Here is a 58,021-nt window from a genome sequence, read left to right on the forward strand (position 1 = left end):
CAACCTGGTTGAGTCAGTGATTCAGGGCAGCTGACAGACACCATCTTGTATTGCTGTGCCCCCTCAGCCCAGGCTTGGCTTACCCCACCTTTCCTCCTCACCCCTACAACATGGAACTGGAAACCCAGCCCAAGATCAGCAACCAGCTGGTGCTTTGAGAGGTACCACAGAAGGGAGTGCCACAGTCAGATAGAAAGAGATCTTACTTAGTCCTTAAATATCTTATTTATCCATTGAAGAGCTTATTTACCCCTTCAAGATCTAATTTATTCCTTGACAATCTTATTTATCCGTTACTTATCACTTAAAGGATTTAAATTCCTCAAAGGGTTTCATTCCCTTTCCCCCTTTCTGCACCTTTTTTCTCCTTAGCAGCAAAAAGAAGACAGCAGAGCATCTGTACCACTGCAGGTTCAGAAGGAAAAACAGGCAGGAAAGTGAAGTAGTTGATGGTTTCCCTTCACAATTTAAGTCCTTTTATTGGCATGATTGTGATGTTGCCTTACCTTGTCTCAGCACAGGAAGGGAAAACAGGTGAAATAAAGCACAATTCCCACTCTTCCCCTCCCTTCCCAGCAGCAGATTTCAGCAGAAGCCAAAAACTGCTTTGTCACTAAAGCAGCAACAGGTTAAGTGACACTGCTTGAATAGCAGCATGACTTAAATGCATTAGTGTTAGGAAGGACCTTACAACTAGTTCTAGTAAACTCAGCAAATACGGTGCTGTTTAGTAGAAATAAATGGAACTTTTAAAGCCAGTATTGTGCTACCAATAGTGAAAATAATATATGCCTTTAAAGTCAGCCTCTAAAAACTGAGTATTGAGTTTGAGGTCAGCTCTCACTGACCAGAAAGCTTAGGTTGACTGAAGCCTCATAGGGGAAGGCGGTATTTAACCTTAAAAATACTGCAAACATAACATGGCTTTATAAAATTTGCTTAAGAATATAAGGCCCCTATAGCCTGCTGCTGAAGTGTCTCCCCCTCGGCCAGAAACAAGTACAACAGTTTTACCTTTTTTAATTTTATTAGCACAAAATCAGGTAGAGAGTGAAGACAAAGAAAGGAACATACACGTGTACTTCGAACATGGAAAACTCACTGCACAAATGGGAATGATTTCTTCCTTCCTGGGATCTTGCCAGTTACTTCCTCTCACCTTGAGTACCAGAACACTGGGATGGGGCTTGCAAGCCACAAAACCTGATCTTACAAGCCCACAACACTTCCTTAAAAAAAACCCTGCTGTTCCATTACCAAAAAGGGGCTCAGCCTCAGTTCAGAACCACAGCTGCTACTAAGAGACTTGAAGGAGAGCACTTGAATTCTCAAGTCTCCTAGTAACTCTGGGAGCAGATCCTTTATGTATTTAGTATCGTACAACATCTTTAAAACAAAGGAAAAACATTTACACAGCATGTGCATACAACCTAATGTTAATGCATGTACATTCTTTTTTACATATTTTGATGAAAATCCATTCTCTAAGCACAGAAGCAATCCCGTGGTTATTTGTGACCACATAAATACATCGGTTGCAGAGACTGCTTACAGGTACAGATCTTCTTGCAGAAACTTTTATAGTGGCACTTTATATAGTCAGTTGGTCCAGTGGCTTCGCAACACCGATACACACACAGGGACAGGTAAAAAGAGGCGAGATCTTTACGGGCCAGTAGCTGAGCTTACTGCATAGCAAGGCTCATGTACAGTATGACATCTGCAGTAATAATACCAATACCAATAAATTAGATTAAAAGAATTCAGATATACTTCCCATAGTATGAAAGCCAGCATTCACAAAATCAGGAAAAAAACAAACCACTATTCTATTTGGATTGCATGGCGACAAACAAGGTGTTTGCCACAGTATGGAATCAACACACTTTCAAGGTCCAGTATTATTAGTAGGTTGTGGCACACTGAAATTTAATTGCCATGCAAGGATAATGCCCTCAGACATTTTCCTAGGAATTGTCTTGGTTATCAGTGAGGGTAGAGAGATCCACCATCAGAAGCCATTAACTTTATAATCTTTCCACTTGGGAATAGCTGAAAGTGGCTGCTTTACTCCAACGGATGGCAGACATTCCAGTTTAGTTAGCCATGCAGTTGTTTTGTGAATAGGATTAATCACACAGATATATAACATCTATGTTTTTGCAGAAGAGAGCAGGTAGTTTATTTCTGCCTTTAATACTTCCCTTCCTTCAAAGGGGACATACCAAGAAGCGTGGTCTGAAAGCAAAGTATCACGATCTCTTAAAACGAAGCTCCAGGTCAGCTCTCCAAACCACCACAGAATCACTAGAACAGAGCTCTACCTTGCATCCACTGAACGAGTACAGAACCCATGAGGATACTCTGAGCACATCGGTATGACCAAGAATTATTTTATGGAATGATGTGTGAGACCAGCCCCACCAAACAAAAAGCTTGAGTTTCACAAGCCTAAATAATGCAACCACTTTTGTTGTTCATGACAAAAGGGTAAACTTAAGCAAAAGTGGATGTTTTATAGAATAATCTAAAAAAAGAAAAAAAACAAACACTTGAGCAAGTGACCATTCAGTGTTTCACCCAAAATTCATTCATTTGTAAGTTTTGACCTGGCAACCAGTCAGACTGTTACAAAACAGGACTCCAAACTGAAAACCCACTGCTCTTGCAATAAAGCTGGTTTCAAACCGGCATTTCTCACTCCACTGGCCTCAAAGTATTTTTACAGTAGTTGCAGTTGTCCAACATGAGTTACAAGCTGCTGCTCCACAGTTTGCACCACTCTTCTCCTGTGAAACGTTACTTCAGGCTTTCAGACTACTCTTCTCTTGTTCCACAAAAATTTGGAGTGAAGAGCTGACAAGTCTATCCAGGGCCTTTCGCTCTCCTCTAGACTGCGTTCCTGGGTGTGCCATTGTGAGTCACTGCTTTCATATTTGAGGCGCTTGACTGATGGTTGCAGATTCTGTGGGAGGCAACACCTACCTCAAAGACTTCATGAATGGCTTTGCGGAAGCAATGAAAATTGTAGTCTATCAGACCTGTCAAGGAGGAAAAGAGGGGAGAGGAAAAGCTGTGCTCAGCTTGGCACATTTACGTACTCAACAGAGCTTCAAAATGAGCATGTTTCATTTAACCACCAGCTATTTTGCTACTTATTTTAGTATGAACTTGGATTCAGCAGATTAACAAAGTCTGACTGATGCCAGTATTTATTTAGACTGTCCCAGTTTTATAAAATGGTGCTCATTTGGGATGCAGGCAGTATATTCATAATTAAACAGCAGGTGAGGGGACAACACAAGACTACCCCCTAAAAACAACTAGGACAGCACAACCACCACTTAAATGTTACCTTGCACTTTACGACATAGAAATACATCTTAACTGCAGCGAGGAAAACATTGAGATCAAATACAGTACAGTTATTAAAAGAACATATCCTCTTTTTCTCTTTTTAAAATACCAAGGGAAGGACTGGCATGATTCAAATCATACTTTGAAATCACACTGTCATTTCTACCCTGTAACATATGCAACACCACTTGTACCATCATCTCCTACAGATCCAACTAACTATATAGTTAGGTACCATAGCAGATGGTAGTGATATAGGCCACATTAGCTACACAAGTCAATTCAGCAGAAGGACAATGACTCATGCGAATAAACTCTCTGCCTATCTCTAGGAAAAGAGAAAATGCCTCCCAGAAGAAACTGAACATATTTAGTTACACAGAAATGAAGGTGACTTACAAAGTCATATTAATGTATTTTATAGTTGATAAAAAACATTAGATACAAGCCACAGAATGGAGGGAAGTCCTTACCTTTGCGCTCAAAACTCTCTTCTCTAAGAATGCAAACTAATGCCAAAAACTTTGTTACTTCCTTTAAGTACAGGACCGTTGTGTTATTGAGCTTGATAATTGCCATTGATTCTTTATCATAAGCACTTCCAGTGCCATCTTCCTTTAACCTAAGAAAGAATAAGTTAACACAATACATAACCTGGTATGTTAATATAATATCTAGTACGTTAGTACCTGTTAAATGCAGTTAAAAGAATATTGCTCATACTGAATGGTGAGCAAGTGAAGAACTTGCAGTGCAGGTCTTAAGTAAGACCATTATCACACCTTAAGTTTCTCTGGAAAGCTAGACCTAAACAGAGTAGAGGCCTTCAGCAGACACTGTACTAGCTGAGCAGTTAGGAGCAAGCTATCAGCATTTATTATTTTGTTATCAAACTAAGAGCTATGGAAGGTTAGGGGATACTGAGCTTACAGCTGAGCATTCCTAACAGAGGTAGTATATAGTACATTATATACAACAAAAACTATGGCATAGTTTACCTTCAAACCAGAGTCACTGCTACTCACTCACTATCTCACCAACTTTACAGTGCCACAGTAAAGGTATCAAGCAATTAGTCTGAAGATTCTAATGCAGGACTTCTATGTAGAAATGTCAATGGAGAGACATCTCAGCAAAATTACTTCTGGTAAATTACTACAAAGGTTTCCTTCGTGAGGCTGAGGCAGGAGTGTAACAAGGAGCAGGACATTGTTTGGTCTTAAGCTAAAGCAACCTGCATTTACAAGAAAAGATTAGGATGCTGCTTTCTATCTGCAAGTTACTAATTAAATACTGCAAAGCAAAACGATGTATGACAAGCTACTTCTAAGCACTCACTCCTGAAAAAAAGAAAAACAACCCAAACCAAACAGTTACACAACCCTGGGCTGACCATCAGCAGACAACCTATTAAGTGTTGTGGTATTTCCTGGCAGCATTGTATTTTCCAGGCTGCAACCACAGTCCTAAATTAAGCTACTGCTTCTCCAGAGCCACTTCAGAAATCCACTGTGAAGTAGAATTCAGGGGTAAATTGTGAGAAACAGGCACTATGCATCCCTCAGAGACAGGCAGCAAGAAATGAGTTGACCTCACAAAACAGCAGCACGTCTCAAAGCCACACTGAGTGTAAGTTACACTTCGGAGGTACAGCATGCTACTTGGCCCCAGTTACATGCAGGTATTAACAGCCTTACATCCACCATGCCAAATGAGACACAGCAGTATTCACATTTTACATTAAACACTTGACTTACAAGTGTCAGATGGCTGTCTAAAACCAGGAGTAGAGGGAAACAGAGTACAAATGTTGGATCCAGCTGCCAAATTATTTGGCTTTATTCTAGTTAGTTACAGAATGAGTATGCTGAACAGAACATTCAATAGCATCTTTCTGGAGGACAAAGCCAGCACCACTTGTGCAGTGTGCAGCCTATTCTACAACTTTTAAGGACTTTTTTTCCAAGGAGTGTTCATCACTTACCCATATATACAGGAAACATCTATCACTACATCAATCATGTCACAGCACAACTCATATGACTGCATGTCCACAGGGGAACTGTCTGTTGCGATGTAGATTTTGCTGACTACATCGAAGAGAAAAGCCTTTTCAATGCCTGAATTCTTCAGAAAGAGAAAGGATTCGAATTAATTTTTTAAAATAACTACATTATTAACATCTCAAGTAGAATTCAAACACTTTCACATTCTTAAGAGCAGGAAATGGTTTAAACATAACTGAGAGGCTTAAGACAGAATCAATAATTAGAGCATATAGTTAATAAATACAGTACCTTTGTTGCTATATCACATATCAACATCACCTTCTAGTTGACAAAAATAAAACTGAGGACTCTGATAGAATTCTTTTTAGTTTATTATTACAAGGTTATTACAGACAGTCCTTTACCAATACAGGAAAAAAAAAGTAGTAGTGTGGAGCAACACATCTGACCCGCACAGCTCCCCTTTATCACAACTGGGTTTTATCATGTTGTCCACATGCCTGCAACAGCCTCACAGACATAACTTAAATGAGACAGGCTACTGCAGCCTTGTCTCTAGGGTGATGTTTTATTTGATTTAAAGTATACAGCAGCAAGTTTCTATGTCACAAATTCTATATGAAACGCAAAGATTAACAGAAAAGGGGCAAAAGTCTCATAGGCCACATGAAATAAAAAGTCTCTTGTCAAGAACATCTGCATTAGACCACTAAGTACCTTAGCAGACTAATGAGTATACTGTGCTGGCAGAAAACTTCCAGACAACAGTTCTAAACAGCCAGACTGTTCTTTGGCAGTATTTAGAGAAACCCATGCAAAGCACAAACCAGTACAATTTAACTGCGGGAAGGAGCTTCTAATACAGGTAACTGGGATAACAGAGCACATAGGGGCTCACTTTACCATTCCCCATATTTCACTCCAAGTTCTGTTAGATTAACACTTACTGATATAAAGATATTTAGTAGATTTTCCAGTGTTGGCAGTTGTGGAATAAGCTTCTGTACCACTTTACTGAAGGCTTCAAATATTGAATGGTCATAGATACTGGTCAAATAAAAGCTGAGGGAGGGAAAAGGATTAAAAAAGAACAAAGATCCAAGAGTATTTCAGAACTGTAATAGAAATGTTAAAGCTATGTTTTCTAACATTCAGGCCTGATGATTTAGCTGGGATGCCTTTATCACAGATATAACTGGCCACTGCACCAAGAACCTCATTGCTGAGCAGCTACAGTAAACATCAGATTTCCCCTGTCCCTGGGAGAACGGAGTAGAGACAGAAAGATTTGAATCTGCTTCACAATAGGCTTAACCTACAGAATGCTTATCACAAGGCAAATGACTGACTAGATTTCTTCAAGTCCTGTTCTGGTCTTCCGCTTTGTTCACCAATAGGTACTGGCAGTTCTTAAAAGCCCCAAGAGAATCAAAATAGCAGTAAAACCAAAGAACAGATAGCTCCTTTTAAAAGGTGCTGGTAGAAGACACCTTAAAAGTGAGCCAAACATCAAGTAAGGGACTAAGCTTTTAAACCCAAACAAAAGTCAGTGCCAGCCAGGATCAGAGGACAGGCAGCTTCCCCTCTCCCTCCCCTGCCCCCTCCAGGCCACATGTACAAGTTCAGCCTGTTATGCTGAATTAAAAGTATGCAAAAGGCCCTTGAATTACTGTCGAGTTGATGAATAAATCCATTGATTGGAATGTGATCCAGTAGTCTGCATTATTTCGGTCAGCCCAACAGCTGAGGCTTGGCCAATAAGTTCAGCAGTGTATTTTATAACAAGAGTTTGTGCAATATTAAGAAACTAACAGGCCTTGCTCCAGCCTATCCAGCAGTACATCTAAAAGACCTTCATCTGTATGCACATCAGCAGCAGTAGAATCACACATGCCAGAACTTTTAACTCACCTAAGGTGAAGCTTTTCAAGCCCAGCATCCGTAAGGTCATCATTTGCCCTCTGATGAATATCCCTCTGAGTTTCTATTTTATGGTCATCCGATAAACCATCAACTTTATGAATAAAAACTTCAAAGTTCATTTCTGGGTTGACCTTGTAGGCTTTTGAAACTGTAATGTGGAGTCTTGTTAAAGCTTCCATGTAGTCATCCTGTAAATCAGTTTTGGCAGGAATGAATGACAAGGCTTATCTCCAATAACTATTCCATTCTGCACAAGGACAAAATATTTCAGTGCAAGAAGTTCCCTTCTGTAACTAACAGAAGTATGGGAGAGTAGAATATTTTGGAGTGTCAGAAATCCGAGTAGCTTAGGTTCTGTTATGTACATTAAGTGGCATTAGCTATACAAAGCTCAGCTACACAAACAGGCTTCAGAGCAGAAGGGCAGGTTACACTTCAACTCCAGCAAAAGGTGATCCCCAAGATGGTCCTACCAACCAGGTAATCTCCCATGGTACAATGACCTAAGTTCATTAGAAGCTACCAGATACCAAATAGTACCAGGACTTGAAATTGAGGCCAGAAGCATGCTGCTATTAAATGAACTCCACAGCAGTCAACAGCAGAGGGAAGGGCTAAGTCAGACCATCTAGCACAGCAGGTTCTCTTTATTACTGTAGAAGGGTAAGCTCAGAGCACTCGCCCCTTTCCACTCTCTCCACCAGCGTGTATGTTCCAGTCACTTCACAGAGATAAAACCACACACCCAAAGTCAGATTCCCAATGCATCCTTTCATACATAACAGATGTCTTAAACTTAGATAAAAATACAAATTACTGGCTTCTCCATTCCTCTCTCACACAAAGCAAAAAGGAAACTCCCTTGTGATTCTCAGTGATATGCATTTACCTGGGCATCAATAACATATATTAGAGCACCAGTTCCTCTGAAGATCATCTCATAATCAAATGTGGGATCAAAAAAGTCCATCTGTCCAGGAAAATCCCATATTTGGAAATTCACAAATGAACTGTTGGAAATATCATCTTTGTAGATCTTGTTGGTACTTTCCAAGAACAGAGTTTCATTTGGAGACATTTTGTGAAACACCACCTGGTAAAAGAACACAAATAATAGTCTTGACTTTAGAATGTTAGAAGAGACCCGTGAAAGTCCTGTGACTTGAATCTTACAAAGAGGTTTATTCATTCTAAAGCGTACATTTGTCTTTTGGTAAAGAACTTTCTGCATCAGCTGAGGCAATAACTTCCCCTGGACCAGAACCAAGCAACCGGAATTAAACCTTTTCACAAGTCTAAATAACACTGCCACTCAGACACACACATCCCAGTTACTGTTTCATCCTTGCAGGTCTAACACAGGACTTTCCAATTCATCTGTATCAACCAAATTCAGATCTAATGCAAAACCACCATGTTAATGCAGCAACTGTGAGCTTTAAGACTGGAGAGGAAAGGTAATTCCTAAAGGAACCTTCGCTTTTAGTCTGGTGTGAGGCGCTACAACACAGTATAATCAGCCTGATTCTAAACTACAATAGAAGTGTACAAAAATAACATCTCAGTTTTAGAGACCCAAATAGCTGGGTCTAGTAACAACTGAGTTGTGTTTGCTGACCCTCTCCTTTCAAGCACCCTAAAGAAAGGATGAAAGCTTGCACTCCAGTTGATGAACACTACAGCTACACTGGTGAAAAAACATACTCACTGCTACTACTCAAAAAGCCCTACTGTGATTTTAGCCCTTCCCTGAGCAAACACGACTAGTACGTATCCCCCCAGTCTGCTGCAGGGTCAACAGCAATCCTTGTGCTCAAGCAACTCAACTTTATAACAGTTACTACAAGTGTAAGGTGTTCAAATGCCAGGGCTGCAAAAAGAAAGATGTTTCCTACATAGTGCTTGGTAACTTACTTATTTTAATGTTTTCCACCGTTACAGAAGTCACCCGTTAAAGAGCTCTAGTGCGACAATTACTGTCAAAAAACTGCAAGACAAACCACTCCACCCCCAGCATAGCTAATGGATTGCTTGGTGAGATTCAAAGTAGGACGTCAGCCTACATTTTTAAGGTCAAGGGAAAAATATTCAGTTCCTCAAGGCTAATGTTTCATAGAATCCCAGACTGGTTTGGGTTAGAAAAGAGCGTAAAGTTCATCCAGCTCCCACCCCCTGCCTCGGGCAGGGACACCTTCCACTAGATCAGCTTGCTCCAAGCCCCTGTGTCCAACCTGGCCTTGAACACTGCCAGGGATGGGGCAGCCACAGCTTCTCTGGGCACCCTCACAGGGAAGAACTTGTGTCTAATGTCTTACCTCAATCTTCCCTCTCTCTCTCTCTCTATTTTAGGGTTCACTTTTTTCAACTGTGAATAATACAGGAAGATCTCTGCTTTTGCTGCTGGTCTACAATTGGTGCTGTTCACATAACTAAAGACTCAGAAAAATACTATCAGTGCAGCCACTGCATTTGCACATACAGTGCAGGCATTAGGCCTAAATTACAGGGAATAACTGGAAAGACTGAAGAGCAACAACAGCCCAGTCTGCTCCTGAGAAAAATACTCACAGATGCGGTACTTCTTGTAAACTTTGTCTGAAGACAGAAAAGCCCACAGCAGAAGATGCAGGTCTGCAGATCAGTTTAGAACCCATCAGTCTAGTACAGTCTATGGAGTGCCAAGTTGTCTGCATGAGACTGCTAAAAGCAGTAGTGTAGCAGACCCGCTACATTGCAACGTCCAAAACAGGCTCCTCTGCATAAAACATGCAGAAATCTGAAGGTTCCACACTTGCATTTGAAGAAAGCTTGAGGCCCCTAAGCCTGCAGCTTGAGAACTACCTCAATGCACTAGTAACCCCTTCCCTAAAAAACAGGTCACCTTAAACCTTCATAATAGGGACTGCAAATCCGAAGCACGCACTGAGGAGCAAGGATCATGCTCAGCACTACACCTGCCTTGCACTACATCACAAGTGAAAACAGTCAGTTTTGTTTTCTTTTTATTAAGAAACACAACTTCACACAGCTACCGACAAATCTGAGGCACTGAAACTGTTTTATTTCCTCCTCTCTCAGTGACTCTCTGCTCAGTCTACCGTACTGAAGGAAACCAGAAGCTGCCTCTGATGCGAAAGCAGAAGTCTCTTTCAAAGGACCAAAAGGCAGAACAACAGCTCAAGTCTCTTAGAGCGCTAAACGCACCTGAACCGCACACGGCGCTTTTATTTCTGAAGTGCTAAAAGTGAAGAACTACAAAGGCTACGACCTATGCTACATAACCCTTTTCTCTAGAGCTGCCGATCGGTGTCCGTCCTGGGAAACACGCGTCTTTAAGCCGGAGCCTCCCTGCGCTCCAACTTGGCCACATTCGCCCACGTTAAAAAGCAGAAATCGCCTCAACAGCAACGCAGAAAGGAGAAAGAGCTCGGCACCGGAGAGGCAGCGCGGCAGGCGGGGCGGGGAGCCGCCGGTGCCCCTCACCTTCTGGATGGAGGACTTCCCGCTGCGCCGCAGCCCCATCAGCAGGATCCGCGGCTTGGAGTCCGCCCCGCCCGCGCCGCCGCCGGGCCCTCCCGCGCCGCCACCGGGCCCGCCGGGCCCTGGGCCTCCCTCCAGCTCCGCCTCCTCCTCCTCCTCCCCGTAGCCGAAGTCCTTGGGGAAGGAGTCCGCGGCCCCGAAGCTCCCCCCCACCAACGGCGGCTCCTCCGCCGCGCCCGCCGCGCCCGCCCCGCCGAACTGCAGCGCCATGTCCGCCAGCGCCCGGCCCAGCGCCGCCTCTGCGCCGTCAACCCACCCCGACACCACACAGCTCACCGCGGATTGGCTGGCACCGAGCTCCGCGGCGCTGATTGGCTCAGCGAAGCAGCAAGGTAGGATGGCTCCGGTCAGACGACCCGAGTCACCTGACGGCGCGTCCGCACGTGAGCGGGCGAGGCGGGGCTCGGGAGGGGAAGGCGGGACGCACGCTTAGGGCGGGCAGGGAGGCGGCTGCAGGGACACCCCCCGCTGTGAAACAAGGGGCTTCATGCTCATTAAACACTCATTAGCTCTCTCCAGGCACCATCTGTACGAGCAGGCAGCTGGACTGAGGCTGCAACAAGTATTTGTTAAGTCATTCCCGTCATAAGCCAAGGTTCACACGACTCAGCCGCTTCCAGAGAGAAGGGAAGGCAGCTATGAGCAGTGTAAATGTGTACTACAGCCCTCAGAATAGTCTCTGTCACCCCATGACAGCCTCACCGCAACACCTTAGCTGCCTGCTGCTGCTTTGGCAGGACTTGCCCCATGCAGTGTTTGTTTTCCTCCAGTTGTGTTACTCACAGCACACATGCAGCTGCACAAAGCATTTGACAGCATCATCCTCTCCCTCTTTCCACATGCTACAACTTACTGTATTGTCCTAACTTACAGTGAGCTTTCTTCTCTCACTTGCTGTAGAAGGTGGGGTGTTTTTTTCCTGTTTGTTCAGGGCAGGGTTTTGGGGCACTGTCTTACAGATTTCACACAGTATTCCCCCCCCCCCTTTAGCTCTCTTCTGGTCTCTAAATCAATAATAGCAGCACTAGTAAGATAAACACCCATTACAGTTGTTAGCCCTTGATTTCAGTTCCTACACTGCCTTCAGAACACGTTCTGATCCATCCCACACACCTCTAGGACAAGCTGCAAAACCCATCCTAGAAACAAAGAAGTTACACTAACAGCCAGTAGATCTGATACACAACACAGCTACTGCACCTCTCCCTCCTTGTGATTTTTCCTGCCATCAGTTGCCTTTAAAGTACCTAGTTTTAGGAGACAAATGCAGCTCTTCAAAAGGTACATTTTGATTTTCTTTTCCACATTAGATGCATCTGAAAAGAGAACTCCCCACATTGTATTTAACATGTGCCACTAATTACACAGGACATCCATTATGAGTAATAATGTTTTATTCTGTTCAGAACTGTCCAGGTATACCTGCATCAAATCCCCAGGGTTAGAGACATGAACTGCATGGAAACACATACACCTCATGCAAATTAAAGTGCAAGCTCAGTAGGTACTGCACCTCCAACATTGTGCTATATCCACCATGTAGCACAACTCCACTCACTCCTTTTCATGCTCCTATGAGTAGTTAGTTATTCTATCAGCTTCAGCAGAAGCCCACCCTCAGTGCTGAGCATCAACTTGGAACATACCTTGGAGGTCCTGCTTTAGTTCACAGCTGGTCCATCTGTGTCATGTCATCCCCTCCAGTTAAAAGAAAACCAAAGAGAGAGATCAGCAGTTTAAGAGGACCGTTGACCACGAAGCAGAGTTTGCACAAAGCTGGCAGGCTCAGTTATCTACGCATTCATCGCAACTACCACCTTCCCTGAAGCACAGAAAGCAAGAAAGTTGGCCAGTTTGCTTAAACTCATGCGTTGCTGCAGCTGCACGCTCACAATACTGCATCGTTTCTTTAAGATGATGAGGTAACAAACTAGACATCAGAGTTCACACACACAAAAAAAAGACTGCAGTTCTCAGGAAGCCCTTTATTAAGTCAAGATATTAAAGGAGGAACTACTGCTATTCACCAGGCATCTCTTCTTCAGGTGGTTCATACTGAGCCAGCTGTGGATTTAAAGAGAGGAGTTTAGTTAGCTGCAACATTTCAGAGACACTTTCTACATTCAGAAACGTAGGAATACATCTGCTCTGGAAGCGTTCCATTTACTTTGGGCGTTTTAATCCATCGCTGACGTTTATACAAGTCAGGCAACAAAGTATCCCATCCCTCAGAACATCAGCCTGTCACATTGTATAGTCATGAAGTTATAACAAGGAGGTTTAAATAGCCTTTCAAATATATAGGTTTTGTTACCTATTCCTTGTTCTAGGTCTCGTTAAGTACTTTTCATCTCAAATAGCAGTTGATGATGATCAGTGCCCTCTAAGCTTTGATTTCACTGAAACAATCACTCATAGCAGCAGAACCCAAACCAACATTCCCTGCCATCATTCCAGCTTTCACTGTGCTTTCTGGAGACTATGGCCAGGGAATAATGCACTAAAGTATGACCTTTACTTGCAAAGTTATTCCCGAGTAATAATACATGAAGGTGTTTACTTGACCTCAGTTACGCTAAAGATAAAGCTTCAAAACCAGTTCAAGCATTAGGACTGAATCTCAGTCCAGTTTCCTCAATGAAGATTCTTCCCCTCTCCTGCAAACTGTGGAGTAGGTATATAAATTCTAATACCCCCATGTTCCTCATGGCAATTCTAACTTAGAGCAATCCCTCTGTCCCCAACAAGAACCGATAAAATAGCATTCTCATAGATTTAACCACAGATGGCCAGTACACAATCCTGACTTTTCCTATCCACAGAGGGACTAACTATTGCCTTCCTGCCCCTACCCCACCTAAATACCTGACATTCTGACTAGTAGATGCAAGGAAAAGCACAGATCTGCACAGACCACCACCACGTATTTGGACACAAAATTACCACTAAATGCACAATTAAAGGCATGTATTTTGCGCTAGAGGACTGCTAAACTGTAATGTTCTCCCCACATTCTGTCCCTGGAAAGTTCTACAGTATGTCCCAATGACAGGCAGAAGGTGGTAAGGGAAAGAAAGGGAAAACCAAACACAAATACTGGAACACATACAGTAAGAGTTGTTATTTGAAGGCTGAAGAAGGTGAAAGCACAAGTAAACCCATGATTACAGAAAGAGACTTTCCTGCAACAAGTTCTGACTATGTTAAAAGATTCCTTTAAAAACAACAACCCAGGTTACTCTGGTTTCATGTGACTACTTACTATGGGTTGCTTTAAAGTCAGCTACACCAAGTGAACTACTGATCTATTGCTACTCCCCCTAAAATCCTGCTCTTTGCCATATTTCCTAGTAAGAAATAACAAATGGAGCTGTAAGGACTCACAGTGGGTAACAGAAGGAGAAGAATTACAAGGAGACAGCAAGAGGGCACTCCAGATGAGATACACAAAGAAGTAATGCCCAGTATTCCCTTCTCCCATAATTAAGGTCCCTAAACACATGTTTAGGGATGTTTACACATAACAGCTATCCTCTGCCAACAAACACATGGAAACCTGCAGCAGCACATAAGCTACTAGCTTCAGGTTCTCAAAGGTCTCCTTCTTCAGTGTTGTTAGGTTTACCGTCAGTGCCCTCTCCTAAGGGGAAGTTGTTCAGAGCCCTTTCAGCCAGACTGGAGACCCATTACACAAGGGCTCTGCCTCAGGTAACACTTGAGAGCCAGTGTAGTTGCAGCCAGAGGGCCACCAGGCTGGTTTAGCTGAAAAGTGGAAATGAGTGTTCCACATGGATACATGTGCCTCCACTGGTGACATCCTGACACAAGCAAGTCTGTGCAAGGCCATACAAACCAACATGGAATATTCCTCCTTCAGTTTGCCTTTTGAAAGCCTTTATGATAGATACATTAGCTTCTTTTTTTCACCACACTTGTCTGATATTATGTAGCTCATGCTGCCACAACTTAAACACATCCACACAGGACTGAATAAAGTCATGGGATTAGCCTTAATATAGACTTCCACCAAGTAATAAAATCCCTAGTTTTGCAATACTGTTCTATGTTAGAGAATATAAGAAGCATCCCATAAAAAATAATCTGTACTACAACATTTATCAGCATCCCTCAGCCTATACAATGCAACAACACTCATCAGTTACTCTAACAGAAGGAAGTTAGTAGATATATTAAAGTACTCTTCTTGTGGTGTGATGTGGAACTACTGAGGGACACCAAGTAGACTTGTACCTTGGCTTTCAGGTTTTTATTTTCTTCCAACACAGCTTCATATTTCTCTTTCATCTCTGCCACTTCCAAGCGAAGTGCCTCTATTTCTGGATTCTCAGGAGCTAAAGCTCCCAGATGATGCTTCAGAAAGCTGTTATTTAGATGTTAAGTGTTTATTCAGTTAGATAACATAACCATATTTTAATTTTAATACTTATGAAGTTAATGCTGCAATACATATGACCAAAATTGCATTAAAACACTGAAAGTTACTACAGCAGTTTTCATCCTAGGGGATGAAGGTGCAAAAATAAGGAAGTCTGTCAAGTTCATTAGTATTATTCCTTAAAGAAAAAGAAAACAAGACAACAAGACATCAGCATATACAGGGCAAATTCTCATGTTTTACTGCACCGGCCTCTTCCTCTCTGAAATGGAGACGTTCTGAACAGTTAGGAGGAATACTAAAAACCAGAAGCAACAGCCAAAACAGGGCAGCTGCTTAAAACCAGCAAGAAACCAAAAATATTACTTTCCCACACCCCCCTTGCATTAATTAAAAAACAAAGCAGCAGCCAACTTCAGAAGCCACAGATACTGTGATTACTCAAATCTAATGCTGCACGTCTAAGATAGTCTGTAATGGTCTTGTCCTGGGTTCCGCTGTAGCAGTCATTTTCCTCCTTCTTAGTAGCTGGTGCAATGCTGTGTTTTTGACTTTAGTCTGGGAACAACACTGATAGCACTGATGTTTTCAGTTGTTGCTCAGTAATGTTTACCCCAATCAAGGACTTTTCAGTCTCATGCTCTGCCAGGGAAGAGGGGAAGCCAGGAGGAAGCAGAGACAGGACACCTGACCCAAACTGGCCAAAGGGATATTCCATACCACAGCACATCATGCCCAGTATAGAAACTGCAGGAAGTTACCCAAAAGGCCCAGATCACTGCCCAGGTCAAGCTGGGTATCAATTGGCAGGTGCTGAGCAATTGTCTTCTCTCCCCTTGTTATTTCCCCTATCATTATTATTGGTGTCAGCAGTAGTGGTTTGTGTTATACCTTAGTTACTGGACTGGTCTTATCTCAACCTGTGGGAGTTACATTCTTTCCATTCTCCTCCCCATCCCTCCGGGAACAGGGGGAGGAAGGAAGGGAGTGAGCAAGCAGCTGCATGGTTCTGAGTTACCGGCTCGGCTTAAAGCACAACAGGTCTCTAACTTAGCTTTCTAGTTGCTGACACACTGATAGACACACTTCTCTTGCATCCTGTCAGACTTCCTGTTAGCTTGGAAGAATGCAGTTACCAGCTAAAATGCAGCCAGAAAAGCCACGTTCTCCATGTAAGTCTGTAAAGGAGCCTCTCCAGCTCACCTACGGGTCAGAAGCAGTACAGCTGTTGGGTCTGAAGCCTCTATGAACAGTTAGCAGAAGAGAAAAAGGATACTCCAGTGCACTATTTGGTTTCTCTGGCTCTTCATATAAGGCTACCAACACTGCAAATAGAAAATATTCAACAATTGCAACAATTCCATTCAACTCTAAGTTTTAAAACCATGTACCAACAGTCAGAAGGCACACAAGCTGCAATGCCACATTCGCATTGCCCTAAGTAACAAGATTTTCACCTATATACTTTGATGTAAACACATCTGCTGTACAGGAGGGAACAGAGCATTCCACCCAGTGACAGCAGGACAGAAGCTGTATTGATTCCCTGACCACAGTTTTTGGCTATTCTAGCATAAAACAGCCTGGGCAATTTTTATACAGTCTACATACAACCATAGTATTGGCTTTCATCAGCAGTTTTAAGTCTTTAAATGTTTTGGGACTCTCCCAGTCATAAACCATTACTTCCACTTAAGCTTTGAAACACAGGACATCATCAGCACTTCCACAGCTTCCAGCATAAAAGCAAACCCCCATTGACCACCTACAGCTACAAAACTAAATGGCTGCTGTTGACGCTTGTGACACTGGATGTTTATGGACGGAGGTCAGACACCAGCAGCAGTACCCTAACAGTTTGACTGAGACCAGCACAGCCAGCCAGCCACCAACTCCATATCTGGAAAACTCAGTCCAAGTTCTGAACTTATATATCTTTGAATCTTTTGAGTATTCCTGAATACTCAAAGTCCCACACATAAACACTCCCTCCTCCCCACGGGGGCACACATGCGGCTATAGAAAACATCTGCTTTCATCAATACTTAGATGTCTCCTCCCAGTTTCAGATGTCCAAACTGCACAGCCAAGTTGGTTTTAAGCCAAGCACTTCAGTGAAAAACAAGATTAGGATGCCCCACTGGTTGGAAGACCTCATTTTGCCATCCCACAGGCTGTGCAGTATTGTGATAAATCAAATGGTACCCACATACCAGACCGAGAGTCTTAGTGTGGCACCTATTCACTTAAGATCCTAAATCTGCTGCTTTCTCTTTAAACAGTGTGATTTCCAAGAACATTAATACTTTTATCCACGTACTATTGTAAGGCTCTCAAAAAGGCTTCAGAAGGATTTAAAAGACACTAAGCCATACAGAAAGCCAAAACAGGCATCAAGTTTAGCACCACCGTTTCCCCATTGTGCTATGGGGTCACTCTCACAGGTTCAGTAGCTTCAGGAGAAGCACTGAACTCCAGCCAAGAATGGATCCTTTTAAACAAAGTGGTTTTAAGAGCGTATTTGCTGTTATTTCACCTCAAGTATTTCCTTTGTCTGGAGCTCTCTGGCTGAATAACAGCCTCCAAGCAACGTCGCTGTGCCCGAAAGCGAGCACAGAAAAGCACCTCGGCCGGACAAGAAGTCTCCAACACACCCCGTAAGAAGGAAGGAGCCGCCTTCCCGTTCCACGTGCGGTTCTTAGCAACCGACCGACCCGCGCACCATGAACCCAGGTACCCCAGCAGGGGCCTCGGCTCCCCGGGCCGGACCCGGCGAGGGGGAAGCGCGACCGGAGCGGGGGCCTTCCCCCCCCCACCGCCGCGGGGAAGGGAACCGGCGGGCGCGGGCCGCGGACTTACCCTTGGTGAGCGCGTCCAGCACCCCCGCCTTCTCCAGGTACCGGCGGAACTGCTCCCGCTTGGAGTCCTCGGCCTGAGGGAGGACGCCCACACGGTCAGCGCGGCGGCGCTTCCCCCCGCACCTCAGCTAACGGAGGCGGCTCCTTGGGCCCGCCCGGCTCCCCCTTCACCGCCGCGGAGGGGACGCGGAGGGCCGGTGCCTTCCCCCGCGCTGGCGGCGGGACTGGGCCACGCCATCCCCGAGGGCTCGCTCCGCTCCTACCTTGTAATGCGCCATCGACCCCCTCAACGCGCCTGCGCGCCCGCGCGACTGCGCCCTGTGGTTTTACGGCGCCGGGCGCGTCCCCGCCGTTACCATAGCGACCGAACGGCCGCAACGCCTCCGGGCGGGCCGGGACCGCACCGCGCCCGTTCCCCCGCCGGCCCCGCTTCTCGGGCCGCGTTCCTGGGCCCCGTTCCGGGTCTCGCCTCAGCCGGGCAGCGCCGGTGTTGTCCCGACACAGCGCCAAGGTGGTTCATCGTCTGCCAAGCGGCAGCTCCCCAAAGCCAGCGCGGCTGAGCCCTGCGCACATCGGGTTATATGTGTTTCAGAGGACAAAAAACTGCCTTTCATGGTCAGAAGTTATCACATATATCATTAATTCTCTACCTTCCAGTGGGTAAATTGTTCTTGCTTGCCATGTAAATTAGCACGGGAAGGTGCATGGTCCTGGGTTAAGTCAGTGGTTGCCATCTCCCCCAGACACCGTGCCCCTTAACCCAATCACCGCTATGGCTTGTTGACTTCCTGCTTTTCTAGGCCTTGTTTTGTCTTCGGCACCTTCTACTGCAGATGTCCTCCTTTTATCAGGCCTTTAGCTCTTCTTCCAAGGTCAGGGCAAGTCAGTAAGGACTGTATTGCTCATACAAAGTCTTGTTTCTCCAGGTGATGGTGTTCATCAAGCCAGACACCGTTATCACCGTGGCAAAGCCCATTTGTGGTGTACATCACCAGGCAGCAGTCATCCAGACCACGGGGAGATGTGATGTCTGGGCATTCACCATGTCCCCGCGCAGTGAAGTACCACCCAGGATCGCAGCTTTCAGCTTTCAGGTCAGATAACTCAGGGCTTGGGTAGTAACTGGACCTCAATGAACAATGTCCAGAGTAGGAAGTTGCTGCAGCTGCAGAGTTGCCTTCCCAAGGGGCTCCTGAAAGTTTTATGTGGCAACACTCTGCATCAAAAAGAAAGTCTTTGACCTCCGCCTGTTACAAAAATGGAAGCGGTTTTACTGGTTTATTTTTGTGAAACACTGGTATTTACTGACTGGTCAAGTCTGTTTGCTATAAAAATAGAAAGAAAAAGAACCAATGGAATAATCTTGTAATGTTAGGGTCCTTTCAGACTTTTTCTGCACACTGTTCCTGCAGTGTCTGCAGGAATTATGTCACTCTTTTCTGTTGGGAAGGTGCCATGATGATGAAATAAATTGCCTGACCCATGTCCACAAAAAAAGCGAATAAAAATCCTCTGATTTGTAAAACAAATTCTTTTGTATCTTGTCTTGAAGCATCGGAAATGCAAATGTCATATCCCGTAGGTGAGCATCTGAATGCTACTTCTTTATTATTAGACAGCAGGAGCAGAGTGCATTAAATACAAGGCTTTTTATTACAGACATTAAATGCCAAACATGCACTAGCACAGTTATCACCTGAAGAAACTTACACATTGAGAAGTGCAAGAATTAAAGCCACAGTAGTAGGATTAACTCAGCTAAATCACACTACACATATATATACACATCGTATAATACATTGCTGTGTATTGTGCAATGTTAAATTTTACAGTGTAGCAGAATTACATAGGCTCTATTTATGATTACACATAGAGCAACACTAGAGGTGAGAATAGCTGCTGGAAAAAAAACAGCAAATAATTTTAGTGGTATTAATGTGTATTTCTGTGTGGACAGAGCCAAATTAATGCTGCTGCAAGCAAGACTTTCAGGTTTCCTGGCTCCTTTTTTTCCCTAATACTGTAAAGCCTTTGGCCAATCTAAACCATGGCTGGCTCATAAGCTTAATGATAACACACATTAAGAATTTAATGATGCCATAATATCATGATGCTACATCTCACATATTATCTTTCCAGTACACGTACCTTAAGTCAAAAGCCACACAGGTACACGCTGCTGCATCCCAGATGTGCCACCTCGCTAAGGACTTGCAGCCTGTCAGTGCTGAGCCACTCAAGTAAACGTATTTCATTCATAGACCTACCGATTACAAATGTAACACAGTATTTTGTTTGTCTTTCCATCCATTCCATGGAACTTGCCTGGAGCAGCAAGTGGATGAATGTCCTTTATTCGTTCTATTACCCCCATAAAAAGCTCCTTCTAAACAATTACAAGCATTCTTCAATTTAAAAGCTTGCAGAATTTAGGGGACAGACAAAAAAGGAGTAATTCTACAGTTTGATAAAGCTTTTCTATATTTTTTGACATAGTAACTGAAAGTAGCACGGTATTGCCATTTGTTCCCCATAGTAAGTCTGGTTGGTGAAATCCAAAACTTCTCATTAATAAATTCCAATAACTTGTTTGCTGATTAAAGAAAAAGATAACTTACTAGTTGTATGCAAAATCTGACAATTAAAGCTTGTAACTCACCTGGAAATTACAGTGCTTGGAAACTGTAATAGTGTATTTAATGTTAACAGAGATTCACTCTGCTTTTTCTGCCGAGGAAGTCAATGGTGATACACTGAAAAAAGTATACTGCGGTGTCCGCGAATTAGTGATACATGTATCAAATGCTTTGTTCTTTTTGTATTTAACGCAGTTCAAACAGGAATACATTTGACATTCTGCTTTCAGGCAGTGCTCAAATGCCTGTGTGAATTCTCAGAGAGATTAAGCAGAACTATATTTACTGATAATGAATTTCTCCTGAGAGCACCAGTGCTGTCTTTAGTCTCATTTCATTTATTGGTCTTTGTAAAATACATTATTAGACTGTAAATTTTGTCTTCTAGTTTTATTCAGTTTAAATAGTATTAGCTGTGATTTTATGTCTGACTTTTCCTAATATGTGGACTACATGATGTGTGTTTCCCTTTCGAGCTGGAAGGATAATGTGTAAGTTTATATGCTGAGGTCTAAGCCACCTTTTCATTACAAAGGAAGTTAAGAGCCTGTTTAAAAGTTACTTAGCTAAGATCCAAAGTGCTTTTCTAGCTATGTGGAACAACTGTTTCAAGCTCAGTAATTTAGCTACTCTTACACATAGGTCCTGCTTGTGTCTCAGTGGTCAGTAATTACCCAGAACTGATCAGTGCGATTGAGGGTTAACTGGTGCTATATCTGCAGATCAGTGGGTGCTCGCCTGCTGCTGGCACTGCTTGACATGGACACTCGTCTAGACAGAGAGAAAGGCTTAGGGCTGTCACAGGTTCTACTTTGTTTAGACCCTGAGCTCACCTCGCCTGTAGAGTCAGGAGTGTCTGGTCGACTACATTTCTTTACATCAGCATTGCAAGGAGCTTGGGCTTTGTCTGCACTGAAAGTGCTCTGTCTTCTGTTGCTGGTCTTTGGAAGAGAGTTTGTAGAAGCTTCTGCACTCTCAGCCACTGCTGAGCAGTTCCAAGATGAACTGATTCCATGTTGTCTTCTGAAACCGGTAACGGGAAAAGTTGTGTGGGGTTGTAGTGAAGTTTGAGATGCCGTTTCAGCACAGCTTCCCAAGCACATGCTTGAAGCTAGAGCTGCATTCTGAGTAACAACAAGGAAATGTTTCTTTTCAGCTTCTTTTTGCACATCATGTGCTTCTTTCCCAAGCTCTCCAAGCAAGCCTTCATTATTATTGGTGATGGTATTTTGAGTCTGATTGCCTAAAGCATTTGTAGCTGGCCTCTTCTTTGGAGACTTGATGTCCTGATTGCAGTGAGTGTAATTGCTGCTGCTTTCTGTACGGTTGTTTTGCACAGGCTGAAACATGGGAGGAGCATTTAGAAGTGGGTAGACAGCGGCCCCAGTTTGCTTTTCCATTAAGAAGGTATAGCCACTAAGTGCAGAAGGAAGAGTTTTTTGAGGGGTGGTGGCTATTCCCAAAGAAGAGTGTGGTATCACAGAGTACTTCTTAGATTTGTTTATGCAGAAATTTTCAGGGTCATCCTTGGTTTTACTCTGCCCACAAAGTCCCATTTTGATCTTTCGGAATCCCAGATGGATAATTTCAAGGATATTTAGAAGCAATGATACGGTTGCTATTGATTGCATGAATAAGATGAACACTGTCTTTTCTGTTGGTCTAGACACAAAGCAGTCAACAGTGTTTGGACAAGGATCTCTCTTACATTTATAAAGGGGATCTAGATGAAAGCCATAAAGAAGATACTGCCCAATCATAAACCCGACTTCCACTGCAGATCTTGTGAAAATATGTATCACATAAGTGCAGAGCAAAGAGCCTCTCAGGGGTGCTTTGTTCAGCTTTCTTTGATCCAGCTGTCGGAGTTCTCTCTCCAGCCTTTTCCTATTTTCAGTCATTTCTAGTTCAGTGCTTTCAAGTTCCACCCTTACCTGAGCTTTCTTTTTTTGCCTCTCTTTCTCCAAGGCTCTTAGTCTGTATAAGGCATGTCCCATATATACCAAGGAAGGGGAAGACACAAATATAACTTGCAAGACCCAATACCTTATGAGAGAGATGGGAAAGGCCTCATCATAGCACACATTCCTGCAACCAGGTTGCTCAGTATTGCATATAAATTCAGATTGTTCATCATTCCAAACATCCTCAGTTGCCACTCCAAGGACAAGCATTCGAAATATGAAGAGGATCGTTAGCCAAATCTTTCCAATAATAGTGGAATGAATGTGGACCTCCTCTAAAATGCCACCAAGGAAATTCCAGTCTCCCATGGTTATTCTGCCATCTTAACACTAAAACATATGAGAGAAAAAAGTGTCAAACATTGAAGCTGGAGTTCTTTCTTAACACAGTGCATGACCCACTGCTCACTGAGAATCTGGGTGTTACTGTCTCCCATCTACAAGACAGAGAAATGCATCATCCACCTCTGTCTAATGTATCAGTAAAAGACATCCTGATAAGCTCATCACTATGAAATATTAAGCACCCTCAGTCTATATCAGGATGCCTGACTTGTTGTAGGATTTTAAGAGCATTATGCAATATGTTTGAGCCAACAGCAGCATCAGAGCAGCATGTTTCTACTTAGGACACTTCTGAAGGTACAGGAGTATTTCCCAGTCCTCCTTTTCAGATGTTCCAAGCCCCACATCACAGCTGAAGTTACAGTGATGTCCAATGACTCTCCGCAGCAAAAACTGGTTATACAAAAGTACTCAAAAACCATCTTATCCACCAGAATTCGATAATACTAAAAATAGAATAATCTGATTTTTTAATTTATTTATTCTTTTTAGGATAAAGGTGTTTGAACACCACTAAACCCAGTGTTTTCTGTTCAAATGGGACTCGTTTTCACCCTGTAGAACAGGAGTGTTAAGAAATCAAGCGGAAGTTGCAGTCTTACAGCTGCAATGCCAATGACTATACAGGCAACTTTATGTTAAGGCAGCCTATCAAACCTGAAAATACTCTTGCAGATTGCTGTACAAATGGGCAGCAAGTCAGACAGGTTTGAAAGATAAAGAAATGAAACAGAAATGGCAAATTAAAATGAACACATACCTTTCTTTACAAAAACCTGTAAAATTACAGACCCTCAGCATCCAGCGACGCGTTACAGCCGCCGTCATCTTCCACCCATCTGAGGAAACTTCACATTATAAGCAGTTTATTTTGCTCCAAGAGCCAGTGCTGGAGCACAAGCTTTGACACACAGAGGTTATATTTGCTAGGGATGGAGGGAGGAGAAAATCAATCAGTGTTCAGTCTGCTACTGCTCCAAGCCTAATTTAACTATGACCAATGAAAGAATCTCCTTTTAAAAAGCCAGAAATGAAAAATCTGCAGTTCTAATTTCCTTCAGATTATCTTCCCTTTCACCTCTCCAGCACCCTCCACATTTTAAGAACAATCTCAACCTCAGACAAACAGAAGAAAAGAAAACTTTCTAAGTTTTTGTGTCCCTATCTCACAGAACCCCTCGGCTTGCCTGTGCAGAGGTGAAGAAGGTAAATTCTCCCAAATAGCATCACTGTAAATCCCTGCAGATAGTCTGTTCTCCTGGAGCTGCTTAGCACCACGGTTCTCGTGTAAAAACCCAGTGTAGCACTTTCATCCCCTACATACTCATTTCCTCTTCATGACAGCATCTCTCTTTCTGTTCTTCAATTTTGCATCTCTTGTTTGTTCTCCTTGTGCCCTCTCACTTGTCACATTGATGACTTTAAAACACCCCATTTTCGCCATCTGTATAATTCAAGTATTTCTTTTCAGGAGTAAGTCATTATCATTCCAGTTTAATTCCAGTGTTTGGGTTAGGAGGGACCTTAAAATACCACTCAGTCCAAATCCCTGCCACAGGCAAGGGCACCTTCCACTAGACCAGATTGCTCAGATCCCCATCCAACCTGAGTTTGAGCACTTCCAATGATGGAGCATTCACAAGTTCTCTGCCAACGTGTGTCTCACCACCCTCATTTCTTTGCTTACGTAAAGGTTTAAGAGTAAACACCATCTTGAAGAAGTCCACCTGGCACTGGGGGATAGATCCCAGTTTATAAGCAGAGCTGATGCACAGACAATTCTTCCGGAGAGCTTCAAATCTACGTGAATTGATTTTTCAGCCTGTTGGACTGCTCTGGTGCATCTGGGGGACCAGTGATGAGCTGGGGAACCAACTTTCAAACACTCTAAACTTTAGGAAATGCCTGCAAAAAATGTTGGGGGAAAGGGAGGGAAAGAGACTTCATTTTAGAAAAGGAAAGTTGAGGGAAAGAAATATGCTTGTTTTGTGTTCAAAGACTGCCTTGGAGCCAGCATTAGCAGTGCAGCAGTGTGCCTGGTATTAATGTGTAAGTCCCCCCTCTAGGACTGATATGAGTGGAGTATATCTAATACTATAGAGCTCTTTCAGATGATTCTCCTCGGTGCCCTGTGTCCTGGGTTCAGCAGTAGCAGTCATGTTTTTCTTTTGTGGCAGCTGGTGCAGTGCTGTGTTTTGACTTCCAGCCTGGGAACAGTGTATATTCCTTATCCAAGTGTCCTGTATGGGGTAAATAAACTTCCTCTGCTGAGAACTCTACAAAGCTAATCATTATCTTCTAATTTGGGTGCTGAGGATCAGTCAATAGGTCACGTCCGATTTCATAGTTAAATGACAGCCTGGAAGTATTCGATCATTTTGATAAGCCAGCAACCTACAGCAGCCTGTTTGGTGCTTCCAGCAGGTTTCTAACTGTCTTTTCTACAGAGTACTTAAAGTAGGTTTCTAAACATGTTTCTGATATTCCTGAAAAGAATTCCAAGTCTGTTGAAGTGGTCCACAGGCTCCTCCACCCCACAAAGATGCTACAGCTTTGTTTGAACATCCAAAGTGTTTGCTGAGACTGAACTATGGTGGCTGGGGAGCTGCTTGTTCTGTGAAAGGTGCTAGGACAAACACTGAATGATCTGCACATAATGTTCTGGGCTCCATTAGCTCATTTATAGTAGTATTTCAGTCAAATGACAACTTGACAAGTTGTGGGGGGGGAATGAATTCAAGCACCAAGTGTTGCTCTTTACCTAAGTCCAAGCATTTTGCACATGTGGCTATACAAACCATCATACCGACATTCAGTGTTTAGCAACAGAATATTTAGTGATACAAGGTTTGCTGCAAAACATCCCCCAAACTTCAACAACTCAATTGTATTTTCTTAGCTCGGGGTCAAACACCACCGAAATCATTCAATCATGGAAATATTCTATGAATATCAACACCTTTTCATCCCTACTCATCAATAACGTGCATTTTATGTGTACAATTGATTTTTCTGTTCTACTGTACTTGTCTGACCCACAATGGCCAGCTAGAGGCACAAACAGCAGGGATGTGTCCTACAGGCTTTCAGGGTAATGTGGACACTTGCCCATGGTTTTCTTTCGGTAGTGACATTAGGATCACAAATGCTAAACTGCAATACTGAGAAATTTGGACCTTCGTAGTACCCAATATTGCCTTCAGGACCACCAGCAGCACTGTGTTTGAAGGCAGCCCAGAGAATGCCATGGGAGAGCTGAGGCACACACTCTTCACGTTTTCTGTGCTGGCTTATCGATTCATTTTTTACTACAAAGATAAACGTGAACCAGTAGGTGCAGATTTATGAAGATGTCCTCACATTTATTCCCATGTTTGGGGGGGGGGGGGGGGGGGGGGGGCGCGGGGGGCAGTAATCTGCTATTTTTAAGCTTAAATAAAAGCATTTCCAGTTGGGACTTCCCTTTTCCCCACTTTGTCAGGTTCAAGCCATTCCCCTCGGCCTGTCCCTACAGGCCCTCGTCCAAAGCCCCTCTCCAGGTTCCCTGTAGCCCCTTTAGGCACTGGAATGCCCTCGGGAAGCGCAGCACCAGGAAACCTCGGCACCGAGGGCCCCGGGTGAAGAGGTCAGAACGGGCTGAGCCCGGACGCACACCGGGGCACTGCGCAGGCGCGGAGGAACGCTAACCAGCGAGGCGGGGAGCAGCGTCCTGCCAAGCCAATGACCGGCGAGCAGGGGCGGGGCCGGCGCTCCCCATAGGCTGAGGGGCAGGGAGGGGCGGGGCTCTGTCGCTTTTCCTCTGCCCCTCCTCTCGCCTCTCGCTTCCCGCCCCCTGGCTGTAACGGTCGCGGGCAGCGCGGCGGAGGCAGGTGAGGGGCTCGGAGCCGTCCCGCTGCCGGCACCGCGGCGCGGGCCTCGGCCTGGGGCACAAAGCTCCCCCCCCCCTCGGTGAAACCACCCCTTCTCTCTCCCCGCCCCGCAGGGACCGGCTCCGTTCCGCTCCCCGCGCCCCTCAGGGACCGGTGCCCCTCAGGGAGGGCCTTCCCCTCTCTCCACCCAAATCACTGCCGGCGGGGCGAAGCGTTTCCCCTCACAGCCTCGCTTCACATCACTGCGCGTCCCCTCCAAGCTCTCCCCTTCCACCGGGTAAAGCGCTGCTCCCCCTCTTCGTGACCCACCTCTCTCTCCTTTCCTACCCCCTCTGCAGGGCCTGCTCCTGGGGTGGGTGCTGTGACTGCGTGTGAGGGTGTGCGGGGTGAGGTGGGAGCACTTTGTTTTGTCTATATTATGTCAAAAGCCACGCTTGTATTTCCCTGCTGTCACTGTAGTGCTGGAGTCTGGGTTTCCAACTCAGGACTGTCAGAAACATACCTAAATTGAGCATAATAAGTGGTATATTTAGCTAGAAGTGTTGTATTTCTTTGCTGAGCGAAATGCTGCTGCTGTTTCATTAGCCTGTTGTATTCCCAGTGTCTGTCCCGTGTTGTAAAATCTGTGTCTGTTTCCTAAGAATTAATGGTTTCTGTGAGCTCTTTGAATCAGTTAAGCACAAATCTGTAGGAGCTGGCAATTGAGGATTTAGTATCTGGCTGGTGGAGTGGAGAGCAGCCCTGAATGTCCACAGCCTGAGAGCTGCAAATCATAACTTGCATCATTAGAGTTAGGAACTTCACTGTCTGAAGTACTTGGATAAGCAGATCAATTAAACCAGAGCTCTAGACTGATAATGACTGCCATTTATGGAGCAGCAATGCCAGGTTGTGAATGGCTGCATTTCTGCCTGTAGTTGCTCTGTGACCTCTACAGAGGGCAGAAATGAACTGGTTTGGAGTTAAGACTTGTGAAAGGAAATTTTTGGTCTCTGTAGACATAAAGGCAGCGTGTAGGTACCATGGTGACTGATGCTCTATAAATAACCACGATGGGGATAACACATGCCCCAGTTGAAAGGAGCTGCTGAAGTGCTGCAGACCTGGAGAATGTTGCAAACAGGAACTCTGCTCATTTCTCAGGCATGAAGAAAACCTACAGTAACTGCAAAGGCTTTTCTTTAAGGCCTCTGTGCTGCGGGGATGAAGCAGAGACATTCTTGGGAAGAGATGCTCATTAAATGCGAAATACTGTGTTAATCTGAATGGAGAGTAACTGTTGTGTGTGTACCCCTTGGTTAGTGGGAACAGGGTCTGGTTTATACTGACTTAGTGATTTTGATGTATTGCTCTGTAGTTCACTGGACAGATAAGATGGCTGCTCTGGAGAAACAGCCAGACCTGAGGCTCCAGCAGAACAATCCACCGGGTAAGAATAGTCCTTTCTTTAAAGCCCTGCTGCTGTCGGATCCTGTTTCAGCTCCCCTGAGGAGACAGATGGCCTTGAGAAGAGTTCATTACCAGAAGCTTTCTATTTGAAAATGATGTCTTATTCCTGCCATGTGTGCTTGAGGAGAGAGTTGTTTGATAACAAACCTGTCTCTTGATTGCTAAGTGATACATCCGGAAAAGTTATTACCAGTTAATGCAAAAATGTGCCTTTAATTCAACCAGTTTTGCTGTGGGCCAATGTTGCTGCTCCTCTGTTTCATCTGAGTACCAGAGCATCAGCTGGGTGTAATATCACCAAGCTCATCAGTGGGAATGTAATTTACTGCTTTTGCAGTCCGACTTCCATAACTAGATTGTTTTTTTTTTCAGTCTCCTGTTAATATTATTTGATTTCCATGTGTTTGCTGCCATTTCCTTTTGCAAAAGAGATTTCTTTAGCAACAGTATGGGGAGTCAAGCAAGGATGGGTTTAGGTAGAACGGGTAATTAGATATGGCTTAATTAGGTGTATTAAAAGACTTTTCAGTCTGTTAGCTGAAACATAAATATTCCTGCTTTTTCTCTCCAGATCCCAGCACCAGTCAAAAGAGTCATTTCCTGGAGACTGACTGGAAAACACCCATGTTGTCTGTGAAGTTCCAGAGCCGTGTCAGCCGCAGTTCAAGTGTGGCCGACAGCGGGGATGGGGGCATTGGGACCTCCTGTTCAGACAGCACAGAAGGTGATGGTCAGCATGAGGTCACACAGGAGCAGAGTTTAAAGCATTAAATAGCCTGATATTACCGAACCCTAGAATGTAAAACTTGGAAGAGAGCAGAATCTGAAATGATGTTTGGGGACTATTTCAGAACCTCAGCACACAGATATGCTGACTGAAATACAAACAAATGATTAAGGGACTTGCTGTTTCTCTAAGCTGGTGTCTTCTAACTGTAGTGAGCATTTTGAACTGACTAAAAGAGCCACCCTGTTGACTTGCTGGTTCATTCTGACCAAGTGGTCTATCAGCAAGCGCGATGTGTGATTTCTTTTAAGAAGTAATTTATAGGTGCCTCTAGAGGCTTCAGGTCAGTGTGCCTTTCTAAGTGTCCTCAGTGTTAGCTGTGTGCTGCTCACTGAAGAAGGCTGCAGCCTGTCCCTCAGCTGAGGTGTGTTCTGTGAAATTGCTTGTCCCAGCAATCCTTTCCACTTGTATCTTCATCCACAAAAGTGACATAAACCACTATTGATTCACTGACCCTTCTTTCAGTGAGGCAGTTTGCTGTTTTCTTTAAAATAATATGCTTTGCACATTCATGTATTTCACAAGCTGCATTGGCAGCCATAGATCTTAATAATGTGCAAGTTAAAATGAAGGTGTTTTAGAAGGTCTGACTTGTGGAAATATTGCTGGAAATATTACTAGAGCACATGTTTAAGTGTCCGCTTTAGTGCCTCTCAGGATAATAAAACATCCAGCTGCACATTCAAGGCAGGGGAGATAATGATGGCCCTTTCAGAAATGGCCCTTTGGAATGTTTGCTATGTGGTAGCCTTGTTTGTAAGAGCTGAGGCTGAATTTCTGCCTGTCAGGTCCATGTGTTGTTGTGACAAGCCTCAGCACACTGAAGGAACCGATTGCAGCATCTGCATGTGATGTGTTGCTCAGAGGGCTCGAGTTCCTGACAGTGATACTAGGATACGAATCCAGGGGCTGTAAAAGGAAATTGTCCTGTCCCTGCTGTTTGCTGAGGTGAATGTGCTTGTGACTGTTTGGTAGCAGGGTGTTCTCTGGAGTTCCAGGCACAGGCAATGAATGTCTGAGGGATTTCCCCCCCTTCTCATTTTTTGAGGAGAGTACCTTGTGCCTTTACTGTGATATTTACCTGCAGCTTGATGGTCTTTGCAGAATCTGGTTTTGGTCCCCTTCAACTTGTAACCTTTTATTCCTTCCTGTAGCAATGCTTTGAGGCTACAAACAGGTGGAGGGTTGATGTTGCAGTCTTGAGGGTGGATTAAAGAAACATCATGAGGCGTGGGCCTTTAGCCAAACACATGAAGAAAACAAGTTTGTGTAGCTGGGAGAAACCTGGAATTACCACAGTATACAACATGTGGTGACCAGGAGGAGAACAGGGACTTTGCTGTTTGCCTTTCTCAGTTCTTGCTGTTGCTGTATTGAAATCTGAGAGTTGCTAAGAATAGCCCTGCACTTCCCCGTAGCCAGGTTTGGTGCCCGTCTGCCAGGACAGGCTCACGTTGGGGTGCGTGTGCCCAACTCTGTCTCATTTCCTGTGGCAATAAGGCACAGCCATTACTCTAGGAAAAGCTCTTGCTGCAGTGTCCTGGAGGAGTTAGAAGGTCAACTGCTGGTGACCCAGTGTTCAGCTATGTTTGAAGCTCATCATGGGCTTAGTGAAGGCTCCCGTTAGCTTTGGTCACGGTTCAGAGCCGCTGAGCTGTGGGACGGGCAGAACAGAATCGAGGTCTCAGTGCTCAGCTGAGTAAGTTCCAGCCTTTTTATTCAATTTAAAGGACTTGATTTCTAAACCTATAGAAAGATAACCTTATTGATTTAAGATTATACTGGAGTAGCTTAATAACAGGGGATTAAAAATGTCTGCTGAATTAAACTTGGATTCTCCCTGTGATATGGTGGTAGGAAAATGTCAGCAGGCTCCTGAAACTTGTAATGAGGGGGAACATTGGTGTGCCTTGGTCTTGCTGCTGCTTAGGAGAACATGTTCAGGGGGAAAAGAGTCAGGTTTTTAATTTCTTCTGGAACGCTCCTCAAAGGAATGGCTGTTCATGTTCGAATGTTTCGGGTTTGTAATCAGTGTTGTTCTTCTTTCCTCAGACTTTTGCAATTCCAGTAACGGTTCCTCATTCCAGCCCATCAAAGCCCAAGTGACCATCCCAACAGCCCATGTTATGCCTTCTACTTTGGGTGCCTCACCCTCCAAGCTGTGTCCTGCAGGAGACCAGAGCTGTTTACAGAATCCATCAAAACCTGCTATGCCAGGATCTGCTGCTTCTGAACACGCAGGGCTCATGAGGAATGGAGATTTTAATTCTGGGAAGTCTTCTCAGGTGCCACCCAGAGATCTCCTGCACCTCTACAGGACTTCAGGGGAAAATGGTCTTGAGCAATCCTGGCATCCTGTTTCGGATCACGTGAGAGCAGAAGACACTTGGAAGTTTGACACCCCTGCCATTGAGCGCACCCTTAACCAGTCTCTCTTTCTGGATAATTTGTGCCCTGACCCTCTCCACAGGTTCCAGAAGTTCAGTCCGAACTCTGGGGCAGCTGAGGCAGGAAAGGACCATTATAAAGTGCTGCCAGAGAGTAAGCAAGCGGCAGGGGCTAATGGAGTCTGTGAGCCCCAGGACGGAGCGTGGCCAAGCACGAACAGACTGATGCCAATGGGACTCCAGGCCAACAATTTCTATTCAAAGCCTGTAAGTCCTCCATCTCGAGCATGGATGCAGGACAGCTGCACACTACACCCACATGAGAGGGTCTGTGAGCTCAGTGCTTGGAAACAGCAGCTGGACAAAGTGCGATTGCAAGTAGAGCAAATGCAGGTAAGGAGCTGCTTGTGTGAATCTATGAGTTTGAAACCCTTCCTGTGTAGTCATGAATTGTTATTCCAGACTTATAAAGCAAGAGGGGGAAAAAGTCTGCTGCTTCTCCCTGTCTTACGCTGAAAGTCTGTTAATGATCTGGTTTTACAGCATATGGTGTCACAGGTATCATTTGACGTGCTGCTTATGGAGAGCAGCGCTGTATTAAGTTACAGCACTGCACAATGGATCAGACCAAGAGGGAAACATCCTGTCTGCTAGAAACTGTGAGGAAAAAGCATGCTAAGGTCTTCACTTCTACAATAACTGTATTCTGTATCTAGAGTTGGGAAAATCCTTTTTGGCTTAAAAAAGCTGCATAAAACTAAGATTTATTAGATGGAACCAGCTTGTTTATCCCACCAGCTGTACCCGAATGGAGACAAATTGTTTCCAGTGAGCTAAAATTATTTGTTAATCTCCAGTTGTGCTTGAGCAAAGTTACTTGTTCTTGGACATTGACAGGGACTGAAATAGCTCTGTCCTGGCATGCAGATGAGCACACAGGGCACAAAATAGCTCTAGCAGTGTTGCAGTTACCTCTGTGGAGCACAAACCTCCTTCCTCATTTTGCCTTCTCTTTCAGTTACAAAATGGAGGTGCCTGCCACCATCCCTCCATGTATTCTCCTTCACTGCCTACTCCTGATCCAGCTCAGTGGATCAATATTCTGAACTCCAATGAAAACCTACTCAAGGAGAAAGAGCTCCTCATTGATAGGTGAGAGCTTGCTACTGATATGTGGTGTATGGGCTCCAGTGCATTGCCTTTTGTAAAGGGAGGGGTTTGAAAGTACCAAGGAAAGGTCCTGTCTCAGAGTTCCTCTTGTCCATCTGGGTCTCTTCTGTTGCAAAGAGCAATATGATGACCTTTGAGAAGAACATATATTTTTCATGAGCTCTCCTCCCCCTCCTCTTGGAATTAGGATTATGATCCTGAAGGGATCAAATAAATCAATTTTGGTTATGATTCTCTATGCTTTATAAAGGATAAAGATTTCTGTTCACATCATGATTGTCTGAAATGTCAAAACTGCTGCCTTTTTGTTTGAGGATTTCCTTGGAGCTCTTAGCTTTATTTTAAATTAGCTCTTTGTGAATTTGGGCTCTCAAGCACATTTCTCATACCTAATGCCATGGTCCATAAGCTTTTGGAAAAAGTAAGTCCTAATAAAAACTACCTTCAGCATTTGGGCTGTAAATATTGTTTCTGGTTGTTCATTTGGAGTTCTCTCTGTCACTCACACAAGCTCTACAACCAAGCCAGATCCTCCACAGCATGGAATGCTTGTGTGTTTTATCTATAATCGTTGCTGGGGGTTGCTTTGAAGGGAGGGAGGAAAAGTTAATACCAATTCTAAAAAACTTTGAAATGGATGTCACAGTATCATAGACTCTTCCAGATCATTTCTCTGCAGGTCAGTTCTGAGTTGCAGAGTTGTCTTTCTGGTCTGCTTGTCCCTCTATGGAGCATTAGAGTTGCGGTGGCACTGTTCATGCTGTATTGCTCTCTGCTGTGTGTTTGAGGACAGTGTATTACCAGTTGTTGCTTTTTACAGGCAAAGACAACACATCTCACAGTTGGAGCAGAAGGTCAGGGAAAGTGAACTACAGGTTCACAGTGCCCTGCTTGGCTGCCCAGCAACCTATGGAGATGTCTACATGTTGAGAATGCAGGTAAGCAGATGCAGCAGGGGGTCAGTAAGAAATTGGTATTGAATCCAATGGCCTTATCACTTCTTATTAGGTGTTCCCTGAGTAGAAGGCCTATGCAGAATAAAGTGATCCTTTGTATGGGATCCCTATTACCTGTCTTTGAGATTTCAAGCCCTAAAGTGTTATGGTTTGTTTAGAAGCTCTGCTAGTGATGCAAAGGCCTGATGGCACTGACATGCTATTTCAGATACTGCAGTGTATAAGATGGCCTGACTGATGTTTGGGGATTGGGGGGGGGCTGAGAACACAGCTCTGAGGCAGCACAGATGCTTAATACCAGCTTGGCTCTCTTTGCAGGAGCTGCAGCGGGAGAACACATTTCTTCGAGCACAGTTCACAGAGAAGACTGAATCCCTCAGTAAGGAAAAGATTGAATTGGAGAGAAAACTGGCTGCTGCAGAGGTGGATGCAAAGCTTATAAGGGAGTCACTGAAGGAAACTATGCAGAAACATGCAGAGGAGTTAAAAAAACAGGAAGAAAGGGTATGATCCCATTGCTCTCAAGATCGGAAGGTGGTTTTGCTTTGAGAAACTGAAAGTCCATGTAGTGTGAAGATGAAAGCTTTTTGTGGGCATGATCATAGCAGGTATTTTCTGGTCTCCTTGTGGAGTACTTTGGATTGTAAGCAAAAGCCCTTTCTCCTGCAGTTAGAAGGATTTCAGTACCTCCTCTTTTAACCAGAGAGGAGGCCTGTCTTTAGCTAGATGAGCAGAAATACTTCTGAGTTAAGGTGATCTTGTGTTTTGGTGTTTAGTGCTGTACAAAAAGGTAAATGAGGCTTACATAGGACTGAAGAATGGATAAGAAATTATATAAACTGAACTTTTTATAACTGTCCCTGCAGGTAAAGGGAAGAGACAAACACATTAATAACCTTAAAAAGAAATGCCAGAAGGAATCTGAACAGAACAGAGAGAGACAACAGAGAATTGAGACCCTGGAACGATATTTGGCTGATCTACCAACCCTTGAGGACCACCAGAAACAGAATCAGAAGGTAAAACTTCGGTTGTGATGATAGCTCTTCACATACTTGCTCAGGTGACTTCTCTACAGCTGCAGTGCAGCTGCACAAGTAAAGTTGTGGTCTAATCTTTTTGGAGGAGGAATGTTCTGAGCTATAACTAAGAATTGCCATGTAGGTACTAAAAATGGACATTGAAAATGTAGTTGAAACATTCTGTGTGTGGTAAAACCCCTGGGAGTTCTCTAGAATGTTCTGATGGCCTTTGTTGCAGCTGAAGGAATCTGAACTGAAGAGTACTGCTATGCAAGAAACAGTGCTGGCACTGGAAACAGAGCTTGGAGATGTCCGGGCTGCTTTCAGGGAGCAAGAGGTGCAGCTGGAAACCCAAAAACACAAGGAGCTGGAGCTTCTTTCTACTGTGCGCAGGTAAAAGTCAGGAGGATTTGAATAGCACTGAAGTAATTGCTGCGCAAGGGCTGTGATGATTCAGCACAGCCACTGTCCCTCCTGTCAGAACCTGGTTACCATGGCCGTGTGATGATTATGTGAGTGCTTGCTAAAACTGTGTTTAAATTTTGTGTGCCAGCAGCGGAGGGTGGGAGCAGAACCACATGCTGAAAGAAAGGGGGCCCCTATTCTGTTACCTGGGCTTGTGTCCTCAGGTTAATTGCTCTTGTCAACCATAACTCCTGGCAAAACGGACCTCTTTAGTCTGCAATTGTTGTGTCTGCAAATGTGCCAATATTATGGGTAGGGCTGTGTCCAAGGAAGGGAGAATTCTGTCATAGCCCTGGCAACACTGACACCTGAGATGAAAATCATTTGCCCCCTCATAGTGAGGGAGGCACCCTAAATAAAGCTGGTTTTCCCATGGTGTTCTGCCAATTGCAGCTTGCAGGACAAGGTGCAGCAGTGTGTGAAGAATGCAGAGAGAGGAGCCTCTGCCCAGGATGGGGAGAGACAGAAGATAGAAAATGACTCTCTGAAGAAAGAATGTGACCGCCTCAGGAAGGTAACAGTGTCTCAGCTGGGAATCTCACCTTTTCTTTCCACTGAGTCACACCAGGCACTAAAAATGAAATCGGGGACTTTTGCAGTCACTGTTGTAATGAAGCAGCAGTTCCTAGAATTCCAGGCTGAGTGGTTTTAGAAGCTGTTCTTGCTGTGATAACTGCTTTCCTGCAGTTAACACTGGAGACAAGCTGCAGAATGTAGAAGAAAACCACATGAATGCAACTTGTCCAGTCTTGTATTTAGCTGATACTTCTAATGGTGCCTTTCATCGGGGAATCCACTACTAACAGAAGCAGTGATTAAAGCAGTAAATGGACGGGAAAAGGAGGGAGAGGGGAGATGCTCTCTTACTGCAGGAGAAATCCTGGTGGAATTACTGAGTTTGTGTGGCCAGTTCTGATGCTTCTGCTTTTGATTCCAGATTGTGGACAAACAGCAGAAGAAGGCAGAGCAATTGTCCTTGCAAGTAAAGGTGAGAGGTGACTGTGGAGGGACCTAGAACTCGAGAATCTGCTGTGATGTGAGTTAGACTCACTACTTGCCCATGGTCTGTTCCAGAGCCTGGAAGAACAGGTGACCCAGGAAGAGGGGACAAGCCAAGCTCTGAAAGAGGAGGCGGTGAGAAGAGAGAATGCACTGCAGCAGCTCCGGGCCGCTGTGAAAGAGGTCAGAGCAGGAGTGCTGAGTGCCTGAGCGTACCAGCTGAATGAACAACAAGTTGTCTTTTAGCTAGGCCCTTAATTTGCAGTCAGCAACATAACCTCTCCTGCTTCCTGCTAGTCAGTTGCTCTAAAAGGAGCTCTTCTCTGTTCAAAAGCAGGAGGAGAAACCCAGTTCCTGCCTTGGGTTTGAGTTTGCCAGCTGGGGGCAGCACGGCAGCGAGCAGGACTCCCACCTGGCCCACAGCCGTGGTTGAAGGGCAGGGCTGAGCCCTACTCTCAAACCTGGAGGAAGCCAAGCACAGTGGCAGCCCTTGAGGGAAGGGGATGGCCCGTGTTGGGGTGAGCAACTGGTGAACAACCTCCTGGCAGCTTATTTTGTTGCATCATGCCCCAGGAGGGATAGTGCAGTGTCATGGGGTGCTTCCTGTCTGAGCCAGGAAAGCTGAATGCTCGCACCTTAGAATAGAATCATAGAATCAGCCAGGTTGGAAAAGACCTTTAAGATCATCAAGTCCAACCATTATCCCAGCACTGCCAAAGGCCACCACTGAACCATGGCACTAAGTGTCTCATCTGTATGTTGGGGTTTTTTTTTAACACTTCCAGGGATGGTGATTCCACTACTGCCCTAGGAAGCCTGTTCCAATGCCTGATCACTGTCTAGGTGAAGAATTTTCCCCTAGACCTTATGACACTGACTCTTGCTTATCTGGCAAGAGTCTGGAGGGCTTGATATAAATCAGCTCCTCCTGCCTTCAGTGCTCCCATCATCATCGAGCACTTGTGTTAAGTTGTTCTAAGTGTACTAGTTCTAAACCAGGTCACCACTGACCTGCTGTGCCCATTTGTTCAGCTCTCAGTGCAGAACCAGGATCTCATTGAGAAGAACCTGACCCTTCAGGAACGGCTCCGTCAGGCAGAGCTAACAACCCAGCCACTGCCTGCTGAGACAGCCCGCCTGGCCCAGGACCTGCACAGCGAGCTGGCCAGTTGCCTGCAGGATTTGCAGTCTGTCTACAGCATTGTCACTCAGAGGGCTCAGGGCAAGGATCCCAACCTCTCTCTGCTCCTGGGCATTCGCTGTAAGTATGTGGAGTGATGACAGAGCAAACCCCTCAGGTCCTGTGCTGTGGCAGAATTAAACTTGTGTGTAATATAGCACTTCTACAATACAGAAGAGGTTCTCATCTTTCTAGGGTTCTGAACCTTCTTTCTGTGGTTAGCCAGCTCTGAAGGTGCATGCTGTAAGAACTAAATGTTAAGTAGCACCTCTTTTGTAAACCTGCATTGTTTTTTCTGCCTCACTCGCAAATGTGTGTGATCTTTGGTCACTATTACATGTTGAGGTGACTCCCTTCTCTGACTCCACAGCTGTGCAGTACTCTGCTAAGGAGAAGGATGACTTACTGAGCCCTGATGGACTTGCAAAGAAACTGGTGGAGGTAAAACAGCTTCACAAAGAGGTGGAGGACTTAAGGACGGCAATATCTGACAGATACGCTCAGGACATGGGAGACAACTGCATCACTCAGTAAAGAATTACTCCCAAAGTAAGACAGAAAACCAAGACTTGAAACTCTCAGGAGTCTAGAGCTCCTACAACTCAAAACCTATTCAGCACTTTACCATCCCTTTGCTCGGGTACAAGATGTGTGACTTATCCAATCCATGAGAATCCAGGGGGTTTGTTTGCCAGAAGTGTTCAGCTGCTGAACTGGAATCGTTCAGGTCTTTGGTGTCAGGCTTTGCAGTAGCTTTGATCTTGTGGAATGTGTTTGTGCTGTGTTTGCTGGAGCTGGTGTGGTCTCTGATGCTGGGAGTTGAATCCTGAATTGCCTTCCAGGCATGTCAAATGCTGAACATGCAAATGTGACAGTTAAAATGATCACTAAAAGGAAATGTATGCCCCGATTTTCCTGATAAATTCTCTGTGAAGATCCTGTGTGACTAGGAAGACTAGAGGATTATTGGGGTGTTCAGGGACTATTTGTGGAGCAGGACCCGTTTTCCTCAGGTAAACACATCTGGAGTCTTTCAGTAGTCAAGACGAGTTGGGGAATAAAGCAACACTAAAGGAAGACTCTGAAAATGCTCCCCCTGGGCACTGATACCCCAGAAGCCTTAAGCCTTTTATCCCCCCACCCCACCCCACCCCCCCCCCCCCCCGTAGCACTCTGTGGATATGATTCAGGCTGCAGAGGAAGCAGATTGATGCTGAAGTGCCTTAATGAGAAACCTCCTATCCCCATGCTAATGCATCTGCTGGCAAGGGGAGAAACTGCTGTTTCTTGTAGCAGCCTCTAGAACCATCCAGAGGCTCTGCACTCCGGGTGACCTGCCCAGGGCAGCTGGGATGTGCACCTCTGCTTGGCCCTCAGCTTGCTAGGGAGAAAGCCATTCTGGTCCTACCACGGCAGGATGGCACAGCTGGATCTGAAAGCTCTTCCTGCTGCCTGCAAGGCAGTGACCACTTGGGTTTTGTTGTAGCCATGCCCCTTGATGTCTGGGAACTCCCTGCTCTTCTGCTAAATAATGGGATTTCTAAATAAATCTGTATGGGATGTGATCTGCTTTATCACAACCCTCATTAACCTAGTGACAACTCCACAGCACTTGCTTGTGCCAATGCTGTGGTGCTGTCGGTGGAACTTACTTGGTTTTCAGCTTGAGTTAAGAGCAGTATAGTCAGTCAGCTGTACTGCAGGAGAGAAAATACTGCTGAAACTTCTGTTGGTTGTTTCTTGGTTCATGTTGGGGCTGCAGGCCCTAGGTTTGGGAGAAATGCTTTTGGTGTTCCTCTTTTTTTCTTTAAGACCAAATCTGTTTTGTTCTTAGTTCTTTGTTTGGCCACCATGGGTGATGGTGGCAGGGAGGTGGTTAGTTTGCTGTCCTGAGCTACCCCCTGCATGGTACAGGGAGAGAGCACGGTGGTGTCTGCCCTGTTCTGTCTGCATCGGGTGTATTACGTTTCAGACTGTTTCTGTTCCCAGGATGCTGCTGCCATGTACTGAGCTAAATGTGGGCCAAGACTGTTTCCTAAGGTCGTTTGTCCTGGCTGCTGGGAGCTCTCTAGGCACTGGGGTGCAGAGCAGCACCAGCTGTGAGTCGCTCTCTCCCTAGGGTGCTGTTTGGCCCCATCCCCTTTCCCCAGTGTAGGGTGCAAGATCTAATTCCCAGGTGCTGTGCAGGGACACGATTGCCCTCTGTGCAATGAGATCGTGGCTGAAACCAGCTCAGTTGATGCGCGGAGCCTTCTGCCTGGCAGTGTCCCAGCAGCTGGGGGACCCAGGGTTGCGTGTTCTGCTCTCCTCCTCCTCCTGCAGACTGGACCCGTGTGGCAGGTGGTGACCGTCTGCTGTACACGGCTGCTGCTCTCTGTGCAGGGGAAACTCGGGGCCTCTTCTTTACAGAGCACCCCAGAGAGGGGCAGCAGGACCGCATTCTCACCCCGTCTGCCTGTTTGCCTGCGTCTCCCCCATCGCGTCGGGCGCTGTGTATTTCTACCGGCCTTTGTCTCGCCCGCTTGTTTGTACTGTTTTGAGTATAAAATAAAGCTGCTCTGCTCCACCCGTGCGAACCAGTCCTGCTCCGGGGGCGGTGCGGCGGTGGCTCCCCGGGGCCGGGCCCCGCCGATGCCGCATGCCCGGGCCCGTCGGCCCCATTGGTCCCCGCAGTCACATGCAGGGCGGCGGCGGGGCCGCCCGTTCCCTTCCTCCCTCCCTCCGCCAGGCTGAGCGCAGGGAGCGGCCGCGATCGCAGCATGAGCACCCTCAAGGTTTACAGCACCTCGGTGACCGGCTCCCGGGAGGTGAGCGGCGGCCCGGGCTCCGCTGGGGCAGGGCTGCGCGTCCGGGGCCCCTCTTCCCTGGGGTGGGCGTCTCTGAGCCATCCCTGGAGTCCCCTCCCCTGCTCTCGCTGCACCGGATCCATCCCTCCGCGCTGGGTGTCCCCCTTCGCCCCACGCAGGGCCGAGCCCCGCGGCCGGGTGCGGTCTGGATCCAGGAGCGCTTGCAGAGTGCGGCTGGCACGCTGGGGTGCGTGCCCGCCCTTCGGGCTCCTCTCCAGCTCCTCATAACCTGCCTTTCCCGCCCGGCTTCCAGATCAAATCCCAACAGAGCGAAGTAACCCGAATCCTCGATGGGAAAAACATCAAGTATGAGCTGGTGGATATCTCCCAGGACAACGCTCTGCGGGAGGAGATGAGGGCAAAGGCCGGTAACCCCAAAGCCATCCCGCCCCAGATCGTCAACGGAGACCACTACTGTGGGGTGAGGCTTGTGCTCAGCACCGTGGAGGTTGGGTGGTGGTGGGCACAGTCCAGTCCCTTCCTTTTTGCTACAGATGGTGTCAAGATGCCATTCAGAAAGCATTTCTTGTGAGGCACACAGACAAGGTGCTGCCAGGGTCAACGGAGCACGGTGGCTTGTGAAAAAGGGGTCCTGGGCAGGGGGACTTGGGGTGCGGGTGGGCAGTGAGGCTGTGCTGTGTGGGGCTGTCCTCATGTCACCCCGTCATTCTCCACACAACTGATGGCATCAGTGCTGTGAGCTGGTTTGCAGTGTGTGCTCAGGGGATGGGGGTGAGCAGCCCCTTTGCTCTTGCCTGGTGAGTGACTTGTGACTTCTCCCTGCAGGATTATGAGCTCTTTGTGGAAGCAGTGGAGCAAAACACCCTGCAGGAGTTCCTGAAGTTGGCCTGAGCCCCGGGCTCCCCTTTCATCCTGGACTCTACCTGCATCCCTGAGCACCCTCATCTCCGACCACCTTCACTTCCAGGTTGTCAGCGCTGTCCTGGCACCACGACCTATATATCCCAGCACAGGGAAACCCATGACCAAAACTACTCATTGCAGCTGCCTGCGATTCCCTCCTGCCTAACCCTGGTATCATCTCAGAGGGATCCAAAGAAAGTCTGACGCTCGCTGCGCATGGCCTGTGAGCAAAGCTGGGCCTGGCTCACGGCAGCTTCCAGTGCCTCTGTACACAGCAAAGCCTCTGGGGCTGTGTGAAGTGCAGCCATCTGTCAGCCCTCGCCTCTGCAGGGAGAGCTTCTGCTTCAGGAGGGAAGGGCTTAGGGTTGATGTTACTTCCCACTTGTCCCAGTTGCTGTTAAATTGTAAACCCTGCTGCCTCACTTCCCTTTTTTATTTTACTTTTGTTTAATTCATCTCAGCTGCACAGATTATGGCAACTAAGTCCTTTTTTGGGGGGTTTGTCTTAATTTAATGCAAAAATACTGCACAGAACTGGGGTCTGAGCATCCACCAGAGAGGCCCAGGGCTGGGGTGAAGGCTGGAGCTGCTCAGCAGGCTGCATGGGGGGATGGATGGACCTAGAGGTGGGACCTGTGCTGCTCTGGTGCCAGGGCTCCCTGGTGAGCGTTAATGGCTCAGGGCTGCTCCAGCACAGCTGATGCTCGGTTGTCTTATCTTTCCTCTTTAAGTTGGCTTTTGTTGCAACCCGGACCAAGTGCATTTTGTTTTCCTGCCAAAAAGGAAGTTTATAACCAGTGTTGTCTTTCAAGATGCTATTAAATGTTACTGTACCTTTCATGTCGGTACTGGTGGGTTTCTTTTAAATCTGGTTTTATTTTGACTACAGGTTAAACGTCGCCCTACGTAATGATTCTGAGTCATTTCCAGCTCAGAGAAGCCGAGTCAGTTGTACTCACTGATGCAGCCTGACACAAAGATCTTAACACCTTAGTTCTCTGCTGCTAATCAAAGGCTCACAGGACTTGTCTGAATATCCTACAGCACGGTAGTGACAGGTACCTCTCTCAAGTGTTCTTTTCTACATGGTGAGAGCAGCAGCCCAGAGGAGAACAGCTTCAGTCAGGCACAAAGATGACCTGGTTGATTACATACCAGTGTGTAGAGGGGCAGTGGAAAAGGCTGCCCTATAGGAGAGTCCTTGTATGCTCCTGTATCTGCTATAGGTGAAAAAGGAAGGAAACTAACTTGGAGCTGTGGGGATTGAGTCATGGGGAACCTGTGGAGGCTGCTGCTTTGGAGGAGTGGAGCTTCCTGTACTTGAGTTGTGCAGGGTCTGGCTCTGGTTGGAGTGGTCTGGGAAGAGCCCTGTGTATCCTGCCCCCTCCCGCAGGAGCTGTGCCCTTGAAATGTAATGGGACTGGAAACTGCATCTGAAATCAGTGGTTTTATGGGACTTTTGAGGGCTGGGTCTCTGCTGAAAGGGAACCAGTCAGGAGGTGCTGCCTCATGCAAGTGGGAGTGTTGTCAACTGGGAGTCAAGTGGGAGCTTGTCACAGCTGAAAAGGGAAGAATGTGCCTGGAAAAGGGCCTGCAGAGCACAGCCCCAGCCCACGGGAGAGGGAGGAAGATGCTTTATTCATGCTTCAGGGAAGCAGCAACGGGATTATGCTCTTCTCCAATGACACGGTGTCCTGTTGCAGCATCCAGCCCATGGCTGCAGCAGGGAGGGAGGGAGCCAGGCTGGCAGCTCGGTGTGGCTGCGAGCCGGGGCCCTGCCGGAGCTGGGGGCTGTCCAAGGGAAGGAGTTGTTCACGCACAGGAAACCCAGCAGCAGGATCTCCTGGCTGAGCCGAGCCTGGCTCAGACCCAGCCTTGCAACGGCTCAAAGCCTCTTGGTTCAGCTTCGCCAGGGACCATATAACTGAGCCTGTTTATCTCATGGTGTAAGGGCAGGTGAAATCGCTGGGGAGCAGCTGTGTGTGGAAAGCAAACTGACCCTGGCTGTTTGTCTGTCCTGCTGCAGTAGAGAATCCCTGAGCTAAGCCACTGTCCAGGACCAGTGTAAAGCTGGTGGCCTTCCCTGGGCTGGCATCAGCCTGTGTAACCCTTCAGCAGAGATGAGGAAACTGGGCTTGGGTCTGAGCTGACTGAAATGCCCCTGCATTAGGAGCCCAGTGGTCTTGGGGAAGAGCATCCACCCGCTGCCTCTGAGCACTTCTCTCTGTCCCAGGTAACAGCACAATGAAACTAAGTCTGGAAAGTCACCCCTCTGCTCTTCCCAGCCAGGGGAGGTTATAACACAGCTAAAGGTGCAAGGCAGCTCCTTCCTCTTGCAGAATTTGGGTGAGCAGCTCTTGCTAGGAGTTAAGCTGTTTGCAGCCCTCTTGCTGGCAGGGGTCTCTTCTCTGCAGCAGTAAGCAGGCATTGGGGGTCAGGCCGCATTCCTGCAGGCTCTGTGAGTTGTCCGTGTACACCCTCTGGGGAAAGGTACTGATGATCTCATACGAGTCGGAGTCTCCACCCCTAGGAAAGAACAGCACAGCTTTTCCTACAGGCAGGATCCCCAAGGTTTTGAGGGATCCTCTGGCCGATCCAGCTGTGGTTATGAAAGGAGGAGAGACCATTTCATAAGCACAAGCTGAGCAGAAAAAAAGGGCTTCCTGCCCAAAATGCAACAGCCAGGCACAGAGTGGCCATTCCAAGCAGCACAGCTGCGGTAGGAAGGAGGGTTTTGCATCCCAACAGCAATGAGCTCATCCTGGGCTCAGGCTGCAGCCAGGCCTATGGCCTGCAACAGGAGTGGGAAGAGGGGAGAGCAAAGGGGTTCCCCAGCTATCTGGAATTGTCCCCAAAGACGTGTGAGAGCCCTTAGGCAGCACTGAATCCATTGGGATATAGAGCTGGCTGAGCAAAGTGGGGTGTTTATCCAGCAGCAGATCCATCAGCCAAACTGAAGGCTGCAGCTCAGCTTCCAGGTTGCACCACCACATTGGGAATGGTGGGAATAGTTGGCTGGAAGCAGGCAAAGGCAGGGATGGACCTGGGTCAAGTGGCAACTCTGAGAGCACTGAAGAGGTTTATCTGTGCCTGTGTCAGCTTTTTGGCAAGGGTGAGTATTAAATACTTTGAGTTGAGTGTGACCCTGGCAGTGCTGCCTAGAGAGCATCTCAGGGGGTGCTGGCAGCTCCTGGGGCTGTAACCCTCAGCCTTGCTCAGCCAGGGCTGATGTCTTTGAAGCACAGCTCCAGGGCCTTCAGCAGCAGCTGGGAAACCTTCCCTAGGGCTCTATGGAGCTGGGTAAGGAGGGGAGCAAGCCCTAGGCCTACCTGGCATGGGCGAGGTGCTGGCGCAGGTCCCCGATGGTCTCTGTGAACAGCATCTTTACGATGTACGTCTGCTCCCCGCTCTCTGATTTGATGCGGAGAGTGCAGACACCAGGGGCAGGAGCTTCAACCTCTTCAGTCACCTTCACCCTGGAGGTGAGAGAACCTCATCAGTTGAGGAGCGAGTGCTGTGCTGGTGGCAGAGCCTGGGTCACCTCAACAGGGTGCTTCACATCTGGGAATGTCCTTGAGATGACTGCGTGCCAGCAGACCAGTCACAGAGCAAACCACTGCTTTGCTTTCCCTGCCTAAAGGTGCCTTGAGAAGAGGGTTGTTGACGTTTTTCAGCTCTTTCATTTTAGATCAGGCTGTCTGGTAAGTTCCTTGCCCTACTTCTTTGGTTAAAAATAATCTGCTTGGGTTTTTTTTTCATTCTCTATTTGGGTCTTGTCTTGCCAGAAGACTGAGTGGAAAAGTGCTGTTTGTGTGACCTCCCACTTGGGCATCGTTCTCCTGGCAGCATTCTCCCGTTTAACTTGATCACAAACAGCTTCTTAGATGGTTTCAAACTCTGAGGCCTTGGTTTGCTGTTGAGAAAGCTATTTCACAGCAGGAAGTAGCAGTTTGAACAACAGAAGCTTTTTGTTGGAGCTGTAAAAGATGGCAGGTTTGCTGTGAACAATTCAGTGGTCTTCCCAAAAGATCAACCTTCACCTTTCTTTCTATTTCTAAGGTGTAAAAGGGACAACTCCATTTACTTCCCTAACTGAAACCCCTGAAAGAAACCCACAGTGTTGAGGAGGAAGTAGGAAATAACAGGAGGAAGATGAGAGCCTGACAGGGCAGGGGCCGTGCCTGTACCTCTCCAGGGCAGGCAGCCTGGGTGTCTCCACTAGGATCTCTTTGCTGCTGCGCACCCCTTCAGAGGCCTGAAAGCAAAGCAGGTGAGTGTCACTACTGCCTGCTCTGCACAGAGAGCAGCCAGAGCCAGGAGAAGGTGCCAGGGTGCCACGTGTGCTCTGGTGGAGCCTCTCTGGGAGGAGGAGGTTATGCAGAGCTCAGAGAGGCCGAAGGGAACGGGTGCTGGCGCTGTGTAGGGTGATGAGCCCATGGAATCGCTCCTGGCACCTTCTCTAAGTGTTTGGGGGATCTGCTCGTACCTGCTGTGCTGCTCTGGCTGAGTTGTGGACACCAGTTGCCTCTTCTGTGTGTTTCAAGGGCTTGGAAAGCTCATTGAGAAGCTGCTCCAAGGAGATTTTGGGACCTGGTGAAGCAGGGAGGAGAATCGTCCATGTGTGACCTTTTTGACAAACAGTTTGTCCTCAGAACAGGCTGGGTTTGCGATGATAGAGCACAGCAGCAGACAGGGAGAGCTCTGACCTCCCTTAGCCACGCTGGGGCTGGCTCAGTCTCCCTCATTGAAGCTTGTCCCACTTTGTGACCCATTGAATGTTCCACTGTCAACCTCAGCAGTGAGCAACTGTGCAGCACACAGCTGGGATGCACAACAGGTTGAAACCTGGTTAGTCCTGCTGTGAACAGGGAAAACTGAAACTATGTCAGGTTTTAGACTTGGAAAACGTCCCATCTCATGAGGGTGTATTCGTAGGTTTCTGTTCCCTTTTCTGTGGTGGCAATGGGCAGTTATGTTTTCTTTACAACTCAGATAAAGGAAACATTTAGCACAGCTTCTGTCTGTGAGTGCCTTGAGATGAGCAAGCAAGTAGTACAGTTTTGTATAAACAGGAAGATGTTGCTGATGGGCACTGCACGTGTTTGGGTTGTTCAGTTACACATGCACAAACCCACTCTTTTCTATCTGTACGACTTGACTGCATTTGGTGTAAGCCCTGCCAGGTATTGCTTACAGACTTCTGGAATCTAGAAGCAAAATGAGGAATCTGGGACCTGACCTTATGTCCCATATTCTTTTATGAAAGCCTGAAGAGGAATCATCCCATATAGTTGAAGATCAGTCTGGCCTGAAGATGTCCACCTTTACAGAATGAGCTTGTAGGAGAACCAAAGGTTTAAGAATTTACCTGGGATCTGGGTGGTTTCCTGCACCTCACGTGATTTTGAACGGCCAACCACTTGTCCATGACCAGGAAAGCTCCCTGGAGGGTGTCTCTCCTGAAATACCATGTCCCTTCTGTCAGTGACCTGTTAAATTAAGACCAGCTGCCATAAGCAAATCTTAACAGTTGGACAAGTTTGTTCTCACTGCATCAAAGCACAATAAACCACAGCAATGACAACCAAGAGTTGTAAACCCCAGGTGAAACCATGACAGCTGCTTCTGATCAAATGAAATCCATTTTCAGCTCCTATAGGCTCTGTTAACAAAGCAAATCCTTGTGTATCCCCCAGGTTCCTGGGATGGGCCACCCAGACTGCAGGGCAATTGTTCATTCAGCTCCACAGGCACACCAGTTGTAAGAAATGTGCTTGGACCTGACCTTTTCCCACCTGCAAAGGCTCTGCAGGTGGAAGGTGCTGTGGAAGCAGCAGGCTGGGCTTGGAGAGGGATCTGGCAGTGAGAGGCTGCAGTGGGGACTGTCAGGTGGCTCTAATGAACCAAGGCAGGCAGAATGCACCCAGCAGTGGGGCAGGCTGTGTAAATACCAGCTCTGTCTGTCTGGGTTCCACTTCTGTTCCTCTTACATTGGCTGAACAAACCACAGGTGGGTGCACTCTGTGTGTGTGTGTTTACTGCAGATTACTGTAGTGTCCTGTGGCTTCCAGACGAGCCAGCTATGCATGGATTATAGGGAGCCACAGCCCCAAGAGCTTTGCACAATCCTTACTCCAGCTGACTTTCTACCTACCGCACCTACAGCTCACCCTGCCTGTCCTGACCTCATCCTTGCCCTGCTTTCTTCGTGGCAGAGGGGAGGTGCACCCCTCTGGTTAGACGCACGTGAAGACCTAGATTAGAGTCCTCTGAGGCTCTCTGCCTGCTTCCTGCCTGAAAAGGTGGCCTTGGCTCTTTGCCATTTCTGAGAAATCAAAAAGTGGGACCTAAAAGAACCTCAGGTGGCCAAATCCATTGAAATTATAGCAAAAGAAACTCTCCAACATCATCCTTGATGGATCCTTGCTCAATCTTGTTTTAAAAGCTTTCCCATGGGAACTAGTTGAGAACTTTTCTCCTTTGTTACACAGCTCTTCACATGCACGTGCTGCTTCTCTGGCTACAGAGCCTGCTTTGCTCTCAGAAGTCTTGTTCTGAGTCAAGATTCACTGAGGCAGAGCAACCATTGAGTCTTGATGCAGAAACCCTCACTCACTTCCTGTAACAGCTCTGGCAGGTGTGTTCCCAGCCACCCTTTCCCTGAGACGTGCACGCACAGAGTTAATCTTGATGTATGTAGTCTTACTGCCTCCAGAATCCTCAAACTGAACTTGCTGTGGGGAGCATCCAGCAGACTGCTGAGAAAACCTGAACAAGTTCTGCACTGCTTTACCTGCAATGGGATGCCATCGGGGTAACGCATCTGCAGCTCCGAAGGGAAATAGCCATCCATAATATCCTGTAGGCATTGCTGAAACAAAATGAGAGTTTGTGGGCATACCTCAGGCTTTGTTTATCTCATGGCTAATACATTCCTTCTGGGCTGTTCCTATTTGTGGTGTTATTGTTGTGCAGAAAAGTCTACATAAAAGACCCAGAATCTCATCTCTTAAAAACTACCCCACAAAGACATGCTAGCCTTTAAAGGGATGCAGGTTTGAAGCTGGTGATCTCTGTTAGATGCTCCTCTTTAGGACTGAGATGAGCTCACAAGTCTTATTTCTATCCGTTCCCTTTCCTGGTGCTTAGTGAACACTATAGCAGAATGGCTCTAAGTCTAATTCCCCTACAGACCCTTCCATACCTGTGTGGATGGGTCCTCATAGGGCCGAAAGGGTCCGTTGAACATGACAATCCCATTCTGATACAGTGTGAGAGGGAGGGGTTCTGGCTGCCTGAGCCGAGCTCCCCCAGGCTTGTGCTCGATGTGAGAGATGCCCTCTCCAGCCAGCAAGTTCAGATCCTTCACCTTCTCCAAGAGTAAATCAAAATCAATATGGTGCTGGGGAACAACTGCTTCACCTGCGGCAGAGGGACCAGAGTTACAGGGGGAAGGGGACACCAGCTCAGCAGCTTTCAGCTCTGTGTGAGTTTGAGGTGTGTTTGAGCCCTGACACTGTGGGGTGTCTCTGCTCCCTCCCCATGCTTTGCCTTTCACGCTTTCACTAAGTGTGGTGCAACGCTGAGCTGCTGTGGTACAACAGTGCCAGGTTTGCATGGGTGTGTGTGCAAAACCACAGGGGCAGGGCAGCAGGGAAACAGCCCTTTGCTACCAGCTAATATAACTCCAGATGCAGGCAGCTCTTTAGAGACCACGCTCAGCTCCTTGTCTTTGGTTGTAATTTCCGAAGTGTTTTGCTGTCCCTTGATGTGGTGCTGTAAAACACACAGTGAAGAACAGAACTGGTTGGGTTAAGTGGGATGGATAAAGGGATCAGGGCAGACTCCCTGGGGAAATGCCAGTGTAAACAGGGGCAGGTGCTTGCTGCTTGCCACCTGCAGGTTGCTCTCTCTTGCTGGTCTGCTGCTGAGGATGTTTATCTGGGTGCTGGGGGAGGGTGGAGAAGTAAGAGTGGTGATGGGACAGAAGAATGATATCAGGAGAGGAAATAAGAGAGGGTGAAGCCTTTGGTGGTTTGTGTTCTGCTTTTTTACAATCTGATAAAGGAGGGCTAGGGAATAGTCCTTAAAAAGCATGAGCTGAAAACAGTGAAAATCCCTACTGCTTCCCCCCTTTTCTCCCCTCCTGCATGTGAGGGAGGGAAGGATTAGTTCGCTGATATTTGCATAGCAGTTAGGAAGTAGCATTGGCTCTACAGCCCAAGTATTCTTTTTTCTCCCCCTCTGTTACCACTTCCTAAGAAGCCATTGCCAAATATGCTTGGACCCCATCCTCCACAATCAGGTCTCTATTAAACCACTCATGTGTTGGCTGGGAGGAAAGGCAAACAATACTCTCTGATGGAGCCAGACAATATGGGTAGGTTACTGTAGCTACAATATACACAAAGTGTCTCATTCCATTTTCCACCCACTTTATGTGTTATTGGAGCAATCAAGCTTCAAACATTCAGGGTATGTGACCTCTGCAGGAAGCAGCTGCTTTGAGGGTCTCCTTCCAAATGGCTGAGCCATTGGGTTCTCTCCTCATCCCCTAAATGAGGCTTACAAAATACAGATGTATAAAACACCAGTGTTCTGCCTGGCTTAGCTCCTGTTCAATGGCTCTGTGTCTCTGTCCCTTGAGATGGGCTGAGGTTGAAGACCTCAGCACAGGATCACAGATTCTGAAGATGCAAATTCTGGGTCTTTGCTGCTTATCTACTCTGGGGAGTATCACACCTTCTCTAAGCATGCAATGGGAGTTAGGATAACTGCTTCAGCGAGGAGTGCTGGTGCTTTACCTGGCTTCCAGAAGCTCCTTCCTGGCAGTTCTTCATCCTTGAGCAATTCTACATCTTCCAGTTCTTCAGGTCTCTCTCCAACCCAAATCAGACCATAGTCACTCAGAAACTGCTGTGAGGAAAGCACAAGGCAGTGTTGTAGACCAGAGCTTCAGAGAACTAGAAATGGGAGCCTGAGGGTGGTCAGCTGAGATCATGAGAAGCAGAAAGGGAGGTGAAAGAAGTTTGTCTTGGGGTTCTTTGGCCCTGGCAGGGGCCAGTAGTTGTAGCAGCTCTACTAGTAGTAGGCAAAAGGGAGAATGAAAGCATCTGTAGTGCCACAGTAGTCTCCCAGGGTTGTGGTAGCTGCAATGAGTATTTCTACAGCCCTAGAAATCAAAATGAAGAGGCTTGCAGGAGGCACAGATGTTTGGGTATCATTTCCTGCTGCCCTGTATCTCCCATCCAACTTGTTCTTTGTTTTCAGAGGGCTGAGGTGGTGAATTGTGGTGATCAGAGTGGCAGCTTGAAAAAGCCTGAGCAGCCTGGGACTGCAGTGATCTCAAACCAGAGGTGCAGATGGCTTAGGGCAAGTGAAGCAGGTGTCTCACCTCCATCTGCCAGACCTGGAGCTGCAGCTGAAGGCACCTAATTTCCAGTTCCTCTGTTGTGAATGAGTCAGAAGGATCTGAAAAGGAAGTCTTGGTTTTAATATGTACAACCTTAAAGAAGAGCTATAGATAACCTGTGTCACACAGCATGGATGCCCCAGCAGTACCTGACTACCCGTTACTAAAGTCCATCAGACACAGGAGCTGAACATGAACTCTGCATGCTGGTCCCTGACAATTCAACCTGCAGCAGTTTGGTGAAGATGCTGCCAGACTAAAGTAGTTGTGGATGGTAGTGGTGAAGCTTTCTGCTGCAGGAGGTTGACGTGAGTGGTGCTGTTGGCAAGTAAACAATGAGAATTGCTCTGCTTGCTTGGTCTTAAGGGACCTATTAAGAAAATTAGCAGGTGTCCACTGAAGCTGGGTTGGGAAACCTGGGCTGAATGGCTAGGACAATGCACAATGAGGTATAAAACACATACTTGTGGTTTGACAGGCATATTTGTATTCTCTGCTCAGGAAACTGAGAGCTTACTCCAGCTTTATGCTTACAAGGTAGGTCAGCCATTGTAGGAAACGTGTCTGGGCTCAGCTGGAGAAGCTGCTGGATTCCAAGGAACTGAATGGGGGAAAAGACCTTCAGTGACTCATTCACAGCTGGCCTCAATCTGAAGTTAGGCTGCCTCCCAGGACAAGGGAGCCTGGGCTGGAATCCTCCCTGAGATCCCAAGCAGAGTTTTGTGTTTGCTCAGCTGTGAGTAGCTCTGGTTTCCAGCCTGTTTGAACCCTGCAGTACTTACTGGTTTGTTTTGGGTGTTTTCCTGTGTGGTTGATTTATGCTCATGGAAACTTAGCAAGCCACAGAAAATAGGTCAGGAAATAGTGTTTTGCACTGCACCGGAAAAGCTGAGCAGTGGATCCTAGAATGGTTTGGGTTGGAAGGGACCTTAAAGCTCATCCAGTTCCAACCCTCTGCCATGGGCAGAAACAGCTGCCACTAGAGCAGGTTGCTCCAAGCCCCGGCCAACCTGGACTTGATGTGGGTATAAAGTGTGGATCTGCTTTGGCAGAAGGCACCACGTCTGTGTAACTGATACCACTCACTGAAGAAGCTCTTGGGCTATTAAGGTAAGGATGGCTCAGAGAGGAGGTCTCCACTGCTCTGCTGCAGTGCCAGGAGCTCTGTACTCTCCCACAGGTAGGAGCAAGGCACCAAGGGTAGAATAATCTTTACCTTCTTCTTTCTGAAGGGTCTTCATCTTCTCTTCAAGCTCAGCAATCCTCCTATCCTTCAGGACCAGAGCAGATAATGATCTTATTTAGTTCCTTGGCCTTCAGGACCTCGAGGCACAGTTTGCACAATTAGTCCTGGCTAGGTGAGTCAGTGGTGCACATCCTCTCACCCCATTCAGAGAGAGGCAGAGTAAGGGTCAGAAAGGCTGTACCACCTCACAAATTAGACTCAAATGAGGTGTGGGATATAAATACACTGCTCCACGAATAGGTGAGGGAACACTGACCTATCTCCCCCTCCTTCCTCTGCACAAGAGCTGTAGGGAAACACCCAGGCTCCTGCTCCCTGCTTCCTGCTCAGGCTCCTGCTCTGACCTATAGGAAGTAGCTAATCTAGAAACGAAACCAGCACCTCTGCAGCCACCTCTTTAAAACCAAACACAAAAGGGTATTTACTGGAAGCTGCAGTCATGCAGAGGGGTCTGCCCCAGGCTGGCTCTGCTGTATGAGCAGCTGTTGTCTTGGAAAGCAAAAGGAAAACCCCGGGCTGAAGTCAAAGAGCTGATCCCAGTGACAGGGTGCTCAAGTCATCACTTGGGACTGTTCATTCTCCCAACCCAAGGACCAATGTAATTGCTCTGGGGCTTTGAAAAGGCTTGTTTGTGTAACAGGGCAGGCTGCCGATGAACTTGGTTCAGGCAAACTAGGTCTGAGAGGTGTACTGCTCCTGTGGCATTGCCATCAAAGCAGGGCACAAAACAGGCTCAGTAAGGGCAGGAATTTTACCTTCAGTTGGATTTCTTGTGCTTGCTCTGCTATTTTTTGTTCCAACAGAGTGATTTTTTGCATCGGGGAGGACTGGAGCTCTGTGTCAGCGTGAGCTGTGTCTGAAAGCACAAATCTGTTATTTAATCCTCTGCACCACAGGGGACCCCATGCAAGAACTTCTGTTCTGCCAGAGCAGGGAGGACAAGGGTCCCTTTGGGGAGTACTGGGTAGGAATTCCTTAGGGAGATGGCTGTATCACTGACAGTGTATGTGACGGTGGGGGAATTTGCCCTGGCCTGGGGTATTGAGCCCCAGACTGTCACTGAGAGACTGTGATGGCCCAGAAACCCCTGATCATTGAGGGACTTTTACCCTGTGTGTTCTTTTCCAGTGTTGTCTCCTTCGAGCACGAGGGGAGGCTGCCTTGCTCTGGATTCTCTGTCCTAGGAGGCAGGCTGGCATCCTCTGAGGAGAGGCACAAAGAGCACAAAGGAAAGAAAACAGGGCAGTGTTTCAGCTGCAACTTCTTCACAAACAGGTAAAGGAATACTGGGGTTATGCTGAGGGGAGGAGAGGGCAGGAGAAAGCAGGGTGGCCCATTCAATCCAATAGGCGCTCCCAACCTAGTGAGTGTAAGTGGGAGCTTGTTATGAGCCAGGACCCAAGGGAAGGTGCAATCTCAGCAGGTGGAAAGAGTGAACACGAAATGGGGCTTGTAGAAAGGGACTGACACTGGTACAGAGCATCCTGCCTGCACCAAGTGGTAATATTGAGCTATTCTAACAAAGAGCCCAATACCCTGGGATTAACAGAAGCTTCACTGGCAGTGGAAAGGGAGATTTTGCTCTAAGATGTAGTAGGAAGGATGTGACCTAAACTAGAGCTGTAAAAATAGATGAGGCTTTAATGTGCTCTAGGTCTTGCTGAGGATGTGGAAACCTTTTGTTTCTTATCTGATTTTGGACGTGTGTAGGAGAAAAAGAGCTACAGCCATTGAAGAACATGTAGGATGGCAAGAAAAGCCTCCCCAGTGGAAGCAATGAACTTGGCCAGCCCTGTATGAGGGGATAACATGTAAAATAAAGCCCAGCTTCAGGAACTTCGGGAGGACTTGCTCAATGGGGTAACTTTTTGGAGTTCAAAAGGCGCTGTTGCCGCTGGAGAGAGCAGCTTTGCTCTGCCTCAACCAGAGACCTGACCGCCCCATACCCCTGGTACCCGCTGGGGATCGATGCCGGCCCGGAGGCAGCAGGTAAGGAACTGCTGGGGGGGGAGTTCTGTTCATGCCGGTGCTGTTTCTGATCCTGTCACCGCCATGTGCAGCCCTGTGGGGCCCAGAAGGCCGGTAGGAAGGATCGCTAGCAAAAATGGTCTCAAAATGACGGGGGGTGCCCAGGTGCTGGGGGGGTCCCCAAACCTCGGGGATCCCCCCGCTTCTCCCGCGCCTCCGCAGCACTCACCCGCCGCCGCCATCTTGTTTACAGGCGGTTGCCACGGCGACGGAGGGCCGCTGCGATTGGCTCAGCCTTGGTCACGTGGAGGGCGAGGCAGCACGGGGACTACACATCCCAGCATGCACCGCTCTGCCTCCCCCCCCCGGCTGACAGCTCGGGGCTCCTCCGCCACCCCCGTGCCCGGGCCTGGAGCAGGGGCAGGCCCCGGGGGATGCCCCCTCTGAGGGGGGGACCCGGAGCGCTCCGAACGCTCCCAGGGCCGGGGCCGGACCTCGCTCCCCTCCCTCAGGCCCCCCTGCACGCCCTTGGCCTCAGCCCGCAGGGACAAGCGCGGCAGGGCCTGGCCCGGGGCACCGCTCGCTGTGCACGCTCGGGTTCCAGCACCCGCTGCTCCGGGCGCTGCTCGCTTCCCCGCCCGCTGCTTTCGCCTCGTTGGTGCTGCCCAGCAGGTCCGTGCTGCTCCAGAGAGCTCAGCCTCCCCCGGGGGAGGGAGCAGGCCCGTTTGTAGCACCTGGGTGGCTGCTCCTGAGGCTCCCTTTGGTGTGTGCATGATGTGCAAAGGCAACGGAATCGGGTGAAGCTCTGCAGCAGAGGAGCCTTCCCCTCTCTGCTGTGATGTGCTTCAGCAACGCAGAACCCGGCAGCAGCCGGATGAGCCTGGCACATTTCACTACCTAATGTCAAACCATCTTAAAATAACCAGATCCTGTCTGTTTCCTGCTGCTGTGGGTGAGGGAGCTCCGAGACCTGCTCATGAGGAGAATGGATATTGGGGGGCTGCAATGGAGCGTTTCCCTCGTTGTTATCCGGATGAGACCACCCCAGGTGTGTAATGGAGATTCAGAGCTCGGACCCAGCTCCTGCCCCAGCTGCATGGAAAGAGCTTTGTTCTTGGTTGAAACGTTGGCCACAATTGGCAGGACCTTCCCAGTGATCCAGAAGGGGTTTAACCCATATCCACTGTTAGTCCTTTGAGGCTGCAGGGCACAGGACAGGGAGAAGCAGAGCTCGGACAGGGGGGCTCATGCTGCAGGTGGTATTTTGTTACGTGGCAAAAGGGAGGGCCAGAGGCTCGCTGCTTGTGCTGGAGTCAGTGGCTGTGTGGCTGTGGTGTGGAGCAGGAGCTGCTCTTGTGCTGGGCGATGGAGATCGATGGCTGGGGAGAACTGCGGCTGAAAGGGTTGTACTGGTGTCACTGCCTGGAACCCCCCCCTGCTGTCTTGCACCCTCTTCCTCACAGCGCCGGCAGCAGATGTGACTTCCCCAATTCACCCTGGTTTCAAACAGCCCTTTGAAGTGGTGGGGCTGGTGCAGGGAAGGAGGTGTGACTGATGAGATGGGGCCACCACCGTGCTTAAAGCCTCCGGCTGCCATCACTGCGAGCAGAGGAGGAAGTGTCAGTGCACAGTGAGCTGCGTGCCCCGACAATGCAGCCCCTCCAGCGCGCTCTCCTGCTCCTCCTGCTCACCCTGCTTTTCCTCTGCATGGTAAGAGAAACCCCATGGTGTGGGGCACACAGAAGCTGCAGGGTCCAGCTGGCTCTGTCCCAGGGCTGTTATGGCAGTTGGGGGCTGTAGGGTTCAACCAGGGGGAGAATTTCTGCCTTCAGCTGGAATCCTGAATATTTGGGGTTGGAACTGGAGAAGTTTTAAGGTCCCTTCCAACCCAAACCATTCCATGATTCTATTTGACTTTGTCTTGCTCTTACCAGCAGCTTTGCACTGTGGTTTGTAAGGTCTAAATATTTCCGTAGATTGCTTTTTTAAATGCCTTTTTTACTCAAGAGCATCACATATCTGTAACCTTCTCACTTTGCTCTCCACTCACCCTGCAGCCTCTCTGCATGCTGGCCCCAGCCTGTGCCTGGTGTGGGGATGCTGAGGATAGCTGTGGAGATGGCGGGTGGGCACACAGCTGTGTGGTTTCCTCTCACATCTCCACACTGGGGTGTAGTTTCCTTCCCTCCATGGGGCTCAGTTCAAGTGCCAAGCTGGTGGATGTCAGCTCTCTGCTCAGTGGAGACTGTGTTGTGGGAGGGATGGAGGTGCTGGTGCTTTCAGGGAGGATGATTGCTACTCAGAGCAGCAGGTGGGAGATGTGCTTGTTCCACAGTGTGTCGGTAACAGGGCCAGATGTATCTGTGCTTATTTTTCACTCTCAAACCCCACACAGCTGTGACCTGCTGCTTTACATTTACCTAATGTGCGTTTGCCTTTTGAGAGTCCGGATCTGCGGCTGGGCAAACCAGCCTGGCACCCGCCCTGCACAAGGGTGCCTGTGAGGGGGCAGAGCTGGGCCTTGGGGACCCATCCCTGGCCCGATCCCAGCTCCGCAGTGACCCAAGGAGGGAAGCAGCCTGGTGGCTGGTTCACGGAGGGAATGGCTGTCCCTTTTCCTGCCTGTCACTGCAGTTACCTTTAACCGCTTACACCGAGAGTCCCTAGGAAGGAGTGGTTCTGGGCAGCTGGGGCAGGAGGGATTCACGCAAACATCTTAGTTTGGAAGATGCTGATCTGAACAGAAGGAAACTGCTCTGAAATCGCCATCCCGACTGTTATATTTCACACGCTGTCTGTAACGTCCCCACTTGCAACACCCCAGGGGACCGAGGGTCCTTCCTCCTCCCTTTGGCTTCCAGCACGGGTGTTTCCTAGCTCTACATCCTCTGCGCAGGGCCCATGGGCCGCTTCCTCGCAGCAGTTGTCTCAGAGGCAAAGACCACCTCAGCTTCTGCTTCCTTCCCCTGGCTAGAGGCAGGGCACTGATGTGAGGGGCAGCTCCCTGCGGTGGGAAAACACGAACGCGAACAGGCATGTGTGCGTGTGGCACGGAGGAGAAGCACCCAGGGCAGCCGGGTTGGGGGCTTTAGGGGGGTTCAACCCCTTGGAGCGGTGCCTGACTCTCGTTTCCTGTTGCAGGCGCTGGGCCAGGCGGACAAGGGGCTCAGCATCACCCCGCACCCCACTCTGACCCCCGCCGCGAAGAGCCTGAGCCCTCCCTGCAGCACCGCGGCTCTGCTCCCCGTCACCTTGGCGCTGGCCGCTGCCTTCCTCCTGCGGCTGCACTGAGCGGGCAGCGCCCGGCCTCTCGCACATGAAGCCGTGACCCCGGTCCGTGCCGCGCTGCCCCGGCTGGGAGCGAGGCCCCGGGGGCGGCTCGGCACCGGAGCTCCGGGCAATAAAGCGCTTGTGTAGCGGCACCGGGCTCGCTGCGCCGCGGGCATGGGGCTGCTCGGCACCGGGGCTGGAGCGGGGGGGACCAAACGGGCCCGGTGCGGACACAGCGTCCCCTGCAGGCCGGGCGGCCCCTTGCAGCACCGCTCTCAACCCCAGTGAGTTCTGGCCAATCCCGCGCAGGGGCTTGTGCTCCCCACCAATCAGGCGCTGCCATGAGCCCCGTATTGGCCAATCGCGGGCTGGCGGTGGGTATATAAGAGCGGGTGATGGGGTTAAGCTGGTCCCTGCTAGGCTGGGTCCCTCTGGGTACGGGGTTTGGTGTCTTGGGGTCTCTGTGAGGATTTCCCCCCTCGCTAGTCTCCCTGCCCACAGAGCCTGTGTGTATCCATGTCCATCCGCGGCTCCAGAGGCCCAGCTCACGCCATACAGGGTGGCAGCATCTTCCCTGCCCCGTTCTCTGGAGGCTTCCTCCTTCCTGCCACCATTTCTTCATGGGGAGGGGTTGTGGTACTTGGTATCTGTGTGCCTGGCACCACTGCCTGCGGGCAGGGGTTTGGGCTCAGACCCACAGTAACCACCTGCCCGCTGACCTGGCAGAGGAGCGTATCGGAGCCCCGCATCCCTGAGCAGCACACGCCGCTCGCCTGTCCTGCTGCCCAGACAGGTTTGTGCACAGCGTAAGGGTGAACATTTGCCAGTGCTGAAAGCCAGAGCAGTGGCTGGCCGGCTGCAGACGCCTCATGCAAGGACCTTGGTGCTGTGAGTCTGCTGCAGGAGCCTCCCGGGGAGGCTGTCGCTGCCAGAACTGCTCTGTTCTGCTGCGGGGTTGACCTGCGCTCACTGCCCCGATGCAGTGACTCTCCCCGACTGGGCTCAACCTGCTCAGCAAACCAGGCCCTTGCCCGCAGCCGTTTCCTCTCCCCAGCAGCAAGGACGGGAGTGCTCCATGAGTGGATTTCTCACCCCGTGTCCCT

General features: G+C 47.8%; 6 protein-coding genes across 8 annotated transcripts; 2 read left to right on the forward strand and 4 right to left on the reverse strand.

Annotated features, from left to right (window-relative positions):
* Positions 1-1,008: 1,008 nt before the first annotated feature.
* On the reverse strand, positions 1,009-11,054 carry RRAGC (Ras related GTP binding C). The gene is made up of 7 exons (XM_062620800.1): positions 10,773-11,054; positions 8,179-8,382; positions 7,278-7,477; positions 6,314-6,428; positions 5,342-5,484; positions 3,831-3,979; positions 1,009-3,041 (listed from the first exon to the last, which is right to left on the reverse strand). Exons 1-7 carry the CDS (start codon positions 11,037-11,039, stop codon positions 2,890-2,892), a joined length of 1,230 nt encoding a protein of 409 aa, XP_062476784.1. The 5' UTR covers positions 11,040-11,054; the 3' UTR covers positions 1,009-2,889.
* Positions 11,055-12,799: 1,745 nt separating this feature from the next.
* MYCBP (MYC binding protein) lies at positions 12,800-18,488 on the reverse strand. The gene is made up of 5 exons (XM_062620801.1): positions 18,347-18,488; positions 18,085-18,157; positions 16,502-16,550; positions 15,081-15,210; positions 12,800-12,893 (listed from the first exon to the last, which is right to left on the reverse strand). Exons 1-5 carry the CDS (start codon positions 18,359-18,361, stop codon positions 12,849-12,851), a joined length of 312 nt encoding a protein of 103 aa, XP_062476785.1. The 5' UTR covers positions 18,362-18,488; the 3' UTR covers positions 12,800-12,848.
* A 496-nt stretch (positions 18,489-18,984) lies between these two features.
* Positions 18,985-38,248, forward strand: CEP85 (centrosomal protein 85). 3 transcript variants are annotated; one of them, XM_062620802.1, is made up of 14 exons: positions 18,985-19,177; positions 28,255-28,326; positions 28,918-29,070; positions 31,186-31,913; positions 32,539-32,672; positions 33,511-33,628; positions 33,965-34,150; positions 34,513-34,665; positions 34,907-35,061; positions 35,527-35,647; positions 36,071-36,121; positions 36,208-36,315; positions 37,165-37,393; positions 37,683-38,248. In XM_062620802.1, exons 2-14 carry the CDS (start codon positions 28,272-28,274, stop codon positions 37,844-37,846), a joined length of 2,355 nt encoding a protein of 784 aa, XP_062476786.1. In that variant the 5' UTR covers positions 18,985-19,177; positions 28,255-28,271; the 3' UTR covers positions 37,847-38,248. The 3 variants fall into 3 exon arrangements, with proteins under 3 accessions (XP_062476786.1, XP_062476787.1, XP_062476788.1); XM_062620803.1 differs by lacking the exon at positions 18,985-19,177 and adding an exon at positions 26,849-26,897; XM_062620804.1 differs by lacking the exons at positions 18,985-19,177; positions 28,255-28,326; positions 28,918-29,070 and adding an exon at positions 30,599-30,832.
* Positions 20,171-23,390, reverse strand: GJA9 (gap junction protein alpha 9). Its single transcript, XM_062620805.1, has one exon. The coding sequence runs from the start codon at positions 22,990-22,992 to the stop codon at positions 21,430-21,432; it is 1,563 nt and encodes a 520-aa protein (XP_062476789.1). The 5' UTR covers positions 22,993-23,390; the 3' UTR covers positions 20,171-21,429.
* Positions 38,249-38,499: 251 nt separating the features above from the next.
* SH3BGRL3 (SH3 domain binding glutamate rich protein like 3) lies at positions 38,500-41,860 on the forward strand. The gene is made up of 3 exons (XM_062620806.1): positions 38,500-40,119; positions 40,412-40,579; positions 40,945-41,860. Exons 1-3 carry the CDS (start codon positions 40,072-40,074, stop codon positions 41,008-41,010), a joined length of 282 nt encoding a protein of 93 aa, XP_062476790.1. The 5' UTR covers positions 38,500-40,071; the 3' UTR covers positions 41,011-41,860.
* Positions 41,861-42,644: 784 nt separating this feature from the next.
* UBXN11 (UBX domain protein 11) lies at positions 42,645-53,163 on the reverse strand. The gene is made up of 13 exons (XM_062620657.1): positions 53,149-53,163; positions 52,790-52,943; positions 52,436-52,536; positions 51,651-51,705; positions 50,417-50,493; positions 49,827-49,938; positions 48,227-48,444; positions 47,816-47,893; positions 46,391-46,511; positions 45,509-45,612; positions 45,210-45,277; positions 44,352-44,498; positions 42,645-43,548 (listed from the first exon to the last, which is right to left on the reverse strand). Exons 1-13 carry the CDS (start codon positions 53,161-53,163, stop codon positions 43,383-43,385), a joined length of 1,416 nt encoding a protein of 471 aa, XP_062476641.1. The 3' UTR covers positions 42,645-43,382.
* Between the last annotated feature and the right edge of the window lie 4,858 nt (positions 53,164-58,021).

The sequence above is a fragment of the Pezoporus occidentalis genome, unplaced genomic scaffold, assembly GCF_034315485.1.
Source record: "Pezoporus occidentalis ecotype Australia unplaced genomic scaffold, CSIRO_AGI_Poc_V1 ctg223, whole genome shotgun sequence".
Lineage (NCBI taxonomy): Eukaryota > Metazoa > Chordata > Aves > Psittaciformes > Psittacidae > Pezoporus > Pezoporus occidentalis.

What these genes read in the sequence shown, in the direction of transcription:
- RRAGC (XM_062620800.1), bottom strand. Translation starts at nt 11,039, where the DNA reads ATGGCGCTGCAGTTCGGCGGGGCGGGCGCGGCGGGCGCGGCGGAGGAG. An exon ending in GGAAGTCCTCCATCCAGAAG is followed by an intron (nt 8,383 to 10,772) that starts GTGAGGGGCACC and finishes TTCTTTTACCAG; the next exon opens with GTGGTGTTTCACAAAATGTC. An exon ending in TATATGTTATTGATGCCCAG is followed by an intron (nt 7,478 to 8,178) that starts GTAAATGCATAT and finishes ACTGATTTACAG; the next exon opens with GATGACTACATGGAAGCTTT.
- MYCBP (XM_062620801.1), bottom strand. An exon ending in AAACCAAATAGTGCACTGGA is followed by an intron (nt 15,211 to 16,501) that starts GTATCCTTTTTC and finishes TCTAAATAACAG; the next exon opens with CTTTCTGAAGCATCATCTGG. An exon ending in ATAAAAACCTGAAAGCCAAG is followed by an intron (nt 12,894 to 15,080) that starts GTACAAGTCTAC and finishes TTAAATCCACAG; the next exon opens with CTGGCTCAGTATGAACCACC.
- GJA9 (XM_062620805.1), bottom strand. Translation starts at nt 22,992, where the DNA reads ATGGGAGACTGGAATTTCCTTGGTGGCATTTTAGAGGAGGTCCACATT.
- CEP85 (XM_062620802.1), top strand. Translation starts at nt 28,272, where the DNA reads ATGGCTGCTCTGGAGAAACAGCCAGACCTGAGGCTCCAGCAGAACAAT. An exon ending in CTTCTTTCTACTGTGCGCAG is followed by an intron (nt 35,062 to 35,526) that starts GTAAAAGTCAGG and finishes TGCCAATTGCAG; the next exon opens with CTTGCAGGACAAGGTGCAGC. An exon ending in AATGTGACCGCCTCAGGAAG is followed by an intron (nt 35,648 to 36,070) that starts GTAACAGTGTCT and finishes TTTTGATTCCAG; the next exon opens with ATTGTGGACAAACAGCAGAA.
- SH3BGRL3 (XM_062620806.1), top strand. Translation starts at nt 40,072, where the DNA reads ATGAGCACCCTCAAGGTTTACAGCACCTCGGTGACCGGCTCCCGGGAG. An exon ending in CGGTGACCGGCTCCCGGGAG is followed by an intron (nt 40,120 to 40,411) that starts GTGAGCGGCGGC and finishes CCCGGCTTCCAG; the next exon opens with ATCAAATCCCAACAGAGCGA. An exon ending in ACGGAGACCACTACTGTGGG is followed by an intron (nt 40,580 to 40,944) that starts GTGAGGCTTGTG and finishes TTCTCCCTGCAG; the next exon opens with GATTATGAGCTCTTTGTGGA.
- UBXN11 (XM_062620657.1), bottom strand. An exon ending in GACCCTTCAGAAAGAAGAAG is followed by an intron (nt 50,494 to 51,650) that starts GTAAAGATTATT and finishes CTTCCTTTTCAG; the next exon opens with ATCCTTCTGACTCATTCACA. An exon ending in CCGATGGCATCCCATTGCAG is followed by an intron (nt 46,512 to 47,815) that starts GTAAAGCAGTGC and finishes TTAATTTAACAG; the next exon opens with GTCACTGACAGAAGGGACAT.